General features: G+C 38.6%; 1 protein-coding gene across 6 annotated transcripts; it reads left to right on the forward strand.

The window, feature by feature from the left end:
- Positions 1-27,764: 27,764 nt before the first annotated feature.
- Positions 27,765-55,841, forward strand: LOC132109576 (calponin homology domain-containing protein DDB_G0272472-like). 6 transcript variants are annotated; one of them, XM_059515803.1, is made up of 7 exons: positions 27,765-27,920; positions 30,915-31,064; positions 42,148-42,219; positions 53,664-53,708; positions 54,261-55,351; positions 55,532-55,567; positions 55,643-55,841. In XM_059515803.1, exons 1-7 carry the CDS (start codon positions 27,884-27,886, stop codon positions 55,832-55,834), a joined length of 1,623 nt encoding a protein of 540 aa, XP_059371786.1. In that variant the 5' UTR covers positions 27,765-27,883; the 3' UTR covers positions 55,835-55,841. The 6 variants fall into 6 exon arrangements, with proteins under 6 accessions (XP_059371786.1, XP_059371768.1, XP_059371796.1 ...); XM_059515785.1 differs by having other exon boundaries at positions 54,261-55,567; XM_059515813.1 differs by lacking the exon at positions 55,532-55,567 and having other exon boundaries at positions 54,261-55,380; positions 55,636-55,841.
- The last annotated feature ends 16,248 nt before the right edge of the window (positions 55,842-72,089 follow it).

The raw sequence follows: 72,089 nt of genomic DNA on the forward strand, positions 1-72,089 counted from the left end.
TGTAGTTCCAACGTAGTTAAAAGCCAAGTTGGGAGGCAAAAAGACTGTTATTAAGCAAGCCGCTCTGTGGTTGCGACTGAGCGCTATTTTGGATGAAAACAGAGGGTTGAGCCAATGATATGCAGACTAATGCAGTTATTAATGCAGTCTTGCAATTATTAGAGAGAGAGAGAGATTAAGCGTTGTTGTAATTAGCCATATTATGTATTTATTTTACATAGTAACCTATGTAAGACAAAATCATCATCATCAAAAACTGTATTATTTAAAACTTTTGCAGGCCAGCAGAAACAGTCCAAGTTTTATTTATTTTGTTTAATGTTTTTATGTTGCCGCTGAACGAGGGCGCTCAATCATAAGTAATGTGCTGGCTTGCGCTCAGAACACCTGCGGACATTACATTCATTACCTCTGAGATCCGGTGTTCTGAAATATTCGGTTTCTGAGATTTTCGGTGACGCTGGGTGGAGCATACATGAATATTCATGAATTTCCTGTTTCGCGTTAAAGCGACTCAGAAAATATTAGTACATTGTCACTGAAACATAAACGATTTTCAAAAAGGTATGTTTTAGACATTATGACATTATGCTTAGTTTATTGTTGTTTTTACTACTATTCATAATATGCAAAATACTTTTATACTTCATAGATTGTGTCACGGTTAGTGATTTTTGTAATGATTTACCTGAGGTAGGCTATGCTCCAAATGAGCCTACAATGAAGCAGTTTTATAATATTCTTATTTGACATAAAATGTGTCGTTTAATAACTTTGCCAAAATGTATCTGTTGTGCCATAATAAAATGTATGATGATTATTCTGTGTCATTCCTAATCGTTTGCTCAATCAATCAAAAAAAAAAATTTAATAAGTGAAAGCTGAATGTTTTTTTTTTTTTTTAATGCACACATGAACAGGAATATAAACATTCTTAATCTCTGTATTTTTTTTATTTATTTGGCCAAAAAAATTGAAATGTAGTAGATAAAAATGCACTATATAATTAAAATAAATGTAAAAATGTCTTTATACACTTTATTTTTGTATTTAATCATATACTGCATTGTGGTGCACTTGAAAATCATTTTGACTCAAATGTGTATTGGTCAAGTTTTGAAATCCACAACCTTTCAGTACTTTAACAATGTTTTGCTTATTTTCTACAAACTTATAACAATTAAAATGTTTTGTAGTTTAATAACAAATGGCTAAATGAGTATATTTGTATATTTTCATTTCAAAGATAAAAGTAGATTGCTATTGCTGAATAAAGACTTCAGTTGATTCTGTGTTAAAAGTTTTATTAAGAGATGTGGTGAAGGCATTTCATAAATGACATTTACTACATACCTGCATAAATATAAAATACATGTTAAAAAAAAACTGCTGAAAGCTACTCAAGGGTTTACTTGTATATGTGTTTAGAGATAGGCCTACTGATCAACACAAGCAAGCACATGTTATAAGGTTTATGTTGTAAGTAAATTATTAAATACATTGTTAAAGTAAATTCCTATATGAACAACAAATGGCAAACAGAGATTTAAGCACCATGAACAAACTCAAATAAATCAGTCTAAATGTTGGGAGAAGAAACATGCTTCCAAATCAATGGGACCACTGCAGAATAAGCTATTCAAGAATGACCCACGTTTTTAAAGCTGAAGTAGGTAACTTTTGTAAAAATGTATTTGTGAAACCTCTCATTATGTCCTGAAAGTAGAATATGAGACAGATAATCTGTGAAAAAATCAAGCTCCTCTGGCTGCTCCCAGTGGTCCTATTGCCATTTGCAGAAATTCACCGTTCCCGGTAAGAAACAACCAATCAGAACTGCGGTCCGTAACTTTTTTTGTGTTCAAGATTTACAAATTGTATATAATAAGCGAGTACACCATGAATCCATTTTCCAAACCGTGTTTTTAGCCTGTCCTGAATCACTAGGGTACATCTATAATAAGTGTTTATATTCGGAATATTTTAGATTGCTTCGGGGGTACCGCTGCGGAGTAACCCAGTACCTTTGTGATTCTTCATAGACATTAACAGAGAGAAGTAGCTCCGGCTACAATGTTCTTCCGCAAGACGCAAGCAGTTATGTTTATTAACCGCTAGAGCGTCAAAGGTTAGCTTTAAAGGTGCAGCTTTAATATTAGTAGAATATCCACCAACATGATCTTTTTGCCAAAACCCTTTATCCATGAAACTTGTTTTATTGATTACCTTTGGTTATTTTGATTTCAAAAATGTGGATTTCAGGAACAAAATGGAGTAAAACGTTAAAACTGGTTAAATAAAACAACATTTGTATCAAATAGTAGACTATACAATTTATTTTGCATTTGATTTGTTTAACTATTACACTAAAAGACACATTCTGTTGGTCATCATGCACCATCCCCTTCATCAGATAAAAAACCAAAAGTTAATTCTGAGAACGTTTACCCATGTCTTCATGTATGTGTGCAATAGAGGCCTCATATATAACACGAGAAAATGTAAGTTTCCCCATTAGAAGAACTTCTGCAAACTAGGAAAAATATAACAGGCCGAAGTGCAAGTATAAAATTCTGCTGATTTGTAACAGATATATTAATTACAAACAAACAGTTTTTCCACATGAACTGTAGGCTGCACTTCCATGTGACACCTTTTTTAAGGAGAAAAAAAAGTTAAATAGTTGTTACTTCATAAGAGTCTTAAATCGTTCTTTATTTCTCACCTTACAGTTTTACAAAACAGTGAGCAAGTTTGTGCCACCATATGATACACAACTTCAAATGACATACTTATCAAATTACATGCTTTTAATAGCAAAACAGAGGAATATGAGAAAAAATGTAACATCTGCTGGCCCATTTACTTGTAGCGTATTCTAACGTTGGGCTGCCTCTGGCAAATAAGTGGCTGTAATCTTTGAGTAAACATTTAAAACAGCAAACAATTAATAACATTTAGTGCACAAACAAATATATTCTACGTTTGCTTATCTTCATTCGAAGCTGAAACGTAATTAACCAAACTTGTTGAACAGTTTTTGTGATCCGGTGAAAATGTTCTAATATTTTCTGAGTCACTTTAACTCGAAACAGGAAACTCATGAATATTCACGTATGCTCCGCCCAGCGTCACCGAAAATTTCAGAAACGGAATATTTCAGAACACCGTTGAACTAAATCAGATCAGATACTATAAAATAAACTGGACGGACAAGAACTAAATCCGTTTAATACTTTTTTTTGGTGCGCCTAGACTTCTGCTTTAAGGTGAGTGTGCATCATCCTGACCATATTCTTACGCTTCAGGAAATGAGTTAACGTTGACTTGTTACACTTACAGCTATTATGTATAAATATTAATTACTATTAATTACTATAAAATAGGCTATATTTGTGCTGTATTTTATTCTATAATCTGCTAACGCGCATGCTCAACCTTTACATTCAAGAAAACCTTCCTTGCGCGAACGACCAGTAGCCTAATAGCCTATTTGTAATTTAATATCTTTCTAAAGCGAAAATGACTGTTTGACCTCGACAAAATTAAGTAATATGCGCCTGCGATGCACCCAAAAACATGTACAACGATAATAATAATAGCCTAAATAAATACAATAATAATAATTATATGGGCTACGTTTGTATTACCTGTTTTATGTTTTTGAACAGTAAGCTTAATTGTATTTCTATTGTTACGAACTAAACATGAACTTTTCTTCAGAAGATGTATCTGGTGTGCTCGAAACAGTATAATGACATTGTATCCATCTCTAGAAGACATGAAGGTGGACAAGTTCATACAGGTTGGACATTATTTATTTATTAATTAAAGTATTTATTAAAATATATCTAACAATCCAAAATGTACCCCCCCCCCCCCCCCCCAGGCACAGTGCACCCCAACTGCAAGCCCATTAAAGGCTTTACCTCTTCCCGATTCCAGATGCCAGTTTGAGGCTTACTATGATTCAAAATCTGAAGAGATAGGTAAGAATCACATGCTGTGCTGTATGTATGATTACATAATCTATGACAGAAAAGAGACTTAGACCCTAAAACTTAGCTTCAAAGGGTACCTGGGTACCTCACAACAGGCTTTAGAATATATAGTCACACCTTAGTTTGGGGACCAATTCTCACTATTAATTGTGACCTTTGCCTCAATAAATTCCTAATTTGCTGCTTATTGACAGTAAAGTTCTTCATAATTTTAGGTTTGGGAATGCTTTAGGTATACAGGTGCTTGTCATATAATTATAATATCATCAAAAAGTTGATTTATTTAACTAATTCCATTCAAAAAGTGAAACTTATATTTTAAATTCATTCATTACAAACAGACTGATATATTTCAAATGTTTATTTCTTTTAATTTTGATGATTATAGCTGACAACTAAGGAAAATCCCAAATTCAGTATCTCAGAAAATTAGAATATTGTGAAAAGGTTCAATATTAAAGACACCTAGTGCCACACTCTAATCAAGTAATTAACTCAAAACACCTGCAAACCCTTTACATGGTCTCTCAGTCTAGTGCTGTAGTCTACACAATCATATTTATGTATGAACGTGACTAAAACTAATAAAAACTAAAATGACAGCTTCACACAAAGACTAGACTAAAACTAAAATTAAAACAGACCACCAAAAAAATGAAACACTACTTTGCACCCAAAAAATATTCTTGTAGTGTCATAACATTACAGTTGAACCACTGATGTCAATATCTTAATTTGGGTTTTGCAGATGAACGAAGGTCTTACGGGTTTGGAACGACATGGGGGTGAGTAATTAAAGACATAACAAAGTACTGCAGGCTATGGCTTTGACAGCCCAAATACCAGAGAAGCAGGGGAGAAGTTGTGTGTGTCTTGGTCACTTAGATATGTAAAACTATATTTATATTCATATATATTAGACAGAGCAGTACTTAAAGTTATTGATACGTTAGATTGATAAAGAAAAATGCATGAATGAGAAAATTAAGGTATTAAAAGGTGACCTATTATGCCCTTTTTTACAGGATGTAAAATAAGTCTCTATAAAGTCCCCGGAGTCTGTATGTGAAGTTTTAGCTCAAAATACCATACAGAAATTTTTTTATAGCTTGTTGAAATTGCCACTTTTAGGGTACAAGCCAAAACGTGTCATTTTTGTGTTTGTCTCTTTAAATTCAAATTAGCTGGTGCTCCTGCCTCCCTTTTCGGAAGAGGATGGAGGTTCAAGAGCTCATGCTCCCGGCAACAACAAAACAGGACAATATCATGCAATCTGACTGTATTGTGCCTAGTAAATGTGCATTTATAAATTACACAGACAGGGATCATGATGCAAACAAAAAAAACGACATTCACATTAAAAATAAATCACATTATGAGCTCGACAAATTCAAATAGTCGACTTCACATTGCTTTCATATGCAATTTTTAACAGTTGCAATAAACCTGTTATGTTAAAGGTATACAATTCAGTTAACAATAATCAGACTAAGAGAAAACTCATCCCATCAACAAAATGCATAGCTGATATAAAAAAATGGATTTGACTAGTAATTTCCTACTGCTAAATTCTGAAGAAAAAAAAAACAGAGGTGTTAAAGGTCTTGTTCTTCATGATCCCATGTTTCAAACTTCAGTTAGTGCGTAATGTTGTTGTTAGAGTATAAATAATATCTGTAAAATTCTAAAGCTCAAAATTCAATGGCAAGCGAGATATTTTATTTAACAGAATTCGCCTACATCGAACAACCAGTTTGGACTACATCCCTTTACTTCCTGCAGTAATGACGTCACAAGAACCATTTTTTGACTAACCTCTGCCCACAGGAATACACAAAAAAGGGGGCGTGGTCTTGTTGCGCTCCGATGGAGAAGAGGAAGAGTTGCATTTGTCGCCATGTCTTCGAAACGCTGTTATTTTCATCTCGGAGTCCAATCACCTTTGTTTGGCCTTCCCAGGGACGCTGTACTTAGAGATCAATGGTTACAATTTATGTTTTACTCGGTTCCCGAAAATTATAATCCACATGTAAAACTATGTGCAGCACATTTTGCTGAGGGCAGCGTCCTCAATCTCAATCAGTTTAATGCCGGATTCGCACAAAGATTATTCTTGAAAGATGGAGCAGTTTTCTCTTTGTCTGGAGAAGGCGTTGTTTATGGACCACAACTGGTTTTTATGACAGTGAAAACAGCAGATAAGTGAATTGTGTGAAAAATACTGTGTTTTTGCGAAACATGAACACATATTATATTGCACACTGTAAACACAATCAAAGCTTCAAAAAACACGAAAAATGTGACCTTTAATTATAGGACCAAAATCTCTGCATGTAGTAATACAGAACACTGACTAACACTTGCTGGGCTGGGCTGGGCTGTGCTGTCAATTCTCTGTCATCATTTAGGAACCTAGGTGTGCTAGGTGTGCTAATTTCCTTTGAAAGTCATGTTTTTAGCATTTGTAAAACTGCATTTTGTCAAGCGGAGATCATGTCAACTAGACAAACCCTAGAATTAACTGATTTTAACTCATAAACTGACACTTTTCTATTGTACTCTTGCATTGTCAGCACAAATTTTCTTATTAAACACTATAAAGCTGTTTTGACACAATCTGTATTGTATAAAGAACTAAACAAAATAAAGGTGACTCGACTGACTTGACCACCTACAGCCAGTGCTGGAGCCCTCTCTCGGGCTGCATCTCACCACCCACAGTGATGTTATGGGCCTGGAAGAAAATTCATTGAATTTGTGATTCATCTGTGCTTCCCATCACGTGCAGTCATGTTATACCAACTTGCCTGTCCTGCAGTCACTGCCCATGGCATGCTCATCACACCCTCAAAAGCCTTTCGAGGAGCCTATGCAGATTTATTCTTTCTGACTTACCCAAGCTGAATGACAATGGAAAAATGTAAATAGAAATGTAAATGTGGTGCTGCCAGTCATCTCATTGCTGAATGCCCCATGAGACCTCCTCGATTCACTGAGGGTTCCATTCAGTCACCACTCATTATCAATGCTCCAGTACTGCTGGAAAGGATATCATCAAAAACTATAGCCTACTTGGCACCCCTTTCACTTCAATTCTCTGCTTCAGTCCCAAGTCTATGTCCTTTTCACCTGTAGGTCTGGTGTGAAGGGTACTCCCACTCCTCTGTTGCTCCTGGATAACAGACCCTTGGCATTGAAGGATTTGTCTTGATTACCTCATTGACTGGGAGGGATACAACCCAGAGGAGTGCTACTAGATGGCTCAGACAACATCCTGGATCCGGCCCTGCTAAGCTTCTTTAAAGATAACCACCCAACTAGACCAGCACTGTGTAGCTGGGACTGGCCCTGACTTTAGACACATCAGTCTACAGGAGCAGCCTGTGGAGAAAGATACTGTCACACTCACACCATACTCTCTTTCCCTCAGGACACACCACACAGTCATCAGAATTCTAATCATCACAACCTATTCCCAATCACCTGGCATCCCAGCAGGCACACAACGTCATATGACGTTAATATTAGATTCGATTTAGGTCGCGACGTCAGGTAACCAAAATTCAATGTCAAGCCAACGTCTAATGACAACGTTAAATTGACGTCCAAGACCAACATCGGCTGACGATGATATTTGGTTGTTTTTAGGTTGTGTTATAAAGTAACCAAAATCCAACGTCGAGCCAACGTCTCAAGCCAACGTCACATTGACATCGAAAACTGATATTTAAACGTCAGGTATGGCAACCAAAATCCAACGTTTTCTAGACTTCATAATGGCAGCGTCCACACAACGTCAAAATAAAATATCATTTGACGTTGACCTGTAGTTAGTTTTAGGTTGTGGCATTAACTAACTAAAATCCAACATCTAGCCAACGTCTCAAGCCAACGTCACACTGACATCAAATACTGATATTTAGTCATCAGGTATGGCAACCAAAATCCAGCGTCTTCAAGACGTCATAATGGTAATGTCCAAACAACGTCAAATTATAACGTAATTTAACTTTGATCTTTAGTTTGTTTTTAGGTTGTGACATTAACTTACCTAAACCCAACGTCAAGCCAACGTCACAAGCCAATGTCACATTGACATCAAATACTGATATTAAGTCTTCAGGTATGGCAACCAAAATCAAACGTTTTCTAGACGTCATAATGGCAACGTCCAAACAACGTCATATTAAAACATCATTTGACGTTGATCTGTAGTTATTTTAAGGTTGTGGCATTAACTAACCAAAATCCAATGTCGAGCCAACGTCTCAAGCCAACGTCACTCTGACATCAAATACTGATTGTAAAGAATTGAAGACTTCCTAGTCATCGGGAAGAAGGAGGCGGGAACCGTCGGACAATCAAAGGACATTTAATAATTCAAAAATTAACACAAAACAGCGCACCAGCCCCTCACGGACGACTGGTGCGCTCAAATAAAAACCAAAAAAAAAAGGCCTGGTCCTCTCTCGTCCTTCACTGTCGTCGCTCCAATTTAATATCCTTCCATCTCCTCTGTGGGACTCAAGACCTGTGGTGGGTCGCAGGTGTAGCAGATTTCCCAATCACTCCACCGGCCTCACTCGTGTTCCCACATCCCTCGGCCCCGCCCCACTCGTCACATACCCCCATCGCCCTTCGTAGGCCGGGGGGTACCCTCGAGACTGCGCTCTACTCCCCCCCCCTCCCTCCGGGGGGGACCGCTCACGGGGACCTGCGGGAACCTGGGGGTAGGACAGACGAGGCGAGAGAAACGGAGATGGAAGGAGGAGCGACAGAGACGAGAGAGAGGAGAGAGGAAAAAAAAAAAATTCCGGTTCCCAGACGCACTGCTGCTCGGCCCTCCACCGGCTGGGTGATCTCCTCCGCGGTGCCTGGCGGTGGCACTGGACGGCCCTCGGCGGACGGCACGACACTCCTCCGCCGCCCGGTGGACGGCGACGGCTCCTCCGGTTTTGGGCATCCGGCAGGAGTCCCCCGTTCCCTGCTCCTCCGGATTCCTACACGGAGGCAGCAGGCTCCGGCCCCCTGGCGAACGGCGCCGACTCCTCCGCTCCCTCACGGACGGCAGCCGCCCCTCCCTATCGTGGGCGGTTGGCAGCGAGCTCGCCCGGCCCCAGCAACTCGCTCCAGTCCACCGCCTCGAGCGTCCATGGCGGCACACTCCTCGCCTGCTCGATGGCACCGCGGATTCACCACAGCGGCGAGGGATCTTCAGCAGCGCGTCCCTCCTTCTACCGGGTTTCGGCACCACTGTAAAGAATTGAAGACTTCCTAGTCATCGGGAAGAAGGAGGCGGGAACCGTCGGACAATCAAAGGACATTTAATAATTCAAAAATAAACACAAAACAGCGCACCAGCCCCTCACGGACGACTGGTGCGCTCAAATAAAAACCAAACTAAAAGCCCAGGCCTGGTCCTCTCTCGTCCTTCACTGTCATCGCTCCAGTTTTATATCCTTCCATCTCCTCTGTGGGACTCAAGACTGGTGATTTCCCAATCACTCCACCGGCCTCACTCGTGTTCCCACATCCCTCGGCCCCGCCCCACTCGTCACACTGATATTAAGTCGTCAGGTATAGCAACCAAAATCCAACGTTTTCTAGACGTCATAATGGCAACGTCTAAACAACATCAAATAAAACATAATTTGACGTTGATCTGTAGTTAGTTTTAGGTTGTGGCATTAACTAACCAAAATCAAACGTCGAGACAACGTCTCAAGCCAACGTCACATTGACATCAAATGCTGGTATTTAGTCATCAGGTATGGTAACCAAAATCCAACATCTTCAAGACGTCATAATGGTAACATCCAAACAACGTCAAATTATAACGTCATTTGACCTTGATCTTTAGTTTGTTTAAGGTTGTGGCATTAACTAACCAAAATCCAACATCAAGACAACGTCTAAGGCCAACGTCACATTGACATCAAATACTGATATTTAGTCGTCAGGTATGGCAACCAAAATCCAACATCTTCAAGACGTCATATCAGATGGAGAGGAAGGTCCAGGAGATCGGACGGTTCCTCCGTACCTTCTGTCACGGCCACCAGAACTCCTGGAACCAATTCCTGGGGTGGGCAGAGTACGCACAGAATTCCCTCCGCCAACCCACCACCGGACTCACTCCCTTCCAATGCGTACTCGGCTACCAACCTCCTCTATTCCCCTGGTCAGGTGAACCCTCGGATGTCCCCGCCATCGACTACTGGTTCCGGGAGAGCGAGAGGGTCTGGGATGCGGCACATCACCAACTTCAGCAGGCACTTCGCAGACGCAGGACGACAGCCGATCCGAGGCTCCTAACTACCAACCCGGTCAGAAGGTCTGGCTGTCCACCTGGGACATCCGCCTGCGTCTACCCTGCCGCAAGCTCAGTCCCAGTTTCATTGGCCCATTCACCATCACCCAGCAGATCAATCCGGTCACTTCCACTCCAATCATCCCAACCAACCAGCTCCCAGGGGAAGAGGACGCCCACCATGTCGTCGGGGTCCCCGGCCCTCAGGAGCGGGCCGTGGGGAGGGGGGCACTGTTACAAACACGCCAGGTTCCACCTCCACACAATCACAACGCACACCCTCACCGGAGTTCTAAATCACATCCACCTGATCCTCATCACCAGCCTATCACCGCAGCACCATAAAAGCCACACACACGCACTCAAACATTGTCCGGTCATGTTCGCGACAAGATCATTCCTGTATGCTTACTATAAGGACTAACTCCTCTTCTACTCTCTCCAGCGATTCTCTCCGAAGACCCAGTTCCCCAAGTGTGCATGTGTGTGGCTCACCATCCCTCCAAGAAGTCTTCACCCTACCTTCACGGATCCATCCTCATTGTCACTCATCACTACCTGCTCCTCTGCTTGTGTCTGTGTACAATAAACATCTTCATTCTGTTACTCCTCAGCTTCACGAGTGATCCGTAACAATCAGAGAGTCAGTTAGAATATTTTGAATCATTGAAAATACATTTTGGTCTAAAAATAGCAAAAACTACGACTTTATTCAGCATTGTCTTCTCTTCCGTGTCTGTTGCGAGAGAGTTCAAAACAAAGCAGTTTGTCAAATCCGGTTCGCAAATGAATCATTTGATGTAACCTGATCTTTTTGAACCAGTTCACCAAATCGAACTGAATCATTTTAAACGGTTCGCGTCTCCAATACGCATTAATCCACAAATGACTTTAGCTGTTAAGTTTTTTAATGTGGCTGACACTCCCTCTTCAAACAAACCAATATCCCAGAGTAATTCATTTACTCAAACAGTACACTGACTGAACTGCTGTGAAGAGAGAACTGAAGATGAACACAGAGCCGAGCCAGATAATGACTCGTTCACGAGTCAAGAACCGGTTGCATCAGTTTTCGGATCACCAGTAGTTCTTTCGGACAGTTTGATTCAATAAACCGGTTGAAGAAACCGATTCACCGGTTCTTCTGCGCTCGACGTAAAGGCTTCATTGGCGATGATTGCCCTTGATTCAAGCCTTCGGTTTACCAGGGATCATAACATTAGCACAGAATCAGTTCAGAATCAATCACCAAAAGAATCAGTTTGGTTCAGATGCTCTGTGTGTCAGTCTACTTCACGCTGAATCACCCATGCACAGTATCATCAGCTCCTCGGTTCTCGAATTGGAGACGTCTGACAGAAACGGTTCTTGACTCGTGAACGAGTCATTATCTGGCTCGGCTCAGTGTTCATCTTCAGTTCTCTCTTCACAGCAGTTCAGTCAGTTTACTGTTTGAGTAAATGAATTACTCAAAATTGGTTTGTTTGAACTCAGAGGGAGTGTCAGCCACATTAAAAAAGTTAACATCTTAAGTCATTTGTGGATTAATGCGTATTGGAGACGCGAACCGTTTAAAACGATTCAGTTCAATTTGGTGAACTGGTTCAAAAAGATCTGGTTACATTGAATGATTCGTTCGCAAACCGGATATGACAAACTGCTTTGTTTTGAACTCTCTCAAAACAGACACGGAAGAGAAGACAATGCTGAATAAAGTTGTAGTTTTTGCTATTTTTGGACCAAAATGTATTTTCGATGCCTCAACTGACCCTCTGATGTTACATGGACTACTTTGATGATGTTTTTCTTACCTTTCTGGACATGGACAGAATACCGTACGCACAGTTTCAATGGAGGGACTGAGAGCTCTCGGACTAAATCTAAAATATCTTAAACTGTGTTACGAAGATAAATGGAGGTCTTTCTGGTTTGGAACGACATGAGGGTGAGTTATTAATGACATAATTTAGATTTTTGGGTGAACTATCCCTTTAATGACCTCATGTCTTTCATGTTCATCTTCGGAACACAGTTTAAGATATTTTAGATTTAGTCCGAGAGCTTTCTGTCCCTCCATTGAAAGTGTGTGTACGGTATACTGTCCATGTCCAGAAAGGTTATAAAAACATCATCAAAGTAGTCCATGTGACATCAGAGGGTCAATGTAAATGAATTACTTTGGGATATTGGTTTGTTTTAACTCAGAGGGGGTGTCAGCCACATTAAAAAAGTTAACAGTTTAAGTAATTTGTGGATTAATGCTTATTGGAGATGCGAAACGTTTCAAACGATTCAGTTCGATTTGGTGAACTGGTTCAAGAAGATCCAGTTACATCAAGTGATTCGTTCGCGAACCGGATATCACTACACTGCAGTTAACGCGCTCACAACAGACCCGGAAGAGAAGACAATGCTGAATAAAGTCGTAGTTTTTTTTTTTTTTTTGGACCAAAATGTATTTTCGATGCTTCAAAAAATTCTAACTGACACTCTGAAGTCACATGGACTACTTTGAAGGTGTTTTTATTACCTTTCTGGACATGGACAGTATACCGTACACACACTTTCTATGGAGAGACAGAAGGCTCTCGGACTAAATCTAAAATATCTTAAACTGTGTTCCGAAGATGAACGGAGGTCTTACGGGTTTGGAATGACATGAGGGTGAGTTATTAATGAAATAATTTTCCTTTTTGGCTGAACTAACCTTTATACCTTGGGGTTGTTTTAATACTTTTTGACAATGTTTTTTAGTTAAAAAGACATTATTAATAACAAGCCAAAAATTTCTTTAAAGTTCTGCAGTGATTTTCACATATTTAAAACGTAAACAAAGTAAGATCTTGGGAGACCTCTGACAAAATAAGTCAAAGTTGGAAGTCAGCTCCATGTGGACAGGGCAAGTCGATTGAAAGCTCCTAATGGGTTGTAAATATTTTTTGCCTCTGATTGTTTTTTTTTGTTGTTGTTGTTTTTTTCTTAAAAGGAAAAAAGGAACAGTAAATTCAATGTTAGTACTTTTTCATTAACTACATTTACATTCAAACAAACAGTACAAGTAACCACATTGCCACATTGTTGACTGATTTGTCTGAAAAACCTTATTTTGACTAGCCTTAATTGGAAAAACATTTTGATGAGATTGGAAGGGATGGTGTAGGCCTGAAATGGTTTGATAAACAAGAATAAAGTAAGCATGTAAACACTAGAATCTGAATTTCTCAGTTGGATTCAGAAATACCTTGTGCATGTGTGCACATTGGCAGCTCCAGGATTTAGTTATGTATTTGCTTGTTTGGGAGGCTTAACGGTTTAAATATTTAATAAAATAATGAAATTATGCAGTTGCCTGAACTGGAGGCGTCTAGACAAGTTGCAGTTTCAGTATTGTTTAATTCCGGTCCCAATGCCACAGGGCTCTGCACATTTTGTATGTCTCCCTTATTTAACATGTCTAATTCAGATCATCATCATTAGAAGAGAGCTCTGCAGACTGATTGTGTCAGACAAAATGGATTTAAACCAGGGGTGTCAAACTCAATTCCTGGAGGGCAGGAGTTCTGCAGAGTTTAGATTTAATCCTAATTAAACACACCTAATCCAACTAATCAAGTCCTTCAGGCTTATTTGAAAACTACACGGTATGTGTGTTTTGCAGGGTTGAACCAAAACTCTGCAGGGACCCAACTCTCCAGGAATTGAGTTTGACATCATTGAGTTGAACATGTTACCTCGATTACGATTAATGAACGATTATTTTGTTTCTGTTTTGTTTTTTTGTCCTCATAGTTCACATATGCCGCGTTTCCACCGCAGGAACTTTACCCAGGAACTAGGGATTTTGGCCTGGTACTCGGTTTTGTTTCCACTGCAGGAACCAGGAACTAAAAGTTCCGGGTAAAAAAAATGCCCCTCAGAAAGTCCCTGCTGGCGAGGTGGTACTTTTTAAAAGTTCCGGAACTTTCGGGGGCGGGGCTTGGGCTCTAAACATGCTGATTGGTTGAGTTCACGCAGCATTGTTTGGGTTCAACCACCATTTATTCAGATCATTTTCAAAATATTACTGTTATTGTGTTATGAAATGTAATTTTAAAAGTATTTCAGGCGAGAATGTAGTTGTTTAAAACTCAAATCTGTGGTTTATTTATAAAGACAGCGCCTATTTAAAAATGTTTTTCGCCGATCTCTGAGACGGTGAGCTCCACGCGATCAGCGGGAGCTCAGTGATCATCTATCCACCGAGAAGTAGCCTCACCTCGGCTAGACCTTCTGATATGTGCCGCTGGCTTTGATCTCTCTTTAGTGGTTAAACATAAAATATAATTCATTTTGGGTAAATCTAACAGGTTATCTTTGGTCTGTATTCAATTTATCTATATGTTAAAATGAAAATAAAAAAGGCAAATTTATATAATATTTCGTTTCATTGTAATGGCTGTATATATATATATATATATATATATATATACACAGTGTTGGGGAGTAACTAGTTACATGTAACGGCGTTACGTAATTTAATTACAAAATTATTGTAACTGTAATTAGTTACAGTTACTAAGAAAAAATGAGTAATTAAATTACAGTTACTTATGAAATTTTTTACGATTACAAATGGGATTACATTTGAATATTTACACACATCCACATACAGATTTAACTGATTTTTTTCCCAAATTGCACTGACTATTCTGAGACATACCGCCCTAATAATTTCCGGGATGCGGAAATACAGTCTGGTTCGTTGAATCCAGTCATAAAAACGGAATGCCTAACGCGGACGGAATATGCCACATTTTGGATGACTAAATCAAAAGTAGGTCAGTACACTTGAATCAAAACATGACATCGACTAGTGTCTGTGAATATTAAGCCAAGAAAATGCAATATATGACTTGCACATTCTGCGTGTCTGTGGAAATCAGGCGCGGACTGGACACCGGGAGAACCGGGACAATTCCCGGTGGCCTGGCAGCCGATTTTGCCCCACTATTTAATATCATTATTGTATAATTGCCTGCCGAATGTACTAAAGCGATCATTTGCGAATCCGCCATTTGATAATTAAATCTCTAATAAGTCATGAATTGTTAGTCATGACTCGCGCGCTCTCCGCGCCTCCGCCAAACGGTTTGGATCAGACTCAGAATAATCAATGCGAGAGAGAGAGAGAGAGAGAGAGAGAGAGAGAGAGAGAGAGAGAGAGAGAGAGAGAGAGAGAGAGAGAGAGAGAGAGAGAGAGAGAGAGAGAGAGAGAGAGAGAGAGAGAGAGAGAGAGAGAGAGAGAGAGAGAGAGAGAGAGAGAATAGAGTGGACTGCTGGAGCAGAGAAACAGAACTCTTGTTCAGGGTTTCAGGTCAGTTTCATCTGTAAAGATGCTTTTTTGTCTTTGTTTTTTTATTTATTTAATCAAGCAGCAGCATCATTTTCCAAAAAATCGGAATTTTTTTTCAGCTAAATTACTACTGTAACATTAATGTTACAACTGATAATAATGATGTCCTTTATATAGTATTTTAAGTGATGACTGATGAGCAACGTAATTTAGCTGAAAAAAAATTCCGATTTTTTTTTGTAGGTTTAGGGGGAGCTACGACAGACAACAACACAACCCTTACGAAAATTAACATTTTAATATTTAACCATAAATCCAGAGAAAATGGTTACTATTGTTTAACTGTGATAACCAAAAATTTAAAATTATTTTACAAATGTATTTATTTAAAAATAAATACAAATCCATTTGCAAAAAAAAAAAAAAAAAAAAAAACTATACTTTTATAAAGGCTAATAAAAGCATGGTAATTTTAATTAAGGGAAAAACATGACTCGTGTACAGTATTAGGATTTTTCTATAAAGATATTGTAGTATTGTAGAGTATTGTATTGTAAAGTATAGTTTTGTTCAATCTTGAGTACTTAAGTCATGAGAGAGATGGATAACAGGGCAAAATAAAAAGACTGAAGAGAAAAATGGAAGTGAAGGTGCAGTTCAGGAGAGAACTTTTAATTATTTTGCATGTCCCCAAATTAAAGATTTAAACCTTTTTTATGTCAGGTCCATACAAAAAATAGTTTTGTCCATGAATTTGTTTGTATGAGTTTGAATTTTCCAGTCTGAATTTTTTTCCTAGTCCGCCCCTCCTGTAAATTAATGGCAAAGACATGGTTTCATTTACTACACATAGGCCTACTGAAGCTCACAGTGTTTCAACCTCTGCCATCTCAATATAGGAGTACACGAGCACATAAACATAATTTCTAGAACTGCTCTGTGTCACTTCATGTGCATTTTACTTATTTTGAGAAAACTATCATCATATACAGAGACAGCAGTTTCAAAAAAACACCAATGTTTCAGGAGTTTATTACACAGGATACGTCACATGCTTATTAGATAACTGTATTTAAGTTGATGTATATGCTTTTATTTATTATTCTTTAATTTTCACAAATTTAGAAAAGTAATCAAAAAGTACTCAAAAGTAATTAGTTACATTACTTTAATAAAGTAATTGAAAAAGTTACACTACTATTACATTTTAAACAAGGTAACTTGTAATCTGTAACCTATTACATTTCCAAAGTAACCTTCCCAACACTGTATATATATATATATATATATATATATATATATATATATATACACATATCCCTGAACTAAGTACATTTCTGCAGCTGTTATTATGTTTAAATGAAAATGAGGAGGCAGTGGTATTTGATATCCTATTTCGTTTTATTGTAAATAAACAGAGAGGAAAATTGCAGTAGCCATGGTCAGCTGACTGAAGTTATCAAGTATGCTGCTGTTTGCAGATTTACCGCATTTGCGTCGTCGCGCACATCACACTCCTGAGTCGAACGCACAAAGTCTGAACTACCGAGGATGCATGTCCAAAATCAGTGTACTTTGTATTGAGAAACGTGCGCAGACCTACGTCACCAGTCTATTTGCCTAATCTTCCCGGTACTTTACACCGCGGTGAAAACGAAGGAAGCAACAGGTCTGGGGGGGGGGAAGTTCCTGGGTAAAAAAGTTCCGGGTAATTTCGGTGGAAACGCCGCAATACAAGGTCTGTACTGTAAGCAGGGCTGTAGGTGGGGATGGAGTGGCCCCGGTGCAGGTTGTACCAGTGGGTCCTGTTTGAAAGTGTTTAATTTGTATGTTCGTTCTGTTTATTTGTTTGTGCTATTTACACAGTGTTTAAGTTTTTTCAAGTTTGTAAGTGTCCAGGTACAGAAACCGAATAATTAAATGTAAAATAGCACTGTAAAAATTAAACATGCAGTCAAACCATAAATTTATTCAGACACCTTCAACATTTTTCACATTATCAGTTTATTTGCTATAGTTTAGAAAATGGTAAAAAAATATGACAAGAACTCCGAGTTAAACTGTCAGAACAAATTCATCTTGATAATATCAGATAACTTTGATAGAAAGATATGTAATGGATTACAATCAAACAAAACTTCAGACAACAGTCAATACTTTTTTGGCCAATTACCAATGAATGATTAATTGTGTTCAGTCTGTGGTGTGAAAAGGTTGCATTAGCAATTCCGCAAAGGAGAGCTCAGTTCAGTGTTACCGTCTGTGAGACGCGGCTCTCTCTCCGCGTGCGCACCGAGCACAGCGCGAGTAACCAGCTGCTCAGTTCAGCTTTTCCACGTCTTGTGTTTGAATGCTTTAAAGTTTTTTGAATGGTTAAATTGGCAAGTGACAAGGCTTAATAACACGTGAAAATGATACGCTTTCATGATGACACACATCAGCGTTCTGTCAACTGTCCTGAGCGTCTTTTTAGACTGGCCTCAGCCAGATGGTTGAGATCGACTATTAAAGGTGGGATATTTTTTTTCTATTGAAAGAACGATCATAGCTCACTATCAGCAGTTATTTTATCGTGTTTTATGTTTGTAACATTTCTTATAGATTATTGCTTGGTTTAAGAGATAAATAAAGATCAGATAAAGATAAGTTAGCACAGTACCAGTACGAGTGATTGCGTGTATGAATTAGTCATACTATATTATTGTGAAGCTGTGGGTTGTAAATAGCCTAGTTCCTTCAAAAGTAGAAAAATATGCTATAATAAGTTTTGAGATTCTAAGCTACTTTAGTAATAAATCACAGGACAGCGCTGACAACTAATTTTTGCGTTCCTCTGTGTGCGCGATCTTCACAGCTACTGTTTATATGAGTGTTTGCGAACATGGGAGCTCGAAATAATAATACACATCCGACCGTCTAAACGCTTGAATGTCCAAACCATAAAACAAATACAACTGACAAAGTTTAGTGAAGACGCAAGGCTCACCGCTCGCGCACCATCACTATGTGTTGAACCGGCGCTCACCTCCATGTTTTGCTTATATGCCACTGACTGGATGGGGCAGAGTCATGTGGCTACACACACGCTATTATGCTTTTAAAGGGGAAGTATTAACACTATTAAAAAACCGAAATAACCGACATGGGAAAATTAAGTCGGTTAGAGGTTCCGGATTTCGGTTTTGATTACTTTTCGATTAATCATCCAGCCCTACCTGTAAACTACATGTATTGTTCCCGTGTAGCGTTTGTCCCGTGATTTTTAGAGTCCTGGTAAGAAACAATGGCAGGGATTATTGGTTCCGCTTATGGTGGGAATCTACCATGTATTAATTGAGCGTGGGGGTTTCAGGGGCAACGTGGCCGAGTTGCTGCTGTTATTTCCTGTTTAATGTGAACAAATTAATAACATCAAAGTAGATTTATTAAGTAGAACATCATGCCAATATGTTTCTTTCAGACTCTGTATATTTAAGGGAACATGTGTAAAGTGTTTTCTGTGAGTTTGTCCCTCCACATATGGTAATGGTGCTGGCCACCCATATTAATGTGAATGTCTTTGTAATGGAAGGTTGTCTGTGTTTGTTTCTGCAGTGGAGAGTGTGGCCTGAGGGTTGCAGGTATTGTATTCACTCTCTGATCAATAATTACAATAAACTCTTGCATCACCAAACATGTGTCTTGCATGTGTTTGTGCGTATTAACGTCCATGTTGAACGTGCAGTCCCTCCGTGACCGTCACAGGTCTCTTAAAATGAACAACTAAGTTTCCTTTTTTAGAAATTTTTTATTTTTTAAATGAATAGAATGCAATGCATACATCAAAAATAAAAATGTAAGTGTTACCCATTGTTTCTCTGTCTGTACTTGTACTGTGAACAATGACAAGAAAGTTGACAGATGAATTAAGTGCATTTGAGTGCCATTCAGTTGGGGTTTTAAATAATAGCATTTTCTGAGATGCACATTAAACATTAAACACATAAAACATTAATTTAATTTATCTTTTAATTATTGAAAATTAACTTAACTTTTTGGTAAACAAATGGGACTTTTATTTTGACGGGTTGACGTACCTTTACAGTTCTGTGCATGTGATGTGACGCTAGTTTTACTCAAATCAAACAGTCAAATGCTCATAAAGTGACTGTCAGAGCAGTTCTGGGAGCAGACTGTCAAATTTTGTTCATGTGTTCACGTCCTTATTCAGTGAGACAGCAGATGCTGAAATCACCGCAGCGTCACGCGCACTTCTGTGTGTTTAATAAATGAAGACGCGCTTCTGCTCCATTCATTGACACAGACACGCAGTGATGCAGAACATGCAGGATTCATATTTAAATAGACTGTTCCGGCTTAATATTTACAGATATTAGTCCATATCGTGATTTGATGTAAGTGCAATGACCTATTTTTTGATTCATTCATTCAAAATTTGGCAAATTCTGTGCCATTCCGTGTTTAACTGTAAATTCGGTTTTATGACTGGATTCCGCGATTCCCTCCGCGTTTTCTGCATCGCGAAAATCATAGGGCCCTAGTTGTGGTATGCCAGCTCTATCTTGCAATGGACAGACGCCACGACGTTCTCTTTACGTTTGCCCGCGCCCTCAAATCAAAACACTGCTGACTCCTTGCAGTTTGCGATTTCGGACGCAGCGCTTGTGTCTCCTTCCGCTTTGTGGGTGACGTAAACGCGTTGTGTCACATTAAAAGAATCATTGCGAAAGAAGCTGACGCGAGATTTAAAATAAATTAAAACAGGCTTCGAGGCAGAGGAATTTGCCTCGATAATTTTTTGTAATTGAGTTACTCGAGTTACTTGAGGAATCGTTTCAGCCCTAATGACAATACATTTGTTAGAAATTAAATAGATAACTACAATGAAATATCATACCATCAAGTTTTAAATGGCTGTTTTAAATAGTCGCTGTTTTCTTCCATTGTCATGATTTTCTGTAACCACATTTTGCCATGAATTGTTTGGAGTTTTCTGTATTCTTTCGTCACACGTTCCTCCCATTCATAGGTCACCGAGCTGCAGTTAGCAAAAGCAACAATTCAATGATTTAATTAAATCCCGATGGGCAAAATCAAGTCCCACTCTACATTTTTTCCTTCAAGAATCAATTTCAAATAAATATACAGGGGTTAGACAAAATAACATTTCACCTGGTAAACAGGAAATGTTTAATTATTAAGGTGTTGTAGCATCATTTGCATTTAATACAGCTTCCAACTTTCATTGAATAATTCATACAACTGCCAGTTGCTTCAGAGATGTTAAAAGAAGGAAACAGCTTCTCACTCCTTTTTTCAAAAGCTTTCCAAATGTTGTTTGATAATATTTAAATCAGGTGATCTAACCAGGGCAGATGTTCTTAGTGCTCCAAATGTCCAAGTTTATGATCATGACACCATCTTTTTTTCACATTTTGGGATTAGTGTTTACGATTTTTAGTAGTTCTTTTAGCTCTTTCATGGATGTTAACTTTGTGAATTTTTCTGAGGTCAGTTTTTGGTCAGGCCTTATTTTTCAACACGGAAGTAAGCCTATGGGCAAGAGTTCCAGTTCATTAGCTGCTATAGACGGTTTCATCGAGCGCATGTGCCTGGCCCTAAGTTAACTTCCGGTCTGTGTTGTGTATATCGGCCTGGCTGCAGTGCCTTCTACAAACGCAGTTAAAGTCAAGGTGATGAGTAGACTGAATTTGGGCTCAGGTGGTTGTGCTGTGGGATGTGTTTCCCATACATTTATTTATTTTTGGAGACTCTCCACGATTTTAAAACTGATTGATTTTCAAAAAGGCTTCGTTGACTAAACATGAGTAATGTTACGTACTGCACATTTAATAATAATAATTCCTTACATTTATATGTTTAAATATCAAAAACGAGGCACGGTTGTTTTTTCATATCACTATTTCTGAAGGAAGACTTGCATGTTATATGCCTGATAACGCAGCGCTTGTGAGCCTAGCTCTGCTTTGTTTACAGCAAATCTATTTCTCGCGCTTTATGCATCTCCTGCTTGGAAATAATTAATTTGCATTTTCATAAAGTCCACCTGATTTACGCAGCAAACATATTTAGTTTGTTATCAAAAAAAAAACTACTCTAGAAGGACTTGGCTGTTATTATTGATTCTATTTATAAGTCTACCGGAAGTTAAGTTAGGACCACAAAAGCGCGCATGCGCAGTAACGTTTATTTTATGTTGTTGCCGTTGAAACCGTCTATAGGGAACCACATCCATGCAGTCGAGACAGAAGCCCACCAAGGCAGCGCAGAAGACCACCACAGCCGTGCAGTCGGGACAGGAGCCCACCAGGGCGGCGCCGAAGACCACCACAGTGGGATCGATGACACAGGAGAGCAAGTCTGGTTAGGCAAGTCTGAAACAGAGAACATGAACAGGTTAAGGGTGGCGTCCGTGGCCATGACAGGATAAGTCGAGCGTTCAGAGAGTTCGGCTGAGACGTAACAAGACTCTGGAAGTTCCACAGAGACGAGGAGAGGCTCTGGTAGTTCAGCAGAGACGTAGAGAGGCTCTGGTAGTTCAGCAGAGACGTGGAGATGCTCTGGTAGTTCAGCAGAGACGTGAAGAGACTCTGGTAGTTCAGCAGAGACATGGAGAGACTCTGGTAGTTCAGCAGAGACGTGGAGAGACTCTGGTAGTTCAGCAGAGACATGGAGAGACTCTGGTAGATCCGTGGTGTTTTGACTGGATTCAGGAAAATCAATGGTGACTTGACTCTGCTCATGAAGATCATTGGTGACCTGACTTTGCTCATGAAGATCAATGGTGACTTGCATTTGCTCATGAAGATCAATGGTGACTTGCCTTTGCCCATGAAGACAGTCGGTGACTTGACTTTGCCCATGAAGAACACTGGTGACTTGACTTTGCCCATGAAGAACACTGGTGACTTGACTTTGCCCATGAAGTCAAGTCAAGTCACCTTTATTTATATAGCGCTTTAAACAAAATACATTGCGTCAAAGCAACTGAACAACATTCATTATGAAAACAGTGTGTCAATAATGCAAAATGATAGTTAAAGGCAGTTCATCATTGAATTCAGTGATGTCATCTCTGTTCAGTTAAATAGTGTCTGTGCATTTATTTGCAATCAAGTCAACGATATCGCTGTAGATGAAGTGACCCCAACTAAGCAAGCCAGAGGCGACAGCGGCAAGGAACCGAAACTCTATCGGTGACAGAATGGAGAAAAAAACCTTGGGAGAAACCATGCTCAGTTGGGGGGCCAGTTCTCCTCTGACCAGACGAAACCAGTAGTTCAATTCCAGGCTGCAGCAAAGTCAGATTGTGCAGAAGAATCATCCGTTTCCTGTGGTCTTGTCCTGGTGGTCCTCTGAGACATCTAATTAATGCAGCCTAAAAATCCTTTAACGGATTTGGATATTAAAAGCATATTAGTATTTTATGTGTAAGCCAGGTTAAAGAGATGGGTCTTTAATCTAGATTTAAACTGCAAGAGTGTGTCTGCCTCCCGAACAATGTTAGGTAGGTTATTCCAGAGTTTAGGTGCCAAATAGGAAAAGGATCTGCCGCCCACAGTTGATTTTGATATTCTAGGTAATATCAAATTGCCTGAGTTTTGAGAACGTAGCGGACGTAGAGGATTATAATATAAAGGGAGCTCATTCAAATACTGAGTTGCTAAACCATTCAGGGCTTTATAAGTAATAAGCAATATTTTCAAATCTATACGATGTTTGATAGGGAGCCAGTGCAGTGTTGACAGGACCGGGCTAATATGGTCATACTTCCTGGTTCAAGTAAGAACTCTTGCTCCTGCATTTTGGACTAGCTGTAGTTTGTTTACTAAGCGTGCAGAACAACCACCCAATAAAGCATTGCAATAATCTAACCTTGAGGTCATAAATGCATGGATTAACATTTCTGCATTTGACATTGAGAGCATAGGCCGTAATTTAGATATATTTTTGCGATGGAAAAATGCAGTTTTACAAATGCTAGAAACGTGGCATTCTAAGGAAAGATTGCGATCAAATAGCACACCTAGGTTCCTAACTGATGACGAAGAATTGACAGAGCAACCATAAAGTCTTAGACAGTGTTCTAGGTTATTACAAGCAGAGTTTTTAGGTCCTATAATTAACACCTCTGTTTTTTCAGAATTTAGCAGTAAGAAATTACTCGTCATCCAGTTTTTTATATCAACATTTATATTCCATTAGTTTTTCAAATTGGTGTGTTTCACCAGGCCGCAAAGAAATATAGAGCTGAGTATCATCAGCATAACAGTGAAAGCTAAAACCATGTTTCCTGATGATATCTCCCAAGGGTAAAATATAAAGCGTGAAGAGTAGCGGCCCTAGTACTGAGCCTTGAGGTACTCCATACTGCACTTGTGATCGATATGATACATCTTCATTCACTGCTACGAACTGATGGCGGTCATATAAGTACGATTTATAGGGATTTATAGGGATTTATAAGGAAATCGTGGCCTAATGGTTAGAGAGTCGGACTCGCAATCGAAGGGTTGTGAGTTCGAGTCTCGGGCCGGCAGGAATTGTGGGTGGGGGGAGTGCATGTACAGTGCTCTCTCTCCACCCTCAATACCACGACTTAGGTGCCCTTGAGCAAGGCATTGAACCCCCAACTGCTCCCCGGGTGCCGCAGCATAAATGGCTGCCCACTGCTCCGGGTGTGTGTTCACTGCTCTGTCTGTGTGCACTTCGGATGGGTTAAATGCAGAGCACGAATTCTGAGTATGGGTCACCATACTTGGCTGAATGTCACGTCACTCACTTATTTAAACCATGCTAATGCACTTCCATTAATGCCAACAAAGTGTTCAAGTCTATGCAAAAGAATTTTGTGGTCATTTGTGTCAAACGCAGCACTAAGATCCAATAAAACTAATAAATACACCCACGATCAGATGATAAGAGCAGATCATTTGTAACTCTAAGGAGAGCAGTCTCAGTACTATGATAAGGTCTAAATCCTGACTGGAAATCCTCACATATACCATTTTTCTCTAAGAAGGAATATAATTGTGGGGATACCACCTTTTCTAGTATCTTGGACAGAAAAGGGAGATTCGAGATTGGTCTATAATTAACTAGTTCTTTGGGGTCAAGTTGTGGATTTTTGATGAAAGGCTTAATAACAGCCAGTTTGAAGGTTTTGGGGACATATCCTAATGACAATGAGGAATTAATAATAGTCAGAAGAGGATCTATGACTTCTGGAAGCACCTCTTTTAGGAGCTTAGATGGTATAGGGTCTAACATACATGTTGTTGGTTTAGATGATTTAACAAGTTTATACAATTATTCCTCTACTATAGTAGAGAATGAGTGGAACTGTTCCTCAGGGGGTCTATAGTGCACTGTCTGATGCGATACTGTAGCTGACGGCTGAATGGTTGCAATTTTATCTCTAATAGTATCGATTTTAGAAGTAAAGTAGTTCATAAAGTCATTACTGCTGTGGTGTTGGGAAATGTCAACACTTGTTGAGGCTTTATTTTTCGTTAATTTAGCCACTGTATTGAATAAATACCTGGGGTTATGTTTGTTTTCTTCTAAAAGAGAAGAAAAAGTAATCGGATCTTGCAGTTTTTAATGCTTTTCTGTAGGATAGGTTACTTTCCCGCCAAGCAATACGAAATACCTCTAGTTTTGTTTTCCTCCTGCTGCGCTCCATTTTTCGGGCTGGTCTCTTTAGGGTGCGAGTATGCTCATTATACCATGGTGTCAAACTGTTTTCCTTAACCTTCCTTAAGCGTAGAGGAGCAACTGTATTTAAAGTGATAGAAAAGAGAGAGTTACACATCTGTTACATCATCAAGTTGTTCTGAAGAACACTGGTGACTTGACTTTGCCCATGAAGAACGCTGGTGACTTGACTTTGCCCATGAAGATCATTGGTGACTTGACTTTGCCCATGAAGATCAATGGGGACTTGCCTTTGCTCATGAAGATAGTCGGTGACTTGACTTTACCCATGAAGAACACTGGTGATTTGACTTTGCCCATGAAGAACACTGGTGACTTGACTTTGACTATGAAGAACACTGGTAACTTGACTTTGCCCATGAAGAACACTGGTGACTTGACTTTGCCCATTAAGATTATTAGTGACTTGACTTCTGAGGTCTAACTGTGGTAGTGATTAACTCATGAGTGTCAGTGGTGACTTGACCCGACTCTGGAGTGTAAACGGTGACCTGACCCAACTCTGGAGGGTCAACGGGAACCTGACCTGACTCTGGAGGGTCAACGGGAACCTGACTCCACTCTGGAGGGTCAACGGGAACCTGACACTCTGGAGGGTCAACTGTGGCTGTAATCTTGTGCAGAGGCGCTGGACAGGCGGCCATCTTGTGCCATGGCTCTGGGTCGGCGGCCAACTTGTGCTGTGGCGCTGGGCTGGCGGCCACCTTGTGCTGTGGCGCTGGGCTTGTGGCCATCTTGCGCAGTGGCGCTGAGCTGGCGGCCATCTTGCGCTGTGGCGCTGGGCTGGTGGCCATATTGTGCAGTGGTGCTGGGCTGGCGGTCCTCCTGTCTGTAGACCCCGGACTAGAGTCGGCCATCCCACCGGGAGAGACAGGTGTGGCTGGGGTATCCCACGAAGACCGATGTTGTAGGTACAAAATGAACCCCCAAAAATCAAAGGCATCCAGCTGGTCCATTTCCTTTTCTGGAACAGGGTTATCCAGACCGGTGTTGAAAAGGTCTTTCAGGGCCGCATCATTATATCCCATTCCACCCGCCAGGGTCCAGAACACTTGTGCCACATCACCCACCTCATTCCCCTCTTGACGGAGGGTGGTTAATTTTAGGAATTTCGCCCTCTGCTCCTCCACACTGGCTGGGGAACGGACACAAAGTCCCACACCGCTGGATCTAGACATGATGGAGTCTTTCTGTAGTGTGAGTTATATTGAGTAATCCAAAATCAAAATCCAAAATGAAGTGAAGACACCTGAGTGCAATTAACAGGAGTGCAATTACTGTGATGAAGGGACAAGGCCTTGTGGGAATTGTAGTGCCTGCGGTGAGGTGCCTATGGGGAAGTGAGACCACTAGTGGAGACCCAGGGAAACAGACCAGACAATGTGACAATATGTATCAGACGGTCCATGGGCGTGATGTCTGAGGCTGAGACTAATAATATAGTTTAAAAATTGTGATTATTATATATTCGGTTTGTTTATTAATTTGTTGTACTTACAAGTCATAACATAATACTGGTACATATTATGTAATACATAGGCCTAATGCATAATGCATAGTGTTGTTAGTCCCCTTGTGTTCAAGCCAAAGGCTAGTGTGGCAAAGTATGAAAACTCCATTTGATATTTGGATAATGGAGAAAAAAATGCTTTAGGAGAAACCAGATAACACTGATTTGTCTGTAAATTACAATTTTATATGGATTTTATATGTTTTTATGTTTTTAAACTTGATCAACAATTAGACTAAGTGAACAATGAGTCACATATTTAAATTATTTTAAAAATTAATGCCATGATCCTTTTAAAAGTAAAATGAATCTCAGTTACATAGTTGTTTGGTTTTGTTAGTTCTGTATTTTCACTTTTAGAATTTGTTTAAAAACATTTATCTCTTGAATGAAGTATGTTCTCTATTCTTGCATTGTTCAAGTGTTCACATTGTCTTCTGTTTATTTTCCTTAATAACACTGGCTGATGCATCATCATCATCATTCTCAGTTGATATCTTATATACAATACAAATATTATTTTTACACGAACAGAATGTGCCATAGAAGATTTAGTCTGGGTGGATTTTGGTACTTTCATGATTTATTTAACGTTTTATTACAAAAAAATTAAATAAATATTTAACTAATCTGTACTTAAACACTTAAAAAACTACTTAAAACACTTTAAAAAATTATGAAAAATAAAAAAAAATGTATATTATAAAAGTTGCAGTCTTATCTATGTCTTGAATGAACTGTAGGGAGTTGGTCTCATTGGTCAGTTGTGACAAGCTTTTCTCAGTAGTCAGTTCTGTAAGTATGTGTGTGTTTAGCTAAAACTGTTGTCTCCTTATGAGGTCCAAAAGTGGTTGTGTACAGCAGCTCTAAAAATACCTAGGAGGTAGTGCATATATCATGTTGCAGCTAAACCAGTGAGATGTACTTTATGTGAGCAATAAAACCTTTGCTTTTTTTGCAGTTTAGTCTGCAAAATCTAAAAACCCCAAAGGATGGGTGAAACCAGTGTAGCTGGAGCAAAAATGACAGGTATTGTCTGACATGTTTAGACATGTTTTTTTTTTTTGCTGGTGCTTTTACTTGTGTGGTGAGAGCAAAATCTACATCTGTCAGATATAGTGTAATGTTTCATGTGGGTTTGTTGAACTGGTTTGAGCATGAAGTCTAAAGTTAATCTCTGTGTGTTTGTGTATTGAATTTTTCATCAAATGTAAGCTTGTTAAATTGTTTATACTGTCATGCCATTTGTAGTTCATTCATTCATAACATGCCACTGTAGTTTTTCTTATAACAACTTTCTGTAATTTTTACATTTGAATTGATTTCATTTAACAAATGTATGTTTGATGGTTTGATAACTGGTTTTATATATATTAGGGCCTGACTGATATGTTTTTTTTAGTACCAATATTAGGGAGTAAAAAAAACAGATACCGATATATCGGCCGATATTCTTCATGTATATTATAGTACAGTACCAGTCAAAAGTTTGGACACTTTCCCATTCGTGTGTCCAAACATTTGACTGTTACTATATATAGAAAACCGAATATATACATGTGCTGGTCATATAATTAGAATATCATCAAAAAGTTGATTTATATCACTAATTCCATTCATAAAATGAAACTTGTATATTATATTCATTAAATACACAGACTGATATATTTCAAATGTTTATTTCTTAAAATGTTGATGATTATAACTGACAACTAAGGAAAATCCCAAATTAGAAAATTACTTAAGACCAATGCAAAGAAAGGATTTTTAGAAATCTTGGCCAACTGAAAAATATGAACATGAAAAGTATGACCATGTACAGCACTCAATACTTAGTTGGGGCTCCTTTTGCCTGAATTACTGCAGCAATGCGGCATGGAGTCGATCAGTCTGTGGCACTGCTAAGGTTTTATGAGAGCCCAGGTTGCTCTGATAGTGGCCTTCATATCTTCTGCATTGTTGGATCTGGCATATCTCATCTTCCTCTTCACAATACCCCATAGATTTTCTATGGGGTTAAGGTCGGGCGAGTTTGCTGGCCATTTAAGAACAGGGATACCATGGTCCTTAAACCAGGTACTGGAAACTTTGGCGCTGTGTGCAGGTGCCAAGTCCTGTTGGAAAATGAAATCTGCATCTCCATAAAGTGGGTCAGCACCAGGAAGCATGAAGTGCTCTAAAACTTCCTGGTATATGGCTGCGTTAAACTTGGACCTCAGAAAACCCAGTGGACCAACACCAGCAGATGACATGGCACCCCAAACCGTCACTGACTATGGAAACTTTACACCGGACCTCAAGCAACGTGGATTGTGTGCCTCTCCTCTCTTCCTCTAGACTCTGGGATCCTGATTTCCAAAGGAAATGCAAAATTTACTTTCATCAGAGAACATAACTTTGGACCACTCAGCAGCAGTCCAGTCCTTTTTGTCTTTAGCCCAGGTGAGATGCTTCTGACACTGTCTGGTGTTCAAGAGTGGCTTGACACAAGGAATGTGACAGCTGAAACCCATGTCTTGCATACGTGCATACTGTGCGTAGTGGTTCTTGAAGCACTGACTCCAGCTGCAGTACACTCTTTGTGAATCTCCCCCTAATTTTTTAGTGGGTTTTGTTGTTTCACAATCCTCTCCAGGGTCCGGTTATCCCTATCTTTTCCTTCCCTTCAATGCTTCTTTTGAAATGACCTTTTGTGTCTTGCCTTCCTTGTGCATGGTGTCAATGGTCATCTTTTAGACAACTGTCAAGTCAGCAGTCTTCCCCATGATTGTGTAGCCTACAGAACTAGACTGAGAGGCCATTTAAAGGCCTTTGCAGGTGTTTTGAGTTAATTAGCTGATTAGAGTGTGGCACCAGATGTGTCTTCAATATTGAACCTTTTCACAATATTCTAATTTTCTGAGATGGGCCACTCGATCTACAACATTGACATCAGAAAACCGCTCACCCACGTCTGCCATCTGCCCTGTACAGTTAAAACCGGGATTCATCCGTGAAGAGAACACCTCTCCAAAATGCCAGATGCAATCAAATGTGAGCATTTGCCCACTCAAGTTGGTTACGACAACAAACTGCAGTCAGGTCGAGACCCCAATAAGGACAATGAGTATGCAGATGAGCTTCCCTGAGATGGTTTCTGAGAGTTTGTGCAGAAATTCTTTGGTTATGCAAACCTATTGTTGCAGCGGCTATCCGGGTGGCTGGTCACAGACGATCTTGGAGGTGAAGATGCTGGATGTGGAGGTCCTGGGTTGGTGTGGTTACATGTAGTCTGCAGTTGTGAGGCTGGTTGGATGTACTGCCAAATTCTCTGAAACGCCTTTGGAGATGGCTTATGGTAGAGAAATGAACATTCAATTCACTGGCAACAGCTCTGGTGGACATTACTGCAGTCACTAATTGAACACTCCCTCAAAACTTGTGACATCTGTGACACTGTGCTGTGTGACAAAACTGCACATTTCAGAGTGGCATTTTATTGTGGCCAGCCTACGCACACCTTTGCAATAATCATGCTGTCTAAACAGCATCTTGATATGCCACACTTGTGAGGTGGATGGATTATCTCGGCAAAGGAGAAGTGTTCACTAACCCAGATTTAGACAGATTTGTGAACAGTATTTGAGAGAAATAGGCCTTTTGTGTACATAGAAAAAGTATTCGATCTTTGAGTTCATTCCATGAAAAATGGGGGCAAAAACAAAAGTGTTGCATTTATAATATAGTTCAGTATATTTATCAAACCATAGTACCACATTTTTTTTTAATTATTAATGTTCTGAAGATGAATGAAGTTTTTATGGATTTGGAATGAAATGAGGTTAGTAAATGATAACGGGTGAACAAACACTAACATAATATTTATTTTTGTATTTGCTTAACTAGCATTTTTGAAAACCTATTCTGATTCTAATTCTGTATTAAGGTTTTCAGTGTACATTTAGTCTGTATTCAAATTAGAATGATAGCTTCTGAGAGATACAGTATCTTTGAGTATCTCATTCTGTGTACGTGTCTTCTCAGACTCTCCAGGTGGAAATACAGCCATTAAGAATGAAAAAAAGACAGAGGGAAACTCTTTCTTTAGCTGGCTGTTGGTGCTGGCTTTGCTGGGGGCTTGGCTGTCTGTGGGTGTTGTGTGGTTTGACCTTGTTGACTACAACAGTGTGGTTGGTAAGTATTTTTAAAAACAGAAATCTGTTTAGAAATGTAGACTGTTCACTTCTTGGTGAAATTACTATTTTAACACAAATTGAGATTTCTGGTAGGGCTGTGCAAAAAATCGAATGCGATTTTCATGCGCATCTTGTCAGTAAAGGCACTCCTGTGATTAGTAGTATATCTCCAGCACGTGTGTTCAGATCAGGGTTGCCAGGTGTTTAAAACAAAACCTGCCCAATTACTTCTCAAATCTAGCCCAATTGCGTTTCGTTCCAGGGCAATAAAATAAAAAGTTTTTGGTGGGGTTCCCTTGGTAAAATTTGCATTTTAGGGGCCAAACATCACACTATTTGTATCAGGGTCGCTTCGACCCGCTGACATGAAAAACAACCGCAGACTTGGCAACATTGGTTGGTAGTTCACAGAAAATCCTCACATAATCAATTTCAAAATCGCAGGTGATTCTTTGTCGATTTTGAAAGCGATTTTGTGTAGCTTGTCGATGGACTACGGGTCTGTGTAGTAAATAGCGCTCCACCTGAACCAGTGTTGGCAAGTCCACTGTTGTTTTTCATGTCCATGGGTTGAAGTGACCCCGATACCAATAACTGGATGTTTAGCCCCTGAAATGTGAATTTTACCAAGGCAACCCTGCCGAAAAACTTATTTTAACCCCGGGACACAGTTTTTATCAGGGAACCTCATGGAAACGTGATTGGGCTAGTATTGGTCTAGTTTTGAGAAGCAAGTGGGCAGAATTTGTTTTGAAAACCTGGCAACCCTGATCTGAACGCACATGCTGGAGATGTACTTCTAATCACAGGAGCGCCTTTACTGACGAGATGCGCATGAAAATCGCATTCGATTTCTGGCACAGCCTTAATTTCTGGAGTGTTTACAATTTTTTATAATGATGTAAAATTTATGAATGTATGAGATAACCCTTGAGAACATATTTTCTGAAAAAAAGAATTGTCTTTATTTTTTTATTTTATTATTTTCCCTTAATGATAACAAATACAATTCATAGAAAGATTAAGTATAGTAAACATATAGTAAATTATTTTGTTAAAGGGTTGCAAAAAACACTCTTGATTAAAAATAAATGTGTAAATGCTCTTGTACTTGGTATATATATCCTTCATAACTTAATAAGTATTCTGTTCTACCCTTCTTGGCATTGAGTGTGGAAGTTCATAACACATTGTCATATCTGTCCACCTTATTTTTTAATGCAGAAATAAGCTGTTTTCTGTGAATGTGTGAGACCTCCGGTTTATTTGCCCCAGTTGGGAAATAAAGAGAAAAGTGCAGTAAATGGTAAAACTGTTTGCACTACAAACCAGTGTGTTCATAATTAAGAATACATTAAAATAATATGGTAAGACACACCCATTTGCAATATCGAGCAGCAAAACGTCTCGGTTACGTACGTAACCGAGACGTTCCCTATCTGTCGGTCACTACGAGTTATGTCGAACGACATATGGGGTCCTATGGAAAACTCCACAACCTGAACACCGTCACAACCCTGTGGCGCTGCAATTGTCAACAAGCCCTGGCGTGCCACAAAAGCTACGCTTAAGGTCGTAACCTTCCCAAAGCCGCAAATTCACTGACCTTGGTACCGAAGGGGCCAAAGGGAGAGTACATCGCTGCTGGAGAAGGCCACGCTGCTGTTCCGCCCACACAAAGTTAGTTTGGAAGGGATTTCAATCCTGGAGAAAGATTGCTTCAAATCTTCCCTATTTGTTCTTACAGCTTGGCAAGACAATGGGGAAGCAAGTCTTAGGAAAAGGTCCCTACGGAGACCACATCCTACCCGTAGGGAGGTGGCATGTGGAGATACTGATACAGACTGACCCAGGGGGCAGTACTACATATGGAAGGGGTCTCTGAGACAGGTCCTACCTTAGAGTAGGGATGGAACGGCTGCCAGAAGAGACTGACAGAACAGGTCTGTCAAGGGAAGACACGGGTTTGCCAAGAGGGAAACCTTACCGTGGAAGAATACACATATGGGATTACCCGTAGGGAACCAAGCCATATGAACACCTAGCCCAGTACAGGGGCTGACCGGAACTCCGGGCATGCTAACACCAGTACTGGGCCTGGCGACAGACTGCTCCGCCAAGTCTGACTGCCGAGGGTGCTGGAGGATGCTCGACCAGGGTACGCCAACCGGGGAACTCTACTGGGAGAAGAAAAGTGCTCAGATCCCATGTTAGGGGGAATGGCGCAGCAAGCTCGACACCGAGCCAGCCCTTCCCGCCAATTACCTGTTACCCAACACACGGGAAGAAACTGGCTCTACACGGAGGTTGTAAAACCTCGCAAAGGTGTTGGGTGTCGCCCAGCCTGCAGCTCGACAGATGTCTGCCAGAGAGGCGCCGTGCGCCAGCGCAAAGGAGGAGGCCACTGAAGCTCTGGGTGTGGTCCACGTATATGCGAAGCGCTCTTACGGGACACAGCTACGGCAAAGCTGGATCTGCCTCCTCCAGGGGCAGCGCTTGCAGGTTCACCACCTGGTCTCGGTGGTGGGAACCTTGGGCACGTATCCTGGCCGGGGTCTCAGGACAACATGAGAGTAGGCCGGCCCGAACACAAGGCACTCTTCACTTACCGAAAATGGGTCCCCGACCCTCTTGATGGAAGTGAGTGCGATCAGGAGCACTGTCTTGAGAGACAACAACTTAAGCTCGACTGAATCCAGTGGCTCAAAGGGACCCCTCTGTCCCGCCAGGACAATAGAGAGGTCCCAGGAGGGAATCAGGGGTGTCCTAGGAGGATGTAACCTTCTGGCACCCCTCAGGAACCTAACGATCAGGTCATGCCTCCCCAGGGACCGGCTGTCCACTGCATCGTGATGGGCTGTAATGGCAGCCACATACACTTTCAGGGTGGAGAGTGACAGCCCACGCTCCAACCTTTCTTGCAGGAAAGAAAGCACGACTCTGACCGGGCATCTCCGGGGGTCTTCTCGGTGAGAAGAACACCAATTCGTGAACAGACTCCACTTCAGAGCATAGGCCTGCCTCGTAGAAGGAGCTCTAGCCTGAGTGATAGTGTCTACCACCGCTGGGGGCAGATCACTTAGGTCTGCCGCGTCCCGTCCAGAAGCCACACGTGGAGGTTCCAAAGATCTGGACGCGGGTGCCAAATGGTGCCAAGCCCCTGAGAGAGAAGGTCCCTCCTCAGGGGGATGTGCCAGGGAGGGGCTGTCATGAGGAGCATGAGTTCCGAAAACCAGGTCCGGGTGGGCCAGTAAGGCGCAACCAACAGGACCTGTTCCTCGCCCTCCCTGACCTTGCACAGCATCTGTGCGAGCAGGCCCACTGGGGGAAACGCATACTTGCGTAGAGCCCGAGGCCAGCTGTGTGCCAGTGCATCCGTGCCCAGGGGGGCCTGGGACAGGGAATAGTATAGCTGGCAGTGGGAGGACTCGTGGGAATCAAACAGGTCTACCTGGGCTTCCCCAAACCGACTCCAGATCAGCTGGACCATCTGGGGATGGAGTTGCCATTCCCCGAGAAAGGTGAGCTGTCGTGAGAGCGTGTCGGCTGCACGATTGAGCTCCCCCGGGATGTGGATAGCGAGCAGCGACTTTAGCCGCATCTGACTCCAGAGGAGGAGATGACGGGCGAGTTGAGACATGCGACGTGATCGCAGACCGCCTTGTCGGTTGATGTACGAAACAGCCGCAGTGTTGTCCGTGCGGACCAACACGTGCCTGTCTAGCAACAGAGGCTGAAACCACTGTAAGGCTAGATGCACTGCCAGCAACTCCAGACAGTTGATGTGCCAAAGCAGTCGAGGTCCTGTCCAGGACCCTGAAGCTGCCTGCCCATTGCATGTCGCGCCCCAGCCCGTGTTGTCTGTTGTGACAACAACATGCCGGGACACTTGTTGAGGATCCTGACACCCACTTCCCAGAGTGGGGCAAGGGCGCCCTCCGCGAGCTTCGTGAAGACACAGGGGGACAGGGAGAGCCCGAAGGGGTGGACCTTGTACTGCCATGCCTGGCCCTCGAATGCAAACCGCAGAAACGGTCTGTGGCGAGGGAGGATCGAGACATGAAAGTACGCGTCTTTCAGGTCGATCGCTGCAAACCAGTCCTGGGGCTGAACGCATTTGAGAATGCGTTTCTGAGTCAGCATCTTGAACGGGGTGCTTGTGCAGGGCCCGATTCAAGACTCGCAGATCCAGGATAGGTCGAAGGCCACCGCTTTTCTTGGGTACGATGAAGTAAGGGCTGTAAAACCCCATCCTCATCTTCTCCACCCGGCCCTCTTCCGGGGGAAGGAGTGGCTCTGTCTCCGCCAGCTCCTGAAGAGCAGTCTCCCACATCTTCGAGTTGCCTGTGTCAGGGCCGCTTAGTCGTCTTCCTAGAGGACTTCGCAGCCGAAAGTAACACGGGGGGCGCCGCTCTACTGCGCAGGGCTCAACACGTCGGCCTCGAAGAACTCTCAGCACTGGGCGGAGCTGGTGTGGAGGACGCAGGGGGGCGCCCACGGCGACAAGCAGGCTGAGGCACTGACCGCGACGGAATGGTGGCAACCGGAGGATCACGTCGTGGCGAGATGTGCTGTATGGCCTCAGTCTGCTGTTGTTCTGTCAGGAACTGCTGGGCACAGCCCCTGACAGCGTCGCCACACAGGACAGCCTGGGAGATGGGAGTGTCGAGAAAGTGCACTTTGTCAACGTCTCTCATACAGACCAGGCTGAACCAGAAACGACACTACTGGACCACCAGAGTGGACATCGCCTTCCCGAGGGACTGCGTCGTGACTTCCGTCACCCGGAAGGGTGAGGTCAGTCGCCGTGCGCAGCTCCTGCATCACCCTCGGGTTGGTTCTACCCTTGTGCATTTGTTAAAGCCTTGGCTTGGTGAGTTTGCAGGATAGCCATGGCATGCAGAGCAGAGGCAGCTTGGCCCGCCGCACTGTAAGCCTTGGCAGCGAGAGCAGCCGACAGCTTAGAGCAGAGAAGCTCTCACTGTCATCTTCAAATCTCCCAGAGCACTAGCCGGCGATCCTCTGCTCGTGGCAGAGAAACCGGAACGCTTCCCGACACAGCAGATGAATGGCTTTGTGGAGTATAACAGCTTTCATACAACCACTCGGCTCCGAAGCAAAAATCTAATGAGTGGATGCACCTGTTGCCCTATTTATACCCGTTGGCACGGGGAGTGGCTCAGGTATGTTAAATCCACTAGCCAATTTTCATTGGTGTTTTCTCTTAAACTCAGAGATGATTGGCCTCCCAAGTGAGACCCCCATATGTTGTTCGACATAACTCGTAGTGACCGTCAGATAGGGAACAAGCTGTTTTGTACAGCTAAAAATAGATGGAAGTGGATGACACCAGAAGCCAGACACCTTAAATTTACAAATGGCTAGGAATAAGGATAGAAATGCGGAAAATTATGTAAGAAATAAGGATAGAGATGCGGAAAACTCGGACAGAATTGTGGAATCCAAAAGTGGAATTTACTGTATAATGCGGAATGTCACAGAATTTGTCAAATACTGAAGCGAGTGATTGCAGCATTTCCTGTCTCACTAAATGAGGACATAAATACATAGACAACATCTCCAGAACAGGTCTGAGAGTACTTCATAAGCATTTTACAGATTCATTTAAAGTCACAATATTTAATTAAACTTTTTTTATTAAAATATCTAAAAACCACTAGAACAGTTATATTTTGCTGAGCTTGTGTACTTGCATTATCCCAATGTTTTGAAGATTGTTTAAATCCAGAGAAATAAGCTATTTTAACTAGTGACTAGTCCACAGTGTCTTTGTCACCTGCCAATGGCATCATAACCCCTCAATTTCCAAGGTTTTGTTTTGTAGAAAACATATGGAAACACCAAAGCTTCTAATATGTTAAGCGTTTTAATAGACCAGTGACAACCGCAAAAAGTAGCATTATAACAGAACTTTCAAGCGTATCTAGTGTGATAAAACAGCACTTCTTTTATCCCCACAAACACATGAACAGAAGGAGCGAAAGCAGTCTACTGTGGCATAATAAAAGCGCCGCTGCTCATTCAGCGACCTCGTTTCGCTTCGGTGGCTTTCAGCCTCACCCTCAGACCTCAACTTCCATGATTTCACATTCAGTCACGGCATCATCAAACTACGCTACATAGTCAAGTCAAGTCATTGACCTTTATTTATATAGTGCTTTAAACAAAATACATTGTGTCAAAGCAACTGAACAACATTCATTAGGAAAACAGTGTGTCAATAATGCAAAATGATAGTTAAAGGCAGTTCATCATTGAATTCACTGATGTCATCTCTGTTCAGTTAAATAGTTGTCTGTGCATTTATTTGCAATCAAGTCAACGATATCGCTGTAGATGAAGTGACCCCAACTAAGCAAGCCAGAGGCGACAGCGGCAAGGAACCGAAACTCCATCGGTGACAGAATGGAGAAAAAATCCTTGGGAGAAACCAGGCTCAGTTGGGGGGCCAGTTCTCCTCTGACCAGACGAAACCAGTAGTTCAATTCCAGGCTGCAGCAAAGTCAGATTGTGCAGAAGAATCATCTGTTTCCTGCGGTCTTGTCCTGGTGGTCCTCTGAGACAAGGTCTTTACAGGGGATCTGTTTCTGGGGCTCTAGTTGTCCTGGTCTCGGCTGTCTTTCAGGGCAGTAGAGGTCCTTTCTAGGTGCTGATCCACCATCTGGTCTGGATACGTACTGGATCCGGGTGACTGTAGTGACCCTCTGATCTGGATACAGACTGGATCTGGTGCCTACGGTGACCTCGGAATAAGAGAGAAACAGACAAATATTAGCATAGATGCCATTCTTCTAATGATGTAGCAAGTACATTGGGTGTTATGGGAAGTGTTTCCAGTTCCGGTTAACCTAATTAATGCAGCCTAAAAATCCTTTAACGGATTTGGATATTAAAAGCATATTAGTATGTTATGTGTAAGCCAGGTTAAAGAGATGGGTCTTTAATCTAGATTTAATCTGCAAGAGTGTGTCTGCCTCCCGAACAATGTTAGGTAGGTTATTCCAGAGTTTAGGCGCCAAATAGGAAAAGGATCTGCTGCCCGCAGTTGATTTTGATATTCTAGGTATTATCAAATTGCCTGAGTTTTGAGAACGTAGCGGACGTAGAGGATTATAATGTAAAAGGAGCTCATTCAAATACTGAGGTGCAAAACCATTCAGAGCTTTATAAGTAATAAGCAATATTTTAAAATCTATACGATGTTTGATAGGGAGCCAGTGCAGTGTTGACAGGACCGGGCTAATATGGTCATACTTCCTGTTTACTAAGCGTGCAGAACAACCACCCAATAAAGCATTACAATAATCTAACCTTGAGGTCATAAATGCATGGATTAACATTTCTGCATTTGACATTGAGAGCATAGGCCGTAATTTAGATATATTTTTGAGATGGAAAAATGCAGTTTTACAAATGCTAGAAACGTGGCTTTCTAAGGAAAGATTGCGATCAAATAGCACACCTAGGTTCCTAACTGATGACGAAGAATTGACAGAGCAACCATCAAGTATTAGACAGTGTTCTACGTTATTACAAGCAGAGTTTTTAGGTCCTATAATTAACACCTCTGTTTTTTCAGAATTTAGAAGTAAGAAATTACTCGTCATCCAGTTTTTTATATCGACTATGCAATCCATTAGTTTTTCAAATTGGTGTGTTTCACCGGGCCGCGAAGAAATATAGAGCTGAGTATCATCATAACAGTGAAAGCTAACACCATGTTTCCTGATGATATCTCCCAAGGGCCTTGTACTGAGCCTTGAGGTACTCCATACTGCACTTGTGATCGATATGATACATCTTCATTCACTGCTACGTACTGATGGCGGTCATATAAGTACGATTTAAACCATGCTAATGCACTTCCATTGATGCCAACAAAGTGTTCAAGTCTATGCAAAAGAATGTTGTGGTCAATTGTGTCAAACGCAGCACTAAGATCCAATAAAACTAATAGAGAGATACACCCACGATCAGATGATAAGAGCAGATCATTTGTAACTTTAAGGAGAGCAGTCTCAGTACTATGATACGGTCTAAATCCTGACTGGAAATCCTCACATACACCATTTTTCTCTAAGAAGGAATATAATTGTGAGAATACCACCTTTTCTAGTATATTGGACAGAAAAGGAAGATTCGAGATTGGTCTATAATTAACTAGTTCTTTGGGGTCAAGTTGTGGTTTTTTGATGAGAGGCTTAATAACAGCCAGTTTGAATTAATAAGAGGAAGAGGATCTATGACTTCTGGAAGCACCTCTTTTAGGAGCTTAGATGGTATAGGGTCTAACATACATGTTGTTGGTTTAGATGATTTAACAAGTTTATACAATTCTTCCTCTCCTATAGTAGAGAATGAGTGGAACTGTTCCTCAGGAGCTCTATAGTGCACTGTCTGATGTGATACTGTAGCTGACGGCTGAATGGTTGCAATTTTATCTCTAATAGTATCGATTTTAGAAGTAAAGTAGTTCATAAAGTCATTACTGCTGTGGTGTTGGGAAATGTCAACACTTGTTGAGGCTTTATTTTTCGTTAATTTAGCCACTCTATTGAATAAATACCTGGGGTTATATTTGTTTTCTTCTAAAAGAGAAGAAAAGTAATCGGATCTAGCAGTTTTAATGCTTTTCTGTAGGATAGGTTACTTTCCCGCCAAGCAATACGAAATACCTCTAGTTTTGTTTTCCTCCAGCTGCGCTCCATTTTTCGGGCTGGTCTCTTTAGGGTGCGAGTATGCTCATTATACCATGGTGTCAAACTGTTTTCCTTAACCTTCCTTAAGCGTAAAGGAGCAACTGTATTTAAAGCACTAGAAAAGAGAGAGTCCATAGTTTCTGTTACATCATCAAGTTGTTCTGAGGTTTTGGATATGCTAAGGAATTTGGATACATCAGGAAGATAACTTAAAAAGCAGTCTTTTGTGTTAGAAGTGATGGTTCTTCCATACTTGTAACAAGAAGTAGAATTTACAATTTTGGCTATATGAAGTTTGCACAGAACTAAATAATGATCTGAGATATCATAACTTGTCTGAATAATTTCAACACTATCAACATCAATTCCATATGACAGTATTAAATCTAGAGTATGATTTCGACAATGAGTAGGTCCTGAAACGTGTTGTCTAACCCGACTTTTAGACGCGGCTCATGTTTATAACAGTAATCTTGGGGGGTGGACTCATTTAAAATAATGTAATCATCAGGTTTTAGCCAGGTTTCTTTCAAACAGAGTACATCTATATTATGATCAGTGATCATATTATTTACGAAAAGTGTTTTCGTAGAAAGGGATCTGATATTCAATAAGCCAAGCTTTATCATTTGTTTATCCATATTGCATTTGTTTTTTATTTGTTGAACCTCAATTAAATTGTTAATCTTAACTTGGTTTGGACATTTTTTTAATTTTCTAGTTCGGGGAACAGACACAGTCTCTATAGTGTGATATCTAGGTGAAAGAGTCTCTATGTGCTGAGAATTAACTGACCTCTGTGACGGGAGGCAGCTAGCAGACGGTCAGTTTAGCCAGTCTGTCTGCTTCCTGACCTGGGCCCCAGTTAGTCAAGTATAAACTCTAAGACTATTTGCCATATTTCTAGAGAGAAGAGTGGCGCCACCCCAGGAGGGATGAAGACCATCAGTCTTTGTTTATTTTGAATTTGCGCCCTCTAGAGTCGACCAATTAGATATTAAGCCTTTAAGTAAAACTACCATCATATCATATACACACTGAAATTTAAAGGTATACAGCAACCCATCAAAATAAACATTTGGTTTAATATTGTGCCAAAAATATATTACTTTTTTTGGTAGAAATGTATGTAATACTATTACTACTACTGCTAAAATTATTAAATCTTATTTTTTTAAAGGAAAAATAAAACAAAGATATTCTTCCATATGTTTTAGAAAATAGTAAATCCCCTTCGCCTCTACAAAAAAATGTCTCTACAAAAAAAATACTGCTTGTGGATTGTTTTTCAGTTTTCATTAAGAGCACCGCATTTTTTAGTCACTGAGCATTTGTTTCACACTAAATGTTGTGTGCTCTGCATTTATTTTTTCTCACCGCTGGGAGTCGAAGAATGTACAACTTCTATTCAACTGGGTTAATTCAGCACTAATCACTGTCAATTTTCAGTCAGCTAACTAATCACAGTGAAGGTGGGTCGAAACTAATACAACACAGACCAAACCATGCTTGTACGACAGAACACCAGTGTAGAATTTATTTATTGCTTGTCTCTGAGTATTCATGTCTTCACCAGATGGAATTCCTGGACTACCACAATATTGTTATGAAAAAAGAATGCTTGGAGAAACATGTGTCTGCCATATTATTACTTTAGCAGATATTCCGTATCATAGTAGTTGAAAACTGTGGTGCAGAAGCATTTTTCAGATGGCTAAAGATGCTTTGGTGGACACATGGCCTTAGGGTTGGGTGAAATCCACAGAAGGTTTTACTACGTAAGAATAGGGTTTTATATATATATAAGACCTCTTTTTCTTTTTTTTTAATGTAGTATTTACTACAAACTTTTCCACTTCTTGTCAGAATCAGGCACTTCTGTCGATCACAGAGAGTGTAAATATTGATTATCACAGCTTGGCTGATTAAAACTTCGAATTAAATGGTAGGACCGGTAATCGTACAAACACAAGGTTGGATAGAGAAAGTCATAAACCATAAATTAAACTAGTTATTCTAGCTATTTCTCATAATAACATGACAGACAAATTTAACAGTTTTTTTTCAGTCTTTGATTTTTTTTGAAGGAGACTGATAACAGAGAGTTCACACCCATCAAGTAAAGCTTCTTATTGTTCAAACCAGAGATGTACACTGTGAATTCATGCTCAGTGTGAATGGGCCTTAACAACCTCATTATTCATTGTAGGTGTACAAGACCGACAAAAGCACAAACAGGGTTTTAGGCAAGAAATTATGTTTGGAAATGCATTTGGTTTACAGTGTTAATGTGTTGGACCCTGTTTGCTCTGCATCTTTACTTGTTTGTTTCACAAGTCTTTTATCCTTGCTCAACGAAAGGTGCTCTTGAAGGAGTATATGATGCTGATGGCGATGGAGACTCTAATGTAGAAGATGCCAAAGTTTTGTTGGGTGAGTGGAATTTATGTGTATTTATTTGTGTATGTTACTTTTTTCCTGCATCACTGACTGAGGTGACACACACACACACACACACACACACACACAAAGTCTGGTTCACTATCCCTGTAGGGACTCCCCATAGGTGTTATGTTTTTTATATGTACAAACTGTATTTTGCATCGCCCTACACCTACACCTACCCCTCACAGAAAACTGTGTGCATTTTTACAATCTAATTTCTGTATGATTTATAAGCTTCTGTACCCATGGGGACCTCAATTTAGGACCCAACCGTGCAAGTCCCCATGAGTTGGTGTGTATTCAAGTTTAAGTTCCCACCAGTATAGAAAAACCTGTACACATGCACACACACTTTTTTCAGACTTAAGATAACTAATTGGTCTTAACAAGCTTTTCCTGTGCCACTATATTTTAATGTGACGGTAGTAGACTCCTCCGCTATGTCTCAAATGCAGAAGTGTGTCTGCATTTGAGGTTTCCTGTCATTTGATAATGTGAGCAAATACTTAGCATTAAAACTATTTATTTTAGTGTTAGTAAGACTGGTGTCTCATAGCTCATCGTTTGTTTCTCTTTTATTAATTCTTTCTCGGTTATAAACTTTATTTATAGTTCTGACACGTTCAGAATAATCACTAGCAATTGATGTGCCAGATTTGTTACCTTGGTAGTGAGCAGTAAGCTTTGTCTCATTAAATAACGGATGAAACATTGTCTAACTCAGACCTGTTTCACATTATCTCCACAAACGCAGGGCCATTTATTGAAAATTACTTTAATCAAATTTATTTATTTTTTATTATTATTATTATGGAAGTTGAGAGAGTCACCTGTTTATTGACCTGGAAATAGTTTTTTCCACTAAACCTGCACATAATTATATGCTTTCTACAGCAAACACACATTGCATAGTTGAGTGACTCCACAAATTATCCTGGTTTGCAAGCTTCACACTAATTTGCTTCCTGAATGGGTTCTTACAATCTTTGAATAAAATCAAGTTGTTGTTTTTTTTTAAGTCAGGTAAGTGTAAAGTGCTTGTCTTATATGCAGTGGTTAATAACTGCTGTAGTGTTTTCTTGTGGTAGTTAGCATTTATTTATCTTTCTATGTGTGTACATACATGCATTTCTATTTATAGGTATCATTCTTATAACTTTATCTCCTTCAGAGAATGCTACTAAGGAAAAAACCTTAAGAAAAAATATCACAATGGAGGGAGACCGTATCCAAGCAGGCCATTCCAAGCATACATGTAAAGACATTTTGTGGCTATCACAGCCACTTGTACCTAAGTTTTATATTTGTCGATTGTGTTTGCTTGCACTGGAAAAGCTGCAAAAAGATGTAGTTTTTGTTACACTGGCATGTTGAAACGTATCCATTGGTTTGTTGTTTGAGGTCTTTGAGGATGCATTTTGTTCTGACTTGGCTCTTGGCAACCAAGATTGACTGAAGTTTTGGTTAAAAAAACTTTTCAAATTGACAATTTAATGGTTATTTGTAACCGCAAAACAAAATTAATTTACTTCAATTTTAAAATGATTGAATTCATGTTTAAAATATGATGTAAATGTATTTTATGAATAAATACAATTAGTTTTTTTTCAGAATGATTAAAAAGTATTTGGTGAATAGATTAAGAAAAGCAATTAAAATTATTAATCAATTTATTATTATTGTTTTATTTAGCTGCATTTTTAAACATACGTGAATTTGGTTTTAAAAATTCTGTCAATGTGAAATTTTTTTTTTTTTCTGTTGCTTTTTAATTAATATAATGATCATTTCTGTTTTTTATAATCAACACTTTCGGTCATTCTTTTTTTTAAGTGGCACTATTTGTCCTCCATGAAATTGTTGGCTGATGCATCACTTTGTAGATCCCGGCATGGTTCACTCTTTGTTCCAACATTTTTATAGAGAAATACATCTGTGTGTAATGCAATGTGCTTCAACAATATTGGCTGTCACAACAGAAATGAAAACATTTTAATTTGCACAAAGTACTTGTACTCATCTTGTACGTGTACGCATTAGGGCTGGTCGGAATACCATTTTCTGAGCTTCAAAGCTTCGGTAGTAAACACTGAATATTCGGAGGAAGGGGGCTGAACATATTCTTCTCTTTAACACTGTCTACACTGGACGCAAGCAGCGCCAAAATGCAATAAAAACTATTAAGCTGTCTACACTGGATGCGCTGCAGCAAATTTCCAACAGTAAACTGCTGCTGCGTTCTGTTTATGATGAACTGACACAAATTTCTAAATATTTTCATACATGTGAAAGTTGTTGAACTGAATTGACACTATTGAGCGATAGTTGATTATAACAATAACTAAAATTAACAGATTAATCAACCAATAGTTTTTAAAATGAATACTGAATGAAAACAAATACAACACTTCAAGTAAAATAGTACTGAGGTTTATTACAAAAAAAAAAACAAACAAAAAAAAACCCTATTGGACAAAATTTAGTGTAAAGTTAAATATTAATATTTTAATTATACAGTGATCATTTGCATTAATGATAACAAATAACAACTTTAATATTTAACAACTTTTGAAAGTTTAAAGAACTATAAAATTGAAAAATGTATTACAAAAAGTTTAATGTTGAGAAAAATTTAGCAATCTAACAATAAACAATATTTCTACAGCATTTATTATCCTTAGTGTTACAAACGGACTCTTACTGTCATGCTTAAAGATGGCCATCTTTAAATATCACAAAGACCACAGCATTGAAATAACGTACGTAGGTATATTGTGCACATATATTCTTAAATTATTTTAATTCTATTTAAGTAAACTTAATGATTATATAATCAAAATAACAAAACGTATGCAGTGAGGATAAAAAATAACTAAAATCAGATGCATTACTTAACCCTCTGGAGTCTAAGGGTATTTTTGGGGCCTGGAGAAGTTTTATCATGCCCTGACATATGTGCTTTTTTCAGTTTCTTATAAATATCTAAATGGGTAAAGTCTAATCTCACTGTAATCAGCACAAACTGGGCTATAATAATATGTGAGCAGCATGTATGTACATGATTGTGTTTTTGAGAAAAAAAAAAATGTTATGCGTGGTTAGTGAAAAACTAAAAATGTTAAAACACTTGAATAAGGCAATAAAACACATACAGAACAATGGTTCCCGGGATTTTTGAGAACTGGAGCTTGTAGCCTAGAATTTTTCTTTCTAAATTATGTGAAAATCATCTTGTTTACTCACTTACAGAAAACAATATATTGATTTACATTTTTTAAGACACTTTTTGTTGGTAAAATTCATATGTGAGTAGGCGTCAACCTTTAATGAATATCATTGTGATTTACACCTGAGAAGACAAAGGCCTGCATAATGAGCTGCATAATGAGCCTTTAAGTCAGCTTGTGTCACTGAGAGGGAGGAGTTACAAGAAAGAATGTGAGGAAAAAATAAATCTATATAATTTTATGTTTGTAGTTTATTTAGAATATATTTAATTATCCCACAACATAATTTAATATCCACTTGGAGGAGCAGTTAAACAGTTTATTAGGAACAATCAGAGCTGACTTTCAAACAATTTTTTTTGCATCATTACTCCAGTCACACAATCCTTCAGAAATCCTTTTAACAATCGTATTTTCTACAAAAAAAAAAAAAAAACATTTATTGTTATTATTATCATCATCATTATTATTATTATTATTATTATTAATGTTGAAAATAGCTGAGAATATTTTTCAGGTTTTTTAGGGGGAATAAATTTAAAGAACAGCATTGTTTTTACATTTGTTAGTAATCTTTATTTGTTAAATTTATATTATTTACATCAAGCTTTTGAATTGTATAGTATTGTTATTGAAACTTCATAATATTTCACTTGATTATACATTTAGTCAGGAATTATAGTTTGGAAAAAGTCTAACTAGTAAAATGTTTACACATTATGTGAAAACTAGCACAAGTATATAAATAAATAAAAAGAGACTTACTCATTTTTATGATCTCTGCTGAATAACGTGCTTCATTCTTTTTTTCTAAAGAAATCCATTTCTCAAATCCTCAACCACATCACATCTTTTGGGGGTGAATAATGTCTTATTTCTCTCATCGCGAAGCAAACAGTAAAATAAAAACTTGAAGAACAGTCTGGCTGCTTTTTCTTCTGTTATGGGCGTATTCAAGCCGCGCGCTTCAGTTTGAATCTGAATAGCGCGTTCAGCGCGGGGGCGTGGTCACATTAGATATAACGAAGGGAGACGTGAAAAACGGACATCGCGTTGTTTTCATATGGATTACTTTATCACAGAATATTTGTTTTCGGCGGCTTGTTTCGTTTAAAAGTAGACATGTCAAGCTTTCTATAGATATATCTCTCATGTCTCTTCGTTGAGTATTCACGGAGTTACAGTTCATTTTAATGACGTGTTTGTAAATGAAGATCACCACAGACAAAGGCTGCAGACAGCACACCTTGTTTGTTATCTTTATTTTATAAGTTCACAAAGTTTTGTTGTTATTATGTCTGTATCCAAAAAAAAAAAACCCTTTACAGATTCGATTGATGTATTGATCTTATCTGTACGATTAAAACTGAAAGTGTAAGTTATTTTCGGGGTCATCAGGAGAAAATGACGTGTTTATGTTGCTGCATGAACGTATCAGTTTGCTTTCTAATGTCACCAGCTTTATGCATAAAATCAAATGCATAAAAACAACCAATCTGGATATAAACTATTGTAAATAGATGGTAACAATTGTGACATTTAAACATTGTTTTTTTCCCCACATTGTTTCAACCGTTTGAGGTAGGCTACTGCTAGCATCCTTTTAACTTTCACTGTAATAATTCTGTTGTTCTTCACTAGTGCAGCATTTGGTCAACTAATTAATGGTGCAATGTGTAATATTTTTGAGAATCTGTTTATAGAAATGCAATGTAAAATACAAAAAGTATGTTTTCAGTGGTTGGTAAATTTAGGGCTGCCCCCGACTAAAGATTTTTCTTGTTCGACTAGTAGGGATGTAACGATTCAACTCACAATTTTACTTGATTCTCGATTTGATCTCAAGATTTAATTCATACTTTTTTTTTTATTGATTATTGATTTATTTTTTATAAAATTAGATTTAAGACAAATTATTAATTAAACGTCCTTTTATTATTGCTTGGACAAAATGCTGTACGTTTCTTTGTGAAATTGAAATTACACTATAATACTGATATAATTGCATACTATTGCTCTTTTGTTGATTTGATTGCTTTTATTGTCCTTTATTTGTAAGTTGCTTTGGATAAAAGTATCTGCTAAATTACAAAATTTAAATATAGTGTAAATGTAAATAACAAAACTAAATTGAAATTTTAAAACAAGCCCCAAATAAAATAAATAAAACAAATAATATACATTTCTTTAACCACTGCATTTTAATCAAGATCAAAAGAAAGATGCTACATGCATGCAACATGCAGCAGTTTTTAATCTAAATAAGATTGTGTAATTTCGAAATTTGAAGAAAAACACAGAATGGTCTGACTTCAGTTTTGTTGAAACTTTACATAAAAAATAACTGCATGCAACAAAAACAGTGGACGACCTGAATGAGACACAGATTCCCTCTATGCCAGCAGGTGACGCTTAAAGCATTTCCTTGGTCTCCACTGTAAACAGAGCAGCACTGCACTTATGAACTTTAATATGCATTATACAGAGGCAAGATAAAAATAAAATAAATAAAAAATCAAAACTTTTCTAAAGAAAGTTCCCATCTGATTACATTCATATAAATTCCTACCCATAAATAAATCACGATTTGTGTAGCATCTCAATTTGAATCGTCACATACTTGGAATCGATTTTCAACCAGCTGGCGGTTAATCATTACATCCCTATTGTCTAGTAGTCGTTCGTCTTAAAGGGATAGTTCACCCAAAAATGAAAATTATGTCATTAATAATTAATAGTACACTTAATTTACTTCCCGAACACAGAACTGTGTGGCAGATTGCGGGAGGTGGGAGGTGTTAATCACAATGTCAGCTTATCATTGTGATGCCTGTCAGCAATCAGCGATGGACGATTGCATCGTCTATCGGCTCAACCCTACTTCAGTATCAATATTTTATGATTTACCATAACAAATAGTAATTAAATTATTTATCATTATTTCATATTAAAAGATAAATAATTAGAAAGTGATGACAGGAATGCACAAAACAACAACATTACGGAGAAAAATATTGATAAAACCTTGTATGTTTCTGTCACATTTCTTTAGAAAGAATGAACATTTATATAAATTTTCCATGATGCATGTAATCTGAGGAGGTTTGACCGCCATCCTTTCTCACTGTACTGTTATCCTTTCAGCCAAAGCAACAGAAGAAGTTCACTCACAGAAAATCTGAGTTACACGGAGTATATGAAATTTATGACATATTTGGATGTACAAATCGGGTTTAAACAAAAACGCATGGAAGAGGCAGAAATATTAAACCAAATATATGTAAATACACAATTATAATCTGATATATATACATTTATTGTTAACCTAACTGAGACTTGCTATAGCACTTATATATAATTGCTCTTTTTGTTGTTTTTGATTGCTTCCACTGTCCTCATCTGTAAGTCGCTTTGGATAAAAGCGTCTGCTAAATGTAATGTATATAATTTGTCTAAGTTCTTCAAGCGATCTCTGGTAATTTCATAAGCATAACGAGTTTTTACTGTATGTTACCATGTAGCCTTAAGTATAGTGTATAATACATCTCTGCCTAATTTTGTGATCAGAATTCCCATCGAGTTGCAATCATAAGTTAATTCAGGCAGTCGCTGTTGTCTGAAAGATAGTTTTGCCATTAAAATGTTTTAAATGTCTTAAAATGTCGATGCTAGTTGATTCTTTGATTATGAAAAAATGGGAAATAAACAGTCTGTCTCTAACTCGGATAAATGCTCCGTTTTGGACCAAGGTATTTGGTCGACTGAAAATCCCTGGCCATTGGCCCCATTGATGCCATGATGAGGCACGATCAAGCATCGGAAGTGACGGTGAAAACGCAACTGGACTTGGCATACACTTGCAAGCTCACTTTTGGTTTAACAGTGGAAACACAGATAATGATTCCGTCTCTAGAGTTTGCTCTTGTACTGTATAATGACAACGGACCTTTGAGAAAAAAAAATTATGCAGATGTGCCTTGCTGATAAGACGAATAGGTCACAATGTACTCAGGGTGTGCTAGCAATAAAATCACATAAACAGTGTGGTCTTTCTTGAAGAGAACTTTTGCCTGAATGATGTTTTGGATCGCTGCATTTAATTAGAGAATGCACTTGCGATAGAGTCAACAGTTACTAACGCATGCAGCAATGGCAACCTCCCCCATGTCATAATGCCTAACCTTTAAGGCGTTTTATGTACTTAGGGGGCAATTTTGGCCTACAAGTAATAAAAATGAAAGTAAAATGCACAAATATCATTAAGATACATATGTTTCTGAATAAATAAAGCAGTGATTGATGTCATAAAATCACAAGTTTTGATTTAAAGGTCAAAAGCTAAAGCTGACATGAATAAAAATAACAAACTTGAACCTTGAAAATGAAATAATTTAACCGTGTTCCTGTGGTTCAGTGGTAGAGCACTGAATGCACTGTAAATCACTAAATCTGCTAAATGCGTAAATGTAATGACTCACCTTCTAGGTTTTAATAATGCATTGACCAGTTCTTTACCCAATTCCAGTGATGCACACTAGTTAATGCAGACCAATATTTTGCCCCTTCTAAAACCCAGTAACATAACCATGGTAGTACGTCTTCTGACAAGAATAATTTTCCAAAAGTTCTGAAAGTCTTTTTATTTTTATTTTTACAGTGTTTAATTGCTGTGGATGACATCGTCTGATGATAGTCAGTGTTACCTGTCTGTGCATGTGCTTTTTTTTAGGGGGTCTGTTTATCATTCTTATTTTTTCTCCTCCAGACAATGCTATTTGGATACTAAGGGGGAAAAACAAACTTAAGTTGAAGGGTTAGTTCACCCAAAAATTAAAATTAGGCTGTGTTTTACTCACCCCAGTGGCATCTTAATAAATAAATGACTTTCTTCTTTCAGACGAATCGAGTCAGAGTTAATACAAAAAATTGTCTTTGATCTTTCAAGCTCTAGGCTTGTGTCAGCGGGTGCTGCATTGCTTCAGTACAAAGGAAATTAAATAAAGAGCACCCCTCCATTAAAAAAGTGTCTCACATGGCTCCTGGGGGTGAACAAAGGCCTCCTCTAGCGAATCAATGTGTTTTTGTAAGAAAAATATCCATATTTAAAACGTAATAATCAAATGAGTCTCATGAAAACCAATGTTTGTTAACAGGATCAAAGGAACCAAAGTCTGCTCTTGGCTAGGGCTGGACAATATATCGAACAATATGATCAATATGAACAATATGATTTGCGAAAAAAACTGGGGGCGGGGGGGTGGGGGGCTTTGAAACATTTTAATTCATAGAAAAAAAACATGAGAACATGAACTATATGACGTCATGCGCTAATTAGCATATTTATGATGTAAGTGCGTCGTATTGTATTGCCTCCCTATGCTCACATACTGCAATTTAATTTAGCCATTTAATTTAATTCTCAATAAAACTGTTTTTATTACTATATTTTAATGTTTCTGTTGTCAGACAACGGAACGGATATTACAATGACTGAAACTTACCTACTTATTTGTATTTTTTTATTATTATATTATGAGTCATTCCTTACCTTTTTTTTTATGTGTTTTTTTATTCTGTCGCCGTCATTCTGTTGCGCAGAGCTTCTGTCATGAAAAAAAAATTCCCGCATGTATAAATATACTTGACAATAAAGCTCATTCTGATTATGAATGTTACGAAATTATATTTCTGGTTAAGGACCGCAGCTAATCCATGCTTGTTACCCATTAATTTTTGACAGTTAGGAAAACCGACAATGAACAGAATGTATTTATATCAATGTAATATGATCGTAAGATGTTGGAAATGTGGACTTTGTGTTTTTTTTTTTTTTTTTTTTGTTCTCTATTCAGTAGTTTCTCCGACTGGCGCTGTGTGACACTACACTGTTTAAAGCGGTTCTGTATGAATGCTACTTTAGTACATAATTATTTAATGTGGCAAAATTATTGCGGGACAGGAATAAAGAGAACTTTGAACGGTCTTTGGCACCTCAACTAACTAACTTTCACATTATGTTCCTCTCAAATTTGTGATTTGCTTCCACAAGCAAATTGCGTTGTGTATCATATTTAATAAACCAATACAATTAAAATGTTTAAATTAACATGTATAGTCACACCATTGCAATTTTGAATGCAGTAGGCTAAGGTAAGTAGCGATAGTTCATTCTAAGTTTACTCAAGTAGAAGAATGTTACTTAGGCTTACTATGCATTATATTTTGATATATATCAAAACCTTAAATTTTCTCTGGACTTGATGATAGATACATGTCTGACAGTTGGAAACGAACCAAAAAAAAAAAAAATCTATATAAAATCACATTCATGACGATTTATGGTGATTTTTTATTTATTTATTTATTTAGTTTTTTTTTTTCAAATGCTTTATTTGAACATTCCGTTTACAGTATGAAACAAAGTTAGAACACAACAATAATTTAAAGAATAACAAAATATAAAGAATAGAGACATAGAACACTTCAACAACTTCATAGCACAAAAAAGTGTTACATTAACAAAAACGATAAAGAAAGGGGGCATTATTTAAATGAAAGGAAATATAAACATATAATAAAGTAAAAAGTTTGTAGGTCGTGCAAAACTTTAAAGTTCTAAGCTTTATGGTGATTTTATTTCTGTTAGACCTTTGCCTACATTGACGCTGATGCATTAAAGAGGAGGGGCTCCCCTGTTCCAAGATGGCGGCTCTGTTGATGCATTCGTTCCAATGAACTGCCGTAGCCAAGGCGACATCTAGTGTATATATCTATGAACTCCACTGCCCAGTGGATCCGGCTTCAACCGTCTCGCAAGTGTTGATAGGCTATTACTCGTGAGGTGTAACCAATCAGGGCGGGACATTGAGCAAGTCTGCAGAGTGGTGAATACAGAGAGGCTGCGTGCCAGCCAAAGTTTTTTTGCAAAGCGCATTTTAAAATAAAAATCAAACCACGGATCCGTCATAAGTTGTGTGATCCGTCTCGCCAATAGTGTAGTAGCACTGATCACTTTGAGGGGGGGGGGGGGGGGGGTAAATTTATCCCCACTGGGGATAAAAATAATTAAGCAGAGGCAGGGATACATTGACCAGAAAGGGGGAAATCCCATGCATCCCCCCCGGCAAATCGCACCCTGGATATGATCATGCACATCTCGTCAGTAAAGTTGGTTCCGTGATTAGCGGTAAATCCCCATCACCTGCTTTCAAATGAAGTGGCAGTTAATACACAGAGCCATAGTTCACTGACAAGCTACACTATATGGAGTTCATTATTGCAGATAATGAACTCGATATAGCGTAGCTTGTCAGTGAATTACAGCTCTGTGTATTAACTGCCGCTCCATTTAAAAGCAGGTGAACCGACTTTACTGACGACATGCGCATGATCATATTGTTCAATATATTATCCAGCCCTACTCTTGGCTCATATCGAAATCCTCTAACATTCTTCTTTACAAATCCTTGTTTTGTACTTCTAATTCTTGACCATGGTTTTGTTTTAATCTCTCCGCTACATTTCCACGTGCGTCACTTCTGAGCGGTGCATGCGCAAAGCTGACCTCATACGTCATTCCCCCGGATCTGCTTCCATGTACAACAGTGAGGGCAAGCTAGATTACATTTTGAATATGGATATTTTTCTTACAAAAACGCATCTATTTACTACAGGAGGACTTTGTTCACCCCCCGGAGCCGTGTGAGACACTTTTTATTTCACTTCTTTTTGACTGAAGCAATGCAACATCCACTGACTGCAATAATAGAGCTTGAATATACACCTCATATACACCTAGAATGCCTTGGAGGTGAGAAAAACACAGCCTAATTTTCATTTTTGGGTGAACAAACTCTTTAAATAATTTTTACAGGAAATAATTGAATATCTTAATTTGTGTTCTGAAGACAGATAGAATAACATGAGGGTGAATAAAATATCATTTTTGTGTGAAATAACCCTTTAAAAAGTAATCTATTGAATTAACTAATGCCATCTGATATGATTCCTTACTATCTCTTACTAGATGATTTATTTGTTTTTTATTATGTTTTAGTATAAAGCTAAAGGTATTTGTGCCGGACATTGGATTGCTGTTTTAGTAGAGCATGTGTTCTCTAACTCGGCAGTTGCAATAATTACACAGCTTTCAATTACACCGGTCATTCATTCTTCTAACTTCTGTTTGCCCCTCTTTCAATGCAGATGAGAGCCCTAAAGAAGTGGGGCTTAAAACAGACAACAGAGGTACTTAGCATGAGTTATGGAGTTAGTAGCATAGTAAATTGGCTTCAGTGACCCTTAGAAATACGTCATGTTTTACTCACCCTCATGTTGTTCCGAAACCTGCATGACCCCCCCCCCCACTGCAGAAAACATTATATGTCTGTTTGTATACATAAATGCATACAAACTGTGTGTGCATGCGCAGCATGTAATGTTTTACATTAACATGTGTTTTAAAATACAAGGGACATCAATTGCACAGCAATGCAATTTCATCAGATGCATGAATGAAAACCTTTGTGTTTGTGTCTTTTGTGTTTCAAACTGTCACTTAATCAATAAATCAATAAAACAGTACATTCTTGAACAAATTACAGACAAATAATATATCAAATGCAACCATAAACTCAGCATCAGAAAAATTCAAATGAAAGAACTGAATCATGAATTTATAAAAGGTATACAGTTATTCCGTTACCTAAGACAGCTCAGTCACATAATATATGTGTTTGCATGGAACATGAATGATGAGCCTTCTGAGATGTAAATTTTTGTCCCACTCATTCTCAGAACAACCTACCAGGGATATTGGCCAAAAGCTGAAAGCAGCTCTGAAAGAGCAGCTACAAATTATTCATGAGAAGATTGAAGTAAAAAAAATTGCCAAACTAGCCCTTGCTGAGGTCCGTAGTGTTTTGGCTCAAGATAAAGAGGACCGACAAGCTGCTATAGCTGCCAAAAAAGGCAAAGAAGAGGCAGAAGATAAGCTTCAAGAAGAACGAATACAAAGAGAACGAGAGGAGAAACTAGCCAAGGGGAAAGCAGAGAGAGAAAGAGTGGAACAAGAAAAACTGTCCAAAGAAAAAGCAGTAAAAGAAAGGATGGAAAAAAACAAATCAGAAAAGGAAAGACTGGCTAAAGAAAAAGCAAAAAAGGAAAGACTCGCTAAAGAAAAATCAGAGAAAGAAAAACTGGAAAAAGAAATGGCAGAAAAATTAAAACATGAAAAAGAAAAGGCAGAAAAAGAAAAAATGTCTAAGGAAAAGGTAGAACAGGAAAGACTGGAGAGCAAGAGATCAGATAAAGAAAGAATGACCAAAGAAAAATCAGAAAAAGAAAGACTGGCCAAAGAAAAGGCAGGAAAAGAGATACTCACTAAAGAAAAATCAGAAAAAGAAAGACTGGCCAAAGAAAAGGCAGGAAAAGAGATACTCACTAAAGAAAAATCAGAAAAAGAAAGATTGGCTAAAGAAAAGTTGGGAAAAGAAAGACTTGCTAAAGAAAATGGAAGACTGGCCAAAGAAAAAGCAGTAAAAGAAAGACTCACTAAAGAAAAGGCAGACAAAGAGATACTCACTAAAGAAAAATCTGAAAAAAAAAGATTGGCTGAAGAAAAGTTGGGAAAAGAAAGACTTGCTAAAGAAAAAGCAGAAAAAGGAAGACTGGCCAAAGAAAACATGGGAAAAGAAAGGCTGGCCAAAGAAAAATCTGAAAAAGAGAGATTCGCTAAAGAAAAAGCTGAAAAAGAAAGATTGGCTAAAGAAAAGTTGGGAAAAGAAAGACTTGCTAAAGAAAAAGCAGAAAAAGGAAGACTGGCCAAAGAAAACATGGGAAAAGAAAGGCTGGCCAAAGAAAAATCTGAAAAAGAGAGATTCGCTAAAGAAAAAGCTGAAAAAGAAAGATTGGCTAAAGAAAAGTTGGGAAAAGAAAGACTTGCTAAAGAAAAAGCAGAAAAAGAAAGATTGGCTAAAGAAAAGGTGGGAAAAGAAAGACTAGCCAAAGAAAAGGCAGAAAAAGAAAGATTGGCTAAAGAAAAGGTGGGAAAAGAAAGACTAGCCAAAGAAAAGGCAGAAAAAGAAAGATTGGCTAAAGAAAAGGTGGGAAAAGAAAGACTAGCCAAAGAAAAGGCAGAAAAAGAAAGATTGGCTAAAGAAAAAGCTGAAAAAGAAAGACTTAAGAAAGAAAGACTTAAGAAAGAGAGAGTGGAAAAGGAAAGACTGGCCAAACAAAAGGAAGAAAGGGGAAATCTGGAGAAAGAGAAACTTAAAGTGAGAGAGAGTGCATCAAAGGGGAAAACCAAGAAAGATGTAAAGAAGAATATGAAAACTGTGAACAATTACAAAGAAGAAAAAGAGGCAAAATATAAATAAAGTTCATGGACAAAAAGTTAATCAATCGGAAAATTAAAAAGGATCAGCTGATGAAAAGAATACAAAAGAAGAGAAAATATCTACTCGTGGTTTACTTAAATCTTCAGGGGGAATATATATATATAATAACATAAAGATAATATTAGATAATATAGATCTGAAATGAGACACATTCAAAATGTGTAGTGTTGGAGGACTCAAGGAACAGAGTCCAAAACCTCTGCTATAAGTGATTTAGCCCAAAGTAGTCCAGACTGCATATAAAAAATATTTAGTGAGTTATATTCATTTGTGTGTTTTAATAATTTTACTCTATATATATATATATATTATTGTTATTATTATTATTATTTATTTATTATTTTATTTTTTTGTCAGATACAAACTGCTCTAGTTGTGAAATTAAACATCAATTGAAAGTAGTGCATTTATAAAGTGTATACTCTTAGCTTCAATTTAGTAAGTGGCTCTTTGTTTGTAGCTTGTACTGTAGAGAACTACTTTTTTAAGGATATCTTGATTATGCACTAATTATAGCTCCTTTACACTTGGCATTAATCTCTTTTCGGGCATCGAATGACAATATTATTCTATTATACAATTTTATTTTATTATACGTTTATTCTTTACGAAACATGATTACAGGGCAGTATATTGATTAATACATAATTATTTTCACGTGGTTCCTAGCACAATACTATCGGTACTAAACGATATGGATTATTTTGATGGCATATGCTGATATCTTAAGGAGCAAGGTGGCCGAGTTTAACTTTGTATTTTAGTATAATAACAAGATAAGTGCTGTTAAAACCATAAACTAATTAAGACCTATTTCTGACACTTAGCCAAACAGAAAAACTAACACCGGGTGCAGATAATTAAATAGTCTTCTATATTGGTTATAATATCAGCCGAACAAATACATTTTCATGTTTGCATCACATAACCAGTTGAATTACATTGTGGAGAGCTCTGAGTCCCATGAAACACGTGTCAAGAAATTCAATTGAAAAGCTCAAAGACTTGTAGTGTAGTGGTACTTTATTATATTATATGTAAAGCATCATTAAGCTCTCTGAACTGTCTCGACATGTACAACAGCCAAGGCAATAAAATGTTGGCACGTTCATCCGTTTTTGAGATAATCAAACACTGTACAATTTCCTGTTATTTTAATTATGTTTTTCTGATCACACTGGAAACCGGAATGAAGGCATAGATGCAGTCAAGCTAAACAATATGCATATACTGTGTGAATACAGAACACGTAAATGCCAGGTGTAAACTTTACTTGGGAGCCTCAATGACTGCTCACAAAATCACATAACAAAAAAGAGGTTTATATAAGGGTGCTGCTAACTCAAATCCTTTTAGTAACTTGAAATGCAGTAATAATTTTAAGTTTTGAAATTGCACTTCAGTCTGAAAGATCATTTTATTTCAGTCTTTGTTTTTCATTTTTATTGCAACATGGCATATGACAACATTTAGTCTGTACAGATGTGCCTGAATTTGTTCATATAGTGAACTGTGACATTGATTGTAGCGATTCTTGAATGAGCAGATGAGTGAGTGGTTTTAATCATTGTATGTACATGAATGTGTAAAACACATATTCGTTTATTTTGCGTTAAGTTCAGCACCACTGAGATGCCATAACGAACATGAGTAGATTTTTTTTTTTAATCATCTATTCAAACTGACAGTTGTTTTCACTTCTTGTTGAATTAAGTATCTCACTGGCCCTTAAATCATTATGACATTCAGTAAAGATATACTGTGCAGATTGATCCAATTTCATCTGATTACTTGAGTGAGTGAGTGAAGTGACATTCAGCCAAGTATGGTGACCCATACTCAGAATTCATGCTCTGCATTTAACCCATCCGAAGTGCACACACACAGAGCAGTGAACACACACACACTGTGAACACACACCCGGAGCAGTGGGCAGCCATTTATGCTGCGGCGCCCGGGGAGCAGTTGGGGGTTCAATGCCTTGCTCAAGGGCACCTAAGTCGTGGTATTGAGGGTGGAGAGAGAACTGTACATGCACTCCCCCCCACCCACAATTCCTGCCAGCCCGGGACTCGAACTCACAACCTTTCGATTGGGAGTCCGACTCTCTAACCATTAGGCCACGACTTCCCCCCTATAACGACTTCCCCCCTTGCTAAATGAGTGCAGACATTCTGTACTTAAAGGTCATATTTGAAAAATGAATTACACTTGGGTGCAGTGTTAACAAATTCTAAAGTGCAAAACATCAGATTATGAGTTCTGATTTAGCATCAGTTTAGCTTTTTCTGAGCCAGTGAAAGAGCTAACAAAGAAAGAAAATGCTCTCCAATTCAGGGAGTAAAGCTATGCAGCTACAATGAGGATTAAATTTTTATCATTTGCTTATATTTATTCAGCAGCTGTTAGACTAGAGTATGTCTAACCTACTGTCTTCAAACTTTTTTTGTATTATTTGAAACTAAATTTTCAGATCAGACAGTGTCTGCTAAATTGTAGAAATATATATTTTAGCTGATAGTTGTTTTACGTATGTTTACATTTTGGGTTAATTTTGTATAGTATTAGTGAGATCTTATCAGTTCTTTGATGGATAACCAATTTATTATTGAGTGAAACTTTTTTTGTGCGTGTGTGTGAAACATTTTAAGGTTTAATTATGTTAATGATATAACAATAATTCTATAGTAGAATGTTGTTAGTGTGTTGAAGTTGAAGTGTTATTTCTTTACCACTAGTCTTTCCAAACAGATAAGAGTAATGTTTCTATATAGGTTTATGAAAAAGAAATAAAAATATTAAAAAGCCTGCTGAGCAATTGTCCCATCTGCCATTACTCAAACTAGCTGGGTTATGGGTCTGTTTCAACATACAGCAATGCTTTCCAACATACGATAGACTATATCTAATTGTGCATATTTGACTGATAAGACAAATACTTTTTTAAAAGGGATGTAATTTTTATTTGCTAATATATTCATTGAAATGGTTTATCAAATATGTTCACTGAAACTAAAGTGTGTGGTTAAAAGTAGCTAGGTAACTGCCTCTGCCCCCAACCCCCAATCTTTTTAAAATTATTATAAACATTGTCAGGTTTACTCATTTATGTGAGCATTGATAAGACCTTCTTTTCACAGTTTATTTGTATTCTTACTGACCCAAGATGAATAGTCATTTTATTTATGTTTTATGATAGCAATAATCAAATTTTTTATGGTACTTTTTTGTAGAATTTCATTACAAAAAAAAAACAAAAAAAAAACACTGTACTGAGGTTGTTATGGTGGCATCAACCGAGAACCCCTCAGGAGAAAGAAGCAAACGGTAGAAGCATTTCCTCATGCCATGACAGACTAAGTGAAAGTCGTGACATTTGCCAATTATGGTAACCCATACTAAGAATTGGTGCTCTGCATTTAATCCATCCAAGTGCACACACACAGCAGTGAGAAGTGAACACACATCCGGAGCAGTGGTCAGCTATATATCCAGTGCCCGGGGAGCAAGTGGGAGTTCAGTGCCTTCCTCAAGGGCACTTCAACCATGCACACTAAAAAATGTTGGATTAAAAATAACCCAACCAGTAACCAAACTATGGGTTGGTATAGCACCTTCCCATCTGTGGGTTATTTCAACCCAATGAATTGGGTTAAAATCCTGTTGGGTTAAAAGTTACCCGACAGTTGAGTTAATTATTTATATTAATTAACATCAGTATTTTTTATATAAAAAAATTACTTAACACAACTATATTATGAAACTACTTTGTTGTAAATTACAAATTTTATTTTAATATGGAAATAACACATTTACAAATATATTTTGAAATATTTTATTTAAATGTACAAGAATGTGTTCGGAGTTCGGAGCGTTCGGAGCTTGCGCTCACTCATTCTAAGCACGCGCTTCGAGCAGCATTTCAGACAATGCGCGTACAGAGAATTAATTCATCTTTCGCGTATCGTAGCTTCTGAATGATCACATACACACACAATTATATCAAAATAATTGTCTCTGCAAGTATTCTCGTAAACACAGTCGGTTATGTTTTAAGTGAACGTATACAGTGGCCTGCTGCTCAGAGAAATTCACTGTACTGGACAAATCTGTCTCTCTCTCTCTCTGTTTTTTAGACGACGTGAAAGGGGGCGTGTTTCAAGATACGCAATGGAGTAGACCAAACTAAACAGGGAGGGAGGGCAAAACACTCATCCAAACAAATGCTTCATTAAATTGGTGGTATTGCCGGCTTTGGTTGCAATACTCTTATCGCATAAGTTGCACTTTGCTGACTCGGCATCCACTTTTATAAAGTGTAGCCACACTTTAGACATATTTGGCATTGTAAACGGAAACGTTTTGAGAAAAAACAACTACACTTGTGTTGTGTAACTGCGAGTATCTTCAAAAATCCTCCCCGTCACGTCACGTGGTGGTGGACAGCCAATCACGGCGAATTTAGGTCCTTACATGCACGTATGCTACAAGCTCACACAGGCACAGCCGCTTGGCAAAAAAAAAAAAAAACAGCCGCTTGACTTTTGGAACCGAAATTTGGCACCGAAAGATAAATAATTTTTCGATACTCATAGTATCGACGTTTTTCGTTCGATACCATAAAGGCTTCGAAGTTCGGTACCCAGCCCTACAGCTGTGGCATAATGGTTAGAGAGTTGGACTAGGTTGCAGAAGGTCGCAGGTTTGAGTCTTGGTGCTGGCAGGAGTTGTAGGTGGGGGAGAGTGAATGAACAGCGCTCTCTTCCACCCTCAATACCCATGGCTGAAGTGCCCTTGAGCAAGGCACTGAAACCCCAGTTGCTCCCCTTGCGCTGGATATATAGCTGCCCACTGCTCTGGCTGTGTGTTCACTTCTCACTGCTGTGTATGTGCACTTGGATGGGTTAAATGCAGAGAACCAATTCTGAGTATGGGTTACCATACTTGGCAAATGTCATGACTTTCACTTTCAAATAAAATTAACATATAATCATAAAATCAAGTAATAATATGCTAGCTGCTGGACCTACTGATGATCAATAAAATAAAAAAGTTTTTTACTGATTACTAAATACAAAGTTTTTAAGGAGGAGACAGTGTGAAGAAGGAACTATTAAAGACTGTGTTCCAAAAACTCTCAAATGGGTGCAGAGGGCTTTGGTTAGTAGATGTCATATACAAAGAAAAGTTTGAAACACAGATCAACTGCTTGTAGTATCGTCTTCTGTTCCATCGCCTCCCCGTAAAAACTTGGGAGGAGTTTTCCTCGTCACCAAGCACCAGGACATGTGGATTCTGGATTGTCTCGTGATTCAAGTACAGCACTATATTATTGCCAACCTTAAAAGAATAAAAAAAGTTCAGTTAACATGCATTGTGATTATATTTCATTGATACACTAACTTTACAAATGAGTGGATTTAAATGAGTTAAGCTATAGCGAATTGAAAATGGTTAAAGTGATAATTCACCCAAAAATGAAAATTCTGTCATCATTTTTTTTTTTCCAAAATATCTTCTTGGAACGATTTGTATTGTACAACGTGTGTCTTATACAAAAGAAATAAAGATGACTTGACTACACAGTGCACTATAATTTTAACACATGATTTTGCAGTGTTGCTTTTACTTACAGGTTGAATGTCAATGAAAGACCGTTTCATTTCCGTGTATGATATGCACACCATTTTTCCATTTGTGTGGTTTGGTGCAGATGGCAGGAAGAAAGAAAATTCTGCACGAACACCTTTAAATGACAAAAGTACAGAGTAAGCACAAGTAAAAAAAACATTTACATTTTAAATTTTTACAGTCTTTGTGGGGATCTACTATCATTTGCACTAAGAGACAGATTAAACCAGTTTTCACTCCCTCCAGATAATTTGCGGCTAATGTGGGTAAATTTTACCACCCTTAACCCTTTGACTGATTTGGTCATTAAGTTTGGACTTGTAGGGAGGCAGCAGTACACTTATCATTTCACCTCATTTGTCTTTTTTCATAATTTTTGGAAGTCATAGGTCTAAGTAAAATTGAAAACTTATGTATCATTAATTTAAATAGTTTACTTACCTTGCAATGTTTCAATTAACAGGCAGAGGTTCTATTGTTGCAATTCTTTCTAAAACATAAGTATAAACACATTTAGTACAACACATTTAAAAAACATGTCAATCAATCTAGCTTCATAAGAGAAATGGCTGCAATTGTAGGGTATTCTAATAGATGCATAACAATATCCAATATGAATAAACACTTAAAAAAAAACACTTTTACTGTTCAATTAATTAGTGCTGGTGCACTAAGACACATATGGTTTCTTTTTTACACTCCCCTCTGGTTTGTTGTAGGAGTAACGTTAATGTTATGTAAATTGGGGGCACTGGTATAAATTTCCGCTGAAAGAGCACATTGCCTCACGACTGCACTCTTTTCTTTCGTCTGGGTTTTGAACTTTTATAACAGAAAATTGCAGGTTCATTCAAACGATTCTCACGGAGTCTGTTGTCTTGTCGCATGACTGATGTGTGTGAGCTCAGCTCGTTAGAGCAGCTTCTTTCACTGGTCCGATCCAATAAAAGGTCCGTGCTGCTTTTCTAGCTTAATTCTAATGATTGTCAAACTTTCACATTTCACCAGACATTTTTATTTACGTTAAGTAATACTTATCTAAACAGTTTTGCAGCTAATCTTTTGTATTAATGCTAGCGAAAAAACAGGATCAGCATTCATTTACAATCGATCTGATTCTCTGGGGGGAAAAAACGGACGCAATTAAAAGGGAATTAAAACTTTTTTAATGTATAAAAATTACAATTAACTTATCAGTACACATTACTTAATGTTATAACAGTTATATACATCATACAATTATCAGTTACTTACCTCGTAATCATGCAGGCTGCTGTTGATGTCCGCTGAGTAGCTGACTGGACCATTAAAATTTGAACCGGAGTGAAACGGGAAACATATTTAACCCAACAGCTGGGTTGTAACTAAAAATAACCCAACGATGAAAAAAAATGACCCAACAAATTTTAAGATAACCCAACACATTGACCCAATATGTGTAACCCAACGGTTAGGTTAAAAAAACAACCCAACGTTTTTTACTGTGTGTGTATTGAGGGTGGAAGAGAGCGCTGTTCATTCACTCTCTCCCACCTACAACTCCTGCCAGCACCGAGACTCAAACATGTGACCTTCAGGTTACAAGTCCAACTCTCAACCAGTCCAACCATTAGGCCACAGCTGCCCCAGACTAGGGTTCCATGGTATACCTCTCCAAGCTTCAAAATACTGGCGATGCCACAGTATTTTCAAAAATACAGTACTGTGATTAACAGTTGTATTCTCATATTTGTTTTCACTGTACTTTGTGACAAAACTGTGTGGTGCTTAAAATGACCAACATCCTTTAACTCCATATCTTGCACCAAATCAAAATTTGTAAAAAAAAAAAAAAAAAAAAGAAAATGATAAAACTGTTCAGAAGCTGCAAGCAAAAATATAATTGTTCCATATCTCTTTACCAATAGTATACTGAACAGAGATGACATCAATGAATTCAATGATGAACTGCCTTTAACTATCATTTTGCATTATTGACACACTTTTTTCCTAATGAATATTGTTCAGTTGCTTAGACAATGTATTTTGTTAAAAAGTGCTATATAAATAAAGGTGACTTGACTTGACTTGACCAATAGTTGGTGCTGTGACTCTGCAAGTATCTAGCTGCAGGCAGTAAATATCAAGGTCCAAGCACCACCAGTGGCTCATGTAGATTGTACAGTATGAATATGGTGACAGAATAGCTGTCTCTTTCCAAATATGATTCTTTAATATTTCTTTTAATATTATAATTATTAAAATTATAACAAGCCTTTTTCCAGATGCCCCAAACAATCAGAAAGGGGCTTTATCGGAGAATATGACTTTGCCCCAGTCCTCAGCAGTCCATTCACTATACTTTCTGCAGAAGATCAATGTGTCCCTGATGTTTTTTTTTTTTTTTGGAGAGAAGTGGCTTCTTTGCTGCCCTTCTTGACACCAGGCCATCTTCCAGAAGTCTTGGCCTCACTGTGCGTGCAGATGCGCTCACACCTGCCTGCTGCCATTCCTGAGCAAGCTCTGCACTGGTGGCACTCCGATCCTGCAGCTGAATCGTCTTTAGGAGACGATCCTGGCGCTTGCTGGACTTTCTTGGACGCCCTGAAGCCTTCTTTACAAGAATTGAACCTCTTTCCTTGAAGTTCTTGATGATCCTATAAATTGTTGATTTAGGTGCAATCTTAGTAGCCACAATATCCTTGCCTGTGAAGCCATTTTTATGCAACGCAATGATGGCTGCTCGCGTTTCTTTGCAGGTCACCATGGTTAACAATGGAAGAACAATGATTTCAAGCATCACCCTCCTTTTAACATGTCAAGTCTGCCATTCTAACCCAATCAGCCTGACATAATGATCTCCAGCCTTGTGCTCGTCAACATTCTCACCTAAGTTAACAAGACGATTACTGAAATGATCTCAGCAGGTCCTTTAATGACAGCAATGAAATGCAGTGGAAAGGTTTTTTTGGGATTCAGTTAATTTTCATGGCAAAGAAGGACTATGCAATGCATCTGATCACTCTTCATAACATTCTGGAATATATGCAAATTGCTATTATAAAAACTTAAGCAGCAACTTTTCCAATTTCCTATATTTATGTAATTCTCAAAACTTTTGGCCACAACTGTAGTTGTTCTATAGTAGGTTTTAAATGTATAGCATTGTGTTTTTTCTTTCTTTTAATTGTGTAATATGTGGCATTTCAGAGTTACATGCAGAAACTCTATCTGGTGAAAACAAAGGTAAGATAAATATTTTACTAAAATACTTATGCATAATTTATGTAATGTGTACTTTTTTATTATATTTATAAGCTAAAGTACAATATATGTGTCCTGCACAGAATCTACATCACACCCTCCACATGGGTCAGCATCCGATGCTGAACCTTCATTAGAGTTCAAAACAGAGGAATCTGAAAACCAAATTACACCAGAGTTGCCACTTGCAAATCAACCTGTGCCTACATCAATTTCCACACCTGAATCAATTACTGATACAACAGAATTCAAAGAACCCTCAGTAGAGTCCAAAGAAGAAAAAGAAGGTATGTTGAGCTTGCTTTTAATACGGTTCTGTTTAAACAAACAGAACAATGTTCTGATAGCACCACACAATCACAGTCAGCACACTTTTCGAGGGAAATCAACCTATTTTATTTTATTTTATTTTTTATCTCTGTTTATGTTTATTTATTTATTTAGTTGGTTAGTTAGTCTGCTTTGAAATAGATTCTTGTTGTGAAAAGCACTATGCAGATAAACATATATTACACACTTTGTCTTTGATTCATTAAGCTATTTTAAGTTACTGTATGTCTAATACTGTGAATTCTTTTACAGCGAAAAAGAAGAAACTAAAACGTCTTAATAAATTTGACAAAACAATCAAATTTGAGATCAATGCTGCAGAGAAATTACGAAAGAAGGTAAAAATATATACTGTAAAAATTTGTTCTTAGTATATTACCAGAGGAATAAAATGTTTTTTTGTATAATTAGGCAGACAGTATTTTTATTTTTTTTTATTTTTTTCAGGAGAAATTTGAGAAATCTCTCCGTGCTTTTGAAGCTCTTGTTCAGAAATTCCCACAAAGTCCGAGATACCGATATGGCAAAGCCACGCCTGGTTTCACAGACAGGGCTTAAGACTAGTCCTAGACTAAAATGTAAGTCTGAGCTGTTTCCACTGAAATAAACTTGCACTGACTGATCTTAAAAATATATCAGTGCCTTTTTAGTTTTAAGATGCTCATCGGTAATGTTTTTTTCTAACCATGTTTATAAAAATTACTTAAATGTCCTAATTGATCTATGGTCTAATCCTGGCTTAGTCTAAGCCCTGTCTGTGAAACCGGGCCATAATCATAAAAGTTAACAATATGGTCACATTATGTCCACTCTCATTATTTGGCTTCATTAAAAAATCCTTGTTTTTTTTCTGTGAAATGTGGTATGTGTCCAGACAGAAGATGATTTGGCAGAGAAAATGCACAGTAATGAGATGCTCCTGAAGGCAGTAAACACATACAGAGAAGTAGCTGAGCTCCCAGACGTACCACCTGACCTCATCAAAGCCACATTAAAGAGAGGTGCAGACAGACAACAGTTCTCAGGTACAGTATACAAGTTAATGTATCTTAACCCTAAATATTAAAAGGGACATTGGATGCCCATTTTCCACAAGTTGGTATGGTTCTTTAGGGTCTTCATGAAATATCTGTAACACACTTAAGTTAAAACTCATGTAGACACTTATTTTCACTTCTACATCCAACTATGTAACATCCGCATTGCTTGCCAAACAGCATACAACTTGCTGAGGATGGAAATATGCACATTTTGGACAGTCCATCAGCGATCATGGGCTGGGCCTCAGAAAATCAATATGGCTTGATAATTGAGAGTCGAGACTGTTTAGGTTTTTTGGGGATATAAAAAAGGAGCAAATTTATTTTTTTGCATTGTAGGGTGGCTGTGTCCACACACTGCTAAGAAACATTTATATGCAAACACCATGTAAAAGTGAATTTTGCATCCGATGTCCCGTAAACTAAATATTAAACTCTAATATTAAACATGTAATGATGCATTCTTACAATCATCTTCAACATATTGCAATGTAAACGCCATTGTCATAATTTTAAGAGTCAATCATAAATAATCGCGTCCAGTTACATGTCATAAATGTGGAATATTCGTTGATTGTGAACTGCTCTAAGTGTGAGCCTGCAGAACACGTAACAGCACCATGTTTTGACTTGAAATGAGCAGTGTTAACCTAAACTTTTGAAGTTACAGTAGACTGTATTGCAATTCCTGTTTTTTTCCTGTTTTTTTAAGACCTCTTAAAAAGATTATTAATATAGGGGTGGTGATGGCGCAGTGGATGAGACAAATGCACTTGGTGTGAGAGACCCGGGTTCTACCCGGGTTCGAATCCACTGTGAGACACCAATGTGTACCTGAGCAAGACACTTAACCCCTAGTTGCTCCAGAGGCGTGCGACCTCTGACATATATAGCAATTGTAAGTCGCTTTGGATAAAAGCGTCACCTAAATGTAATGTAATATATTTGTTATGCTACTTGTGCACAGGACTGGGAAGGTTACTTTTAAAATGTATTTCACTACAGATTACAAAATACAAGCTTTGTAATACAAAGGAACATAACTTGATGTCTTGTTTTTATGCTTTTTGCATCTGCCAGCTATAAGATTTGTGTTTTCTTTACATTTTATTTTAAAGAACATCAATTTTATATACTGTATAATAAATAATGTCTGGTGATACTGTAAAGTGATAAACTATCACTACTAAATTTAGTGAATACATTCCAAACAATCTATTAGACACTGTATTAGACAATGTTTTCTAAGAAATAAATGTGTATTCTTTTCCTGTTGTGTACAACTGGGTACCAGTAAAGCACACAATGCAGAAAAATTCCTTATTTGAAAATAATTATTAAATGAAAAGTTTAATAAAATGTAACACTAATTTGTTAATCATTTTTTAATATCGTTAATTTAATCACTAGTTTATAAATTTTGTTGTAGATACCAAGAGACCCAGCATATATGGTTATTTTCATGTCTGATGTCGGACATCAGTCATCATTAACGCGCCGCTTCAGAGCCAATCGGAGGCTGCCCAGCTGGTTAAAGGGGTTGCGTGTTCATTCAAGCTTTCTCTCTTTGTAGCGAAATGAGTTTTCTGCCGTAAAACTTTTTGTCTATGTTTCTGCCCGCGAATTGAGTTGTGTGCTATGTGCTTTGTTTCTTTGTACTTCTAAATATTTGTTGCGCTCTAACATGGGCGATATTAGTTTGATGTGTCTACCTTTTAATTCGCTTGGAGATATCGGTTAAAAAACTGACATTCTGGAGAATGCAGGTTAGTATATCGCGATATACACTGCACCTGTAGCAGATGATTGTTTAGACACACCAGGTATGAAGTGAGCACCATCCCTTGTATTTCTGTTTTGTAGGTAATTTAGTTAGGGTGCCAGATGCACAAAGATTTTGGTTTATGTTCTACATTTTTGTTTGGGTTAGATTAGGTTTAGATTAAGGATTGTTTTGTTATATTTTGTTCTTTCCTTTGGCGCCACTTTTGTTCTTTTCCCATTTATTATTTGTTTGTTTGTTTGTTTATAATATCACATTGTACCAAGCGCACATTATTGTTGTTTTGACTGGGTCCAGTGGCCTTTTGGCTTGTTGTGAATAAAGCCCAGTTTATTTTTCCCTTTGAAAGAGTCTGTCATGTGTTCTTCCACCATACCCCCACCTTCAGCAGTACGTTAATATATAAATGTTGCGGTACATGCCCTAGACCCTTTCAAGTTCGTAACATTAAATGGGGGCTCGTCCGGGATATTTAAATTCTATATATATTTTTCCCGAGATATTAATTACTGCTGGTGTGGATGGTGGAATGTCCATGTTCAGTTTTTCTTTTGAAGAGTTAGTGTTGTGCGAGGCAGTAACTAGTGTGTGGGGTCTAAAACGTTAGCTTCAGGAGTAAGTATGGCTGATTTTGATTTAGACACCTTTGTCAGTGCACCTACGGTTGAACAGTTAAATAAATGTAGAAAAGATGAGTTGCTGCGTATTGCTGCTCATTATCAGATTGCTGTTTCGAGGCAGTGGCTAAAAAGAGAGATTAAGTCTACTGTGTCCCAAAGGTTGGTGGAACTAGGTGTTTTAGTTGGTGAAGTAGTTGGTGAAGGTGCTGACGGTCTCCCTGACGGTCTCCCTGGCAAGGAGGAGCGAGGTGGAATGGCTGAGGTGGAGGATTCTGGGACCAAGGCCGCTCTGCCGGCCTTTGAAACTTTTTCTCCGGGCTCGGCTGAGTCTGGAGGAGGTGATGTGTGGCTTAAAGTCCGCTTAGCACGAGTCCAAATGTAGGCGCACGAACGGGCAGAAGACCGTTGGGCTGATAGGGAGTTTCGACTTGAAATCCGCCGACTCGAAATCGAGGTGGAGACGCAGGTTAAGCTGTGTAAACTTGAATTCAGTGCAGCTAAAGTGACACCTATTCCAATTGTGCAACCCTTACAGCCCGCTGATGCTTCGGCGGGGGCTGGCTCGGTGGGGACCAACTTTGAGTTCAGTAGACATATTTCTCTTGGGCCGCAGTTTCGGGAAACAGAAGTTGACTGCTATTTTAGCGTGTTTGAGCGGATTGCATCCACACTTCATTGGCCTGAAGAGGTTTGGTCTTTGCTGTCACATTGCAAGTTAACCGGTAAGGCTCAAGATGTTTGCGTTACATTGTCCGTAGAGGATAGCGTGAATTATGAGGTAGTGAAAGCTGCAATTTTGCGTACATATGAGTTGGTGCCAGAAGCCTATAGGCAATGGTTTAGAAGCCATAAGAAAAATTCCAGTCAGACATTTGTTGAATTTGCGCGGGAGAAAGGCATTTTATTTGACTGATTTTATTTAAGTGGTGTACTTCGAGTAAGGCAGATGATTTTAGAACCATGCGAGAATTAATTCTTTTAGAAGAATTTAAAAACTGTATACCTGAGCAGGTTGTCATTTATTTAAATGAGCAGAAAGTAACTTCTTTGTCTCAAGCTTCTGTCCTGGGACATGAATTCGCATTGACACATAAAAATGTTTATTCCTGCACGTTCTGAGAAAGCTGTGTCTCTTCAAGTGAATTCGAGTAGTTCGTCACGACCAAAATCAGCTAACTTAAAGTCAAAGGAAGATCGAGAATGTTTTTATTGCCACAAACCGGGGCATTTAATTGCTTATTGTTTTGTGTTGAAACGAAAACAGTCGAGTTATGTACCTAACAGTGCTGGATTTGTGAAACTGGTGGATTTTGTTAAAGTCGAACGTAGTGATAAGCCTGATTCTAGCTATGCAGATTTTCTGATGGAAGAGTTTATTTCCGTTACTGGGAATTCTGTGGAACAGATAATAGTTAAAATGCTGCATGATACTGGGGAAATGCAGTCTCTGCCATTTTCTGAACATACTTTTGTGACAGTAATGTACTAGTACAGGGCATAGAGATGGGTCTCATTAAAGTTCCGTTGCATCAGATTAACCTAGAATCAGAACTGTGTAAAGGCTTTGTGAAAGTAGCCGTTCGTGAACGATTGCCTGTGAATGGGATAGAATTTATCCTTGGCAATGATTTAGCTGGTGGGAAAATCATGCCTTTGTTGGAAATTTTTGATAATCCAGTTGCGTCAGATCAACCTGATTAACTGTTGAGGTCTTATCCTGACACTTTTCCAGTTTGTGTGGTTACGCGGGCTCAGGCTTCTAAGATAAATACCGTGGATGATTTGGCTACATCCTTTATGGCACCTGTTTTTATCAGTGATGTTTTAGCTGATGAGAGTAAAACTGTAGAAAAATCACTTGTTCCGAGTTCCTTGAGAATAAATCTGTGTGTGACGCACGAGAGAATTATTTCTGCCCAAAAGGAGGATAAAAGCCTTCAAAAGTGTTTTGTTGCTGCTGTTTCTTCAAAGACCGCTCAAGAGAGAAAAGCTACATATTATGTGGAGAACGACTTACTAATGCGTAAGTGGTGCCCTGATATTGCAGATGATTCTGAATGGGGTAGTGTGTATCAGATTGTGATTTCTTCCCGTTACCGACAGCAAGTTCTATCTTTAGCTCATGATCAAGATTTGGCAGGACATCTAGGAATTAAAAACACTTAGCATCAAATTTTGAGACATTTCTTTGCCATAGATTAAAAACTGATGTCACACAATTTTGTTGCACCTGCCGCACCTGTCAGATCACGGGCAAAGCGAATCATGTCATTCCGTGTGCTCCACTTGTTCCTATTCCAGTGATAGGAGAACCATTTGAGAATTTTTTCTACGTTTGGTTTACCAAAAATTGTGCAGACAGATCAAGGCACTAATTTTCTTTCGAAGATCTTTTCTCAAGTGTTGTCCAGTTTAAATATTTCCCACAGGGTCGCACGTGCCTATCATGCTGAAAGCCAGGGGGCGCTTGAGCGTTCCACCAAACGCTGAAAGCAATGCTCAGAAAGTACTGCATGGATACGGGTAAGGAATGGGATGAAGGTGTACCATTACTTTTGTTTGCGATCAGAGAAGCAGTTCAGGAAAGCCTTTGTATTCAGTCCTGCTGAATTAGTATTCAGACACACTGTCAGAGGACCCTTGAAAAAGCTCAAGGAGAATCTGTTGTCTTTAGAGTCTAATCCTAAAGTGAATTTGATAGACTATGTGTGTAAGTTCCGTGAACTCTTGCACAAAGCTTGTTCAGTGGCAAGGGAGTCACTTGAAGTTGCTCAGAAAAAAATGAAGTGTCATTAAGATCGTAAATCTGTACAGCGTACCTTTAAAAAGGGCGATCAGGTGTTGGTGTTGCTGCCTATGGTAGGGTCTGCATTATCAGCACGATTTTCTGGAACATATGAGGTGGTGAGAAAAATCAGTAATACAGATTACGTTATCGAAACTCCTGATAGGAAGAGGAAGACTTGTGTGTGTCATGTGAATATGTTAAAGACTTTTCACAACAGAAAAGCTGTCCAGAATGTGTTACTTGCAGATGAAATTACTGTCCCTGTGTCATCTCCTGTTTAAGTAGCTTGCACTGCTGTAGAAATTGCTGATCCTGGGGACGATGGAGTAATCTTACGTCACACTTATCAACAATGTGCTCGACTTATGAATTCTGAGGTATTAACTGATTTTGCATTTCGTGTGTCTCATTTATCTGAACAACAAGGATGTGATATTATGCAATTGGTTAAAAATTTTCCCTCTTTGTTTAATGATGTGCCTTCTTGTACTACAGTGTTAGAGTATGACATTGAGGTGGGGGATGCTGCTCCGATCAAACAACATGCATATTACGTGAATACAGCAAAAAGAGCTCTGATGCGGAATGAGGTTGAGTATCTGTTAGAGCATGGATTTGCTCAATCCAGTTGTAGTCCCTGGAGTTCTCCGTGCTGATTAGTGCCAAAGAGCGATGGTACTGCGCGATTTTGCACTAACTGTCGAAAAGTAAATGCAGTAACTGTACCGGATTGTTTTCCACTGCCACGCATGGAAGATTGTGTTGATAACCTTGGTTCAGCTTGTTATGTCAGTAAATT

This window comes from Carassius carassius, chromosome 2, assembly GCF_963082965.1.
Source record: "Carassius carassius chromosome 2, fCarCar2.1, whole genome shotgun sequence".
Classification (NCBI taxonomy): domain Eukaryota; kingdom Metazoa; phylum Chordata; class Actinopteri; order Cypriniformes; family Cyprinidae; genus Carassius; species Carassius carassius.

Coding starts and splice junctions, on each gene's coding strand:
- LOC132109576 (XM_059515767.1), top strand. CDS start 27,884: ATGGGTGAAACCAGTGTAGCTGGAGCAAAAATGACAG. Junction 31,065..42,147: donor TGACTACAACAGTGTGGTTG/GTAAGTATTTTT, acceptor GCTCAACGAAAG/GTGCTCTTGAAGGAGTATAT. Junction 53,709..54,260: donor TAAAACAGACAACAGAGGTA/CTTAGCATGAGT, acceptor TCTCAGAACAAC/CTACCAGGGATATTGGCCAA.